General features: G+C 35.8%; 4 protein-coding genes across 4 annotated transcripts; 2 read left to right on the top strand and 2 right to left on the bottom strand.

The window, feature by feature from the left end:
* Nucleotides 1–12,208: 12,208 nt before the first annotated feature.
* Nucleotides 12,209–13,219, bottom strand: K441DRAFT_284615 (uncharacterized protein). The gene has a single exon (XM_067640953.1). The coding sequence runs from the start codon at nt 12,803–12,805 to the stop codon at nt 12,557–12,559; it is 249 nt and encodes an 82-aa protein (XP_067498796.1). The 5' UTR covers nt 12,806–13,219; the 3' UTR covers nt 12,209–12,556.
* Nucleotides 13,220–13,733: 514 nt separating this feature from the next.
* Nucleotides 13,734–15,464, top strand: K441DRAFT_645327 (uncharacterized protein). Its single transcript, XM_067646792.1, has 2 exons — nt 13,734–14,067; nt 14,136–15,464. Exon 2 carries the CDS (start codon nt 14,186–14,188, stop codon nt 15,260–15,262), a length of 1,077 nt encoding a protein of 358 aa, XP_067498797.1. The 5' UTR covers nt 13,734–14,067; nt 14,136–14,185; the 3' UTR covers nt 15,263–15,464.
* Nucleotides 15,465–37,241: 21,777 nt separating this feature from the next.
* On the top strand, nt 37,242–37,857 carry K441DRAFT_584517 (uncharacterized protein; the record flags this gene model as incomplete). Its single annotated transcript, XM_067644552.1, has 2 exons — nt 37,242–37,429; nt 37,662–37,857. Coding segments are annotated over 2 exons (384 nt in total), but the record flags the coding sequence as incomplete, so codon positions are not given.
* Nucleotides 37,858–43,401: 5,544 nt separating this feature from the next.
* On the bottom strand, nt 43,402–44,707 carry K441DRAFT_667944 (mitochondrial ATP synthase). Its single transcript, XM_067649921.1, has 4 exons — nt 44,659–44,707; nt 44,130–44,525; nt 43,939–44,025; nt 43,402–43,873 (listed from the first exon to the last, which is right to left on the bottom strand). The coding sequence occupies exons 1-4, from the start codon at nt 44,668–44,670 to the stop codon at nt 43,844–43,846; spliced, it is 525 nt and encodes a 174-aa protein (XP_067498799.1). The 5' UTR covers nt 44,671–44,707; the 3' UTR covers nt 43,402–43,843.
* Between the last annotated feature and the right edge of the window lie 27,382 nt (nt 44,708–72,089).

Here is a 72,089-nt window from a genome sequence, read left to right on the forward strand (position 1 = left end):
AAGAGGAGTCTTTAAATTTAAGAAGTATAACCCTACTAAGTTTAATAAAGTTTGTATCTTTAAGTTAAGGATAGTTAATAAGATTAAGGGTAAGGCTACTAATGCCCCATTTAAGAAATTAAGGCTTATTATTTAAGGTTATAACAACAATAGTAAGGAGGTAATTCTTATGTAATCCCCTATAATTTAACGAGCTAGTTAATAAGTTATTATTATATTAGCTCCCTCCTTAATAAAGAATAGAATGGCGGTTTATTTATAAGATATTACCTACACCTACACCTAATTAGAGACACACCTTTAGCGCTTAATATTAGCATACCTTCTAAAGTAAATTCGCTACTAATATCCTAAAGATATAATTATAGTTATGCTTAAGCTATTATACGGAATCGCAGAGGTAGGAACTTATTAGTAGGCTACCTATAGTAAGCACCGTAAAAAGAAGCTTTTAATAACTATATTTATATTTAATCCCTACTTCCTTATTATAACTATAGGAACTCTATTCGGAATTGTTAGTATATAAACTAATAATATAATTATCTTAAGAGATAACCAATTCTTAGCTCTTAAAGAAGATAAGCTAGTAAAGGCAAATCTTATAGCAAAGCTAAAAGAAAAGCTTAATTTAATAATACTATTACTCTTTAATAAATGCATCCTCTCCCTAAACAAGGATTCCATTAATTTACGCCAAAAGGGTTAAGGTAAGAAGATTAATGTTATTAACGTTAATTCTCTAAAGTAAGGATATATAGAGTAATATACTTACGGAGCTTATATTACTTCTATCTATTAACCTAAGGCTTTATTTAATCTCTTTATTATAGCTTAACACTAGAAATTAACTAAGGATAATATCCTTGCCCTAAATAAGTGTCTTTTCTAGTAAATAAACCATCTTAATTAGGGACTACTCTATATACCTATTAATCTTCCTACTATTAAGCTCTTTGTAAAATCGTTTATAAATAATAAAGATTTTAGCTCCTAGCTAAAATATAAGATTATTATTATAAACGAATCTACTAAAGAGAATAACTTTATAATCTACAGCAATCTTATCTATTAAAGCTTAACTAAGAGCAAGCACATTATCTAAAGTGTTTTAGCGTTAGAGATATATAAAATAGTTGGCGGAGTTAATATAGTAATTATAATTAGAACTACCCTAAAGATAATTATAGATTAACTTAAACTTCCCGCTATCCCTATAATTATATACACCGACTTATATTCCCTTTATAAGTATTTAGTTAAGCTTAATACTATAAAGGAAAAGCGCCTTATAATTAATATTATGGCACTTTAGTAATTCTACAAGCGTTAAAAACTCTTTAAGATTTAATAAATTAATAGCTAAGATAACCCGGTAAATATAATAATAAAGGCGAACCTAAATAAGGCACTAGAAACGTTTATTAATATAAATACTTTATATATATAAGTTAAAGGTTAGATTAAAAGGGAGTCCCTAAAAATTTCTTAGTTACGTAAGGTCTTAAGATATCTAGGAACTTTAACCGGTAGTTAAAGTTATCTAATTAGTTAGATTCTCTTACTAAGACTTTTTAAAAGGGGGAAGTATAACATTCTATAGACCCTAACTTAACCTAGCTAATTAGGATTTTCTATTCTCGGGATAGAAAATCGCTATTAGCTCGCTTACTACTAGCGCCTTAGTGTCCCTCTAAATAAGATATCTACCTATAACTCCTAAGTAAGAAAGCACTATATGCTAAAAGGCAAATTTTAAGATAGCAAGACTTATATTGCGATGGTAATAGTAAGTAAAAAGGATTAATATTTATTCTACTAGTTAAGCGGTATATATATATAAATAGCAGCCATAAAAAAAGAGTTGCTAGTATTGGGAATAAAGGCAAGTGGTTACTATATAAGGTATATTGCCGTCACGTATAGTAAGTTGCCGTTACGTGCGGCAAGTTGCCGTTACGTATTGCCGCGGCACTAGCGTGGCGAGGAGCCTTAAGCTTCTCGCCCTCCCTTATTAAGAGAAGAAAACAATAATTATTATACTACCTACAACTTATAGATACGTGATATCACCTTATAAAACTAACACTCTAGGCCTACTAAACCTATATATACTAAGCTACTAACGCCTACTACCTTACGTACTACCGGAACTAATATTAATTTCTCTATACTAGCCTTCTTATAAAAACTCCTAAATAGAAAGCGCGAGCTACTTTAGAAACTAAGACGTTACTATAAATACTATTAAAAAGGCTATTATTATAATAACCTAAACTATCTAATAGCTAGGTTTAGTAGCTACCGCCTAATACCTAACCTGATATCCTAAATACTAAATATGTTACTATACGCCACTACTATATAAGATAAAGACGTAGTAATAGCAGTAAAGTTAGATACGGAAGCGGAAAACGCTAAGTTTTAGCCTTAAGTTATAGGTTAGAACGCCCTAATAATAAAGGGATTTATATATTAGCTTACTTAATAGATAACTTTATAAAGATAAATAGACGGAAATAAATAGTTTTACCTATAATAGGAACTACCGCTAAAAAATAATATAAAAGCCATTTTATAATTAATTGTAAAGCTATTAATAAATTTATAAATACCTAATTTATATATACTTATAACCTACCTACCTTACCCTTTACTAAAGCCCGCGCCCTATAACTTACTAACGGTAGTTATACTGTATAAAAGATTACCTATATAGTATAACTCGAAAAGAAGGCAAAGCAGATTACTCAATCCCAGGAAGCTACCGCCCTATTGCCTTAGAAAACACCCTTAGCAAGATCTTAGAAAGGGTAATAGCGGAACACATAGCAGACACGGCAGAGGAACACGCCCTACTACCATAAAGCCAAATGGGGGCAAGAAAGAACCGCTTAACACTATCAGCACTTACGCTACTCGCTACCACCATTAAATCTGCATGGGCGATGCGAAAGGACTTCGTAGTATTAATGCTTAGCCTAGACATTAGTAGTGCCTACGACAATGTACCCCACAAGCGTCTCCTGCATATCCTTAGGGCAAAGGGCTTCCTAAAATGGATTATATAATTTGTCCAAGGGTTTATAGGCTAGAAAGAAACATCACTGGTCTTTAGCGGATACTAGAGCCCCCCTATCGCAGTTATAACAGAAATACCACAAGGATTACCCCTCTTGCCTATACTCTTCCTTTTCTTTATAAGCAACCTGCTTAACTCCTTTAAGAAAGGGGCAACCTAAGGGATAGGCTTCGTTAACGACACAAACCTAATTATATATAGGCTAACAGCCGTAGAGAATTACAGAATACTAGAGAAAGCCTATAACACTTATATAGAATAGGCAAAACGTTATAGAGTCTAATTCTTACTAGAGAAATACCAGCTAATTCATTTTATAAGAAAACGCAACCAATCTATAGATCTCTAGCATATAATTTATATTTAAGGCTTTAAGGGTTAACCAGTTTAGGGCCTAAGGGTATTAGGAGTATAGGTAGACAGCAAGCTTTAGTGGAGCGTATATGCGGCATAAGCGGCCCGTAAAGGCTAAGCACAGTTTATTGCTTTATCTAGGATTATTAATTCCACATAGGGTCTATACTTCTAGAGGTCACGCCTACTATATATAGCAGTCGTCCGGCCAACCATAATATATAGATCTAGTATTTAGGCCATTAGAGAAACTAAGAAGGGCCCCCCTAAATTACTCCTTAAACCACTTTAAAAGGTCCAGATAGCCTACCTCTAAAGTATTATAGGCGGGTATAAGCGAACGGCTACAGCACTGCTTAAGAAGGAATCCAATATTCCCCCCCTATAGTTATATATTAAAGCCGCTATAATATAAAGGACGTAAAATAAACGCAACTCTAATATTATAAAGTATATTAAGACACGCCTAAGTAAACTATAAAGGGACCTTAGGGTGCCCTATAGGAGAACAAACCAACAACCCTAAAGTAGGGAAGAGATATTAGAGAAACAGGTAAAGAAAGTAAAAGAAAAATGGTGCCGCTTTAGGGCCTAGGCCCATATAGAGGAGAAAGGGAGACGTGTAAGAGGTTAGTAAAGATAACAGCAAGATAGAAAAAGGAGCTAAAGTAGAATATGTAAGAACGCTAGGAAACCATCTACTGTAATATAATACTGGTTGGACTAACGCTGGAGAGGCAAATAGGAGTTAAAGGTATAGAGGCTGACTTAGGCAAGACGAACCTAAGCTATAGCATAATTAACGCCATAGGGGGTAAATATCTAAGGGCTCCGAGAAGGCCTAATAAAGGCAGAAAATATAATAGTAACACTCTTAAGAATAGGAATAATAGGACTAAAAGATTGGCTTTACTGGGTGGGTGTTTTAGTAGGTAGCCTAAGATGCGAATGTAGCTGGCCAAGACAAACACCAAAATACGTAATACTACTATACCCCCTACGCACTAATTAAGAAATAATGCTCTTAGCAGCTAGCATAGAGAACTATAATACACTGCTCTTAATATAAAAAGGCCTTAAGGCGGTTACCTAGTGGCTTATTAGTTAAAATGTGCTAAATTAGTTCTAGGTTATAAGGGAAATGGTAATAGAAGGTAAGGGGGCGAGCAGTAGGTGCCCCCTAGTAACTCTATAGTAGTAGAGTAATAGTTTATAATACTAGCGCGTCCGTAGGCTTGTTACGGCAGTAGTAGTTCCTAAGGAGGTTAAATAGTAAGGTAGTAGAGCACTATAGGCGACTTGTAGGCGCTAAGTAGGCGAGTCCTAAAAGGCGGGGAGATGGATTACGGGGTTTTCTTATTTTTCTTAAATAGAGTTTTCTCCCCATATGTAAATAAGGAGTAGTCCGTGTGGGCCTAATAGGGATCCAAATCGGACGTTAAGCAATGAATTATTATTATTATTATATAGTATAACTTTACCTAGATATAAATAGGCACTAGGAAGAACTCTAGGCTTATATTATACTACTTACTAACTACCCTAATATTCTTAAAATAAACTAGCTTAAATAAAATAACCCTACTATTAACTAGAAGAGAAGAGAAGTAACCTTTAATTCTAAATACTGTAGAGAGACTTGCCTAGGGTATAGCCTAGCCACCTCTATTTACTCCCCAGAATATTAACCTAAGGAACCCCTTATTACCCTACCTATAATTAACTACTACTATATAAGTGCCCTAGCCTTCTACTATATAGCACGTAGGAAAGGCTAGACCGTTACTATAGCTTCCTAATTATAACTATATAAGCTTAATAAAGAATAGGATTACGTCCTCTATAGTAATAAGATAGATATAATTAACCTTTTAGAAGATAACGCCCCTATAGAACTCTACGAACTTTTACCTTTAGACTTTAAGAAGTTTATAAAGCTTAAAAAAAGTCTTACTAATAAAGAACTCCGTAAGCTCCTCCCTAAAAGGTACTATAACTTTACCAATATATGCTTATAAAAGGGCGTGGATATACTCCCCCTATATTAACCTGATAACTATACCATTAATATTAAATAAGGAAAAATGCTACCTTATAAGAGATCTTACTTAATATTAAAAGATAAACTTTTAGTTATAAAAAAGTATATTAACAAGCGCCTTAATAAAGGATTTATTTAACCTAGTATATTACTAACAGCTACCCCTATCCTTCTTACTAAAAAGCTAAAAAAAGGTATTTAATTCTACGTTAACTATAGAGGACTTAATGCTATTATAATTAAAAACTAATACCTAGTACCGCTTATATATAAGACCCTTAAGCGGCTTAATTAAGCTAAAATCTATACTAAGCTTAATATTATTACCGCCTTTAACTATCTCTAAATACGGGAAGGTAATAAATAGAAAACCGCATTTATATCGCGCTTTAGCCAATTTAAATATACTATTATGCCCTTTAGCGTATATAACGGCCTAGGTACCTTCTAAAGCTATATTAATAACGCCTTATAGGACTACCTTAATAACTTCTACTCTACGTACCTAGACGATATACTTATTTATAGTAATAACCCCTCTAAGTATACTAAATATATTTAAAAGGTCCTACAGCGCCTTAGGGACGTAGGACTTTATATTAATTTAAAGAAGTATAAATTCTTAGTTATAGAAGTAAAATACCTTAAACTAATTATTACTACTAAGGGTGTCCGTATAGACCCCAAGGAGGTATATATAATTATTAAATAGCAAGCCCCTAACTATATTAAAGACGTATAACCCTTCTTTAATTTTACTAACTTTTATCAGAAATTTATATATAACTTCTTAGGCGTAGTAGCACTACTTATAGTAATAATGCGAATAAAGAGCCTTTCTATAAAAGGAAGAAAAACGTACCCATGCTTTACCTAGATACTTAAATACAAGAAGGCGTTCTAAGACCTTAAAAATGCCTTTACTAAAGCACCTATCCTAGCTTACTTTATACTAGGATAATAACTTTACCTTAAAACCAACTCCTTAGACTACATTAATGTAGGCGTTCCCCCCTAGATAGGTAATAACGGTCTTCTTTACCTAGTTATATTTTACTTATCTAAGCTTATACTATAAAAGTATAACTATAAGATCTATAATAAAGAACTCCTTATAATTATATAAGTGTTTAAAGAATTCTAACTAGAACTCTCCTTAGTAGAGCTTAACTAGCTAACTAAAGTCCTTACAGACTATTATAACCTTAAGTACTTTATAACTATAAAGCAGCTAAACTAACGCTAAGTATATTAGAACGAGTTTCTTTTTAGTTTTAACTTTAAAATTATATATAGATTAGGAGTATAAGGTACTAAACCTAATAGCCTAATACGCCGCTTATAAGACCTTCCTTAGTCTAAAAATAACCCCTATAATTAGTTCCAATAATAGACAATCCTAAAAGCACGAAATTTGGCCCTAGGTATACTACCTACGATAAAGCTAACTATACCTTAGCTTTATACTATAGAACTAGAGTTATCTCCCGAAATTAATAAGCTTATTACTACAGTATATAACGCCTCTGTTAACCTATTACTATATTAACTTATTACCATAAAGACCGCTAGCACCTATACGCTGCCTACTAACCTCTAAAGCTTAGGCTAGATTAATATAGCAGCCTTAAAAGTAAAAGAAAATAGGCTCTATTATAGAGGCCGCCTATTTATCCCTAACTTAGAAAATCTATAATAGTAACTAATCTAAATGGCCTACAACCTCTAATTAAGCGGCTACCTAGGTAAAAAAGAAACCTATAAGCTTTTTAGCTAATACTACTTCTAGCTAAAAAATAATAGACTTAGTTAAACGCTTTATAGGCGCCTATTATGGTTATAAGCGCGCTAAGGCCTTTAATATAAAGTACTAAGGATTACTGTACCCTCTACTAGTACCTATTATATAATAGGCAGATATTACTATAGATTTCGTTATTAACCTACCACCCTATAAATAATATAGCTGTACCTATAAGAACATTCTTATAATAATATACCGACTTATAAAAGAGCGCCACTACGTCCTAACCAAAGGCGTAGCCGTTAACGACATTACTAACGCCTTTCTTTACGAAGTTTACTAACTATATAGGTTACCTAACTTAATTACGTCCAACTAAGGTATATAATTTAACTCTAATATATAGAGACAAGTCTGCTAACGCCTTAGCATCTCTACTAAAATGTCTATATCCTTTTACTATAAAACTACTAGGTAACTAGAAAACGCTAATGCTAGTATAAAAGCGTACTTATAATAGGTAGTTGCCTATAGTTAAGATAACTAGGTAGATTACCTCCTACTAGGTAAATTCGTAATAAATAACTATATTTTAACCACTATAGGGCTTACCCCGTTTTTTGCGAATAAGGGTTATTACCCCTAATCTAGTATAGAGCTACTAGAACCTATTAATAAGAAACTGCTATATAGAAAACGCCTTAAGGTGCTACTTACCGACTAGTATATAGACCGTATAAAAAATCTACTTTACTACTATAAGGGAGAAATGGCCTAGGCTTAAGTAAAGCAGGCTTACTTTACTAACTATTATAGAACGCTGCTACTAGAGATGCGTGTTGGCGATTAAGTATAGCTAGATATACGTAATATCTCTATATAAAGGCCTATAAAGTCACTTAATTATAAAAACCTTAGCCCCTATTTAATTAAATAAGTTATTAATAGGGGAGCCGTATATAAGCTAGAACTCCTACCTACCCTAGCTACCCGCGGGATATAGCCTATATTTTACCTATAGCTATTATACCTTTATTAGCCTAACCCTTTACTAGGGTAGATATAGCCTAAACCCCTACTAGTATTAATCTAAGAAGAGAACGAAGACGAGAACTATAAGGAGTAGACCGTTAAACGAATTATTAACTCTAAATACTTTAGTAAAGGTAGAGGACGACGGCTCTACTATAGAGCTATATACATAGGATTTAATATAAATTAGCCAGAATAGCAACTATAGGAAGACTTTAAAAATGCAAAGGATCTAATTAGCGACTTTTACTACGCGAACCTATAGAAACTGGGCCTAAGTAGAGACTTTATACCTAATCCTCTTTTTTTTATTTTTTATTTTTATATCCATTGTATTGTACTACGTACAATACTATACGTGCAGCCTCTAGGCTATAGCGCTATAGTTTTATATACATAAATCCTTTTTAGGCAGCTTAATATATACTAGTAGCTATATCCTAGTAATTTATAAACCTCTAAACTAGAGGTTTACCACTCCCTAGTAAAATACTAGGTTATAATAACTATTAGGTAGTATTAAAACAGTAAAAAAACGGTAAAAGAATTCTAACGCCTGCCCCTATACATTTTATAGTTTATTTCTGTCCTTTTACTTACTACTATCTATTTACTAAAAGTCTAGTAGGAATTACCTCCTTTTAAAGCTTTTACTTCCATTAGCCACTTTCTAGTAGCTATTTTTATCTTACTTAGGAATAGGAAAAGCGCCCTTCTTCCTTTCTTTGTACAAAAGAGCTTTTCTAGGGAGAAAAAAGAGCTTAGTTGTCTTTACATTTCTTTTCTCTCTTCTTAGTATAGTCTGCATTTTAGTAATAGGTGCTTAGGAGTCTATATAACTCTATAGCCCTTAAAGCATCTACCTTCTTTATCCTTCCCTATTGTCTTAAAGAAGGATTTAAAGAAGCCTTTTCCTAGTTTTAGTTAAAAGAATGCTAATTATAGCCTTTTAGGATATTTATCCTTAGGGGCTTTAAGAGATAAAGAGTAGTTTCCTCTAGAGATCCTAGTATAGTATTTTCCTTTGTTTTTTTTCTATTGCTAGTTACTTTTCCATTATCCTAGTATTTTTTCTCTTACTGCTCTCCTTATATAGGCTAGGGATGTATAAGAAGATTATGTTTTTCTTTTAAAGAGGCCCTTTTTAGCTAGCTTATCTACTATTTCGTTTTTATAGATTTCTAGGTGGCTAGGAACCTAATAGAAGTTAATAAAGATATTCTTACTAGCTAGATAAGAGCAGCTTTACATAATTTTAAAGACTAGTTCTTATCCCCCTATAAGAGAATTAAGCTGTAATCTTTTAATAGCTGCTTAGCTATCTATAAAGATATAAACTTATTTCTCTTCTAGTCTTTATTATTTTAGATATTCTAGGGCCCTATAGACTGCATAAAGTTTTGCGTCTATAATTTCCATATAAGGCCCTAGATTTCAATTTATTGCGTATTTAATCCTATTTCTCTCCCCTATTTTATATACGGCCGCTACACTTAATTTACTATCTTTAGAGCCGTCTGTATAGTATATATCTACTAGGTCCCATTCTAGGGATTCTTATAAATTTTCTACTAGTCTTAAATGTTCTTATATAGCTTCTTCTTTACTACCCCTAGAGATAGAAAAGAATGCAGAAATAGGGGGAGACTACGGTTTTTGCTAATCTAGAGAGATTCTCTCTATTTTCTAATTTTGAATTAGTTGCTGGACTCTAGAAGCTAGAGATAGTAGTTAAGTTTTTGGCTACCTAATCCTCTATAGGAGCCCTTATAGAGTTAAACCGTTATACATTACTACGTAAGGGCAAATTGCCGTTAGATTGCTATTAGATTATAGTAAAGTGCGATTATATAACTGGAATATTATTAAGATGTCCAGGAACTTTAACTAGCGGTTAAAGTTATTTAATTAGTTGGATTTTTAGATGCCAAGCCCTATTATATAACGTTATTTTAAGCCTTTAGTAATACTCCCCTTTTCTTCTTTTCTATACCTTAAGTGTCCCTTTTATATATATATAGTAACCACAGCGTCGCCGGAGCTCCGCCTCTATAGGAAGGGGGGTAGTATTATAGAACTCTACCGCAGGGGCCTCTATAGGAGAGCCCCGTGCTCTTACGTATACCTCGCGTATAGCTTATGTTAGCTACGCGTAGGTATATCACCTCCTTACGCCCTCGACCCTTATAATCGATCGTGTAACGTCTTATAGACTCCTTAAATACATACGCTTTGTAGCTACTACCCATGTCCCGTAATAAGTGCTCCTTAAGTTCCTTAATAAGATTAATAATAGATAGGGTAGGTTTATCCTTCTATTCCTTATAAATAAGGTCTACTTCTAGGGCTTTTATAAAGCTAAAAGAGATGGGCTTAATAGCTTATACAAAATTGTAGTGTGGCCTAAATCCTTATACGTCTAGTAGGTCTAACTGCTTAGTAAGCTTATAGATATTCCGCCAGCTGTTTAACCATTTATCAATACTCTATGTTATATTATAGGTTTTTAGAGCCGTATATTAATTAAAGACGTCGTGCTTTTAACCTAAGGTGGTAGGGGTAAGTGCAGTCTTTAACGCTTAAAGCCGTTTATGTACCGTATCTAGGCCATTAATAAGGGGAAGGTAGGCTACCAATATAGAGCGAACAATATAGTTGCTAATATTATTAATAGCCTATTCTTACTTTTAGTATATTTAGAGATCGTCCTTATATTTGGTATAGAGTTAACTATAAACAGCGAACTGGTTCTAGTCTAGCTGGGCTATCAATATAGCCGTAGGTAGAATGTCCCTTAGTATAGGTCGTTTTAGTAGTTCTAATTTTAGAAGCTCGTCTTTTTTCTTAAATAGGTCGACATACTGCCATACCGTATTAGTTTTAGTAGTATCTTAGATAATAAAGAACCATTAAATCCAATTAGATAGCTGGTTGCCGATAAAATTAACTTTTAATTCATTAGTAGTTATTATTTTTAGGATTTAACAGGTTAGGTAGGGTCCAATTACTATCTTAGCAAAAACCTTATTTTAACGTTCCAAACTTTTGATTTAATTCGTTAGTTTATTTGTCGGTCGGTTATACAATTAAGGGTTATACGGTAGGTCGCGGTTTGGTTTAATTAATGTTAAATATATTTAATATTCAATATTTTCAATGTTTAATGTAATCAATATTCGATTTAATTAATATTCTATTATCCGTCCGTTTAGTAAATAAAGATAATTATAAGTACAAGAGCGGTACCCGGAAGAAGCTCAAAATACTTATAAAGGTAGAAGAAGTAGTAACTTCTTAAACGAGGTAGTAGATTAATTGCTTAGTAAGCGCTAAATATACAGATTAGATGCAGTATGGTAGGCAGGCCGGGCTTATAACTGTAAGCTTTGTAGTATATAGGAATTGAACGAGCAACTTAATTGTAAATATAGCTCTAAAGCCTCTATATATACACGAAGAAGGTAGAGGTAATAAGACATAAAAGGGTAATAGGTAACTAAAATGGGAACAGTGATCTGCAAGCAATATTGATCTGCAATCAATATATAGGGTGGCGTTGACGCTGTCTTGGAGCCTTCCAAGCGGTAATCTTGTGTCTCAGCACAGTGTCGGTAGTCGGTTACATTTTCTATATAATATTAAAGCTTCAATATTCTTTAATTAACTTAACTCAATCAGAGCCTCTAGATTGATTGAATTGCCAAGCCAGCGAACTCTCAGCTGGTTGAATGGATTGACTCTTGGCACCCAACTCAACTCAATATTGAAGTCTCGTTGATTGATTTACAACCCTGAATAGACCTGCGAATACCGAGATGCACGGCTGCTGCTAACCTTGTCCTGTTTGTTTATTTACTCATTTATTAATATAAAAAGTTATTAAAGCTTTTTATTGGGGGTTAAGAGACATTGGAATCCATATTTTATTTATATAAATTATATAAGCTTAAAAATACCGTATATCTCTAAGTTTTCAATCAAAAGTGTAGTGTTTCTGAATTTAATTTAATTGTCTCTTTAGCTTATAATGCCTCCATAATATACTTTAGATTCAGTCCAGTCAAAATAGCCTCCACCATGGAGCCCCTGGATTAACCCAGTCCAATTCCATCACTGTCGAAGCGTTTACATTAGACAGTGGGGTTATAGGTATTACACGCGTACTATTGTAACTGAGCTCACACACTGGTTGGTCTTAGGAACCCAAGTGCTTATGATTCCATTGTGTATTAAGATGGTTCGTGCCTAACTTGTCCGTTAATAGCTGGACGCAGGCAGTTATTAATGCCAAGGCTTTATTATCTCATTTTTGGATTTCAGTGTGTAGGCGAGGGCATTTATACTGGTCAGTGTGGAAGGATAATCTTACCCCAACACTCTCGCTTATCTCGATTACTTGTATAAATAGCTCTTCTGCCTCATTCCATCGTCGTTGAATCCAGCACGTCGCCGCTAGATTGGTCATGCTGTTAAGCATGTATGGATACTCCTCCCGTAACACCCTTACACCATCTCCACTACTTGCGCCTCTGGTTCTTTGGCCGCGTTCCATCGCCCTTGGTTCCAAATAGCTGGCGCTAAATTGGCCATGCTAGCCAGCGTATGCAGATGCTCCTCCACATGGGGAAATTATAAAGGCTTGGCAAATGGGAAAGCGGGTGACCGGTCACTAGACCTTATCAGCCGCAGCTGAAGTATATTCGTCCTTTCTTTTACAGTGAAAACCTATTGTTGAACGTAGTCGATAATTGTTGGGCAGTGTGATGGAAATAATCCACGCTAAGACCTGGGCGGTGGGGGATAGTTAAGAAGTGGTTGGCAGTTCGCGTCCGGAAGCTGTCGAAGTGCCATAAGCAGTTAGTGGTCAATGAGGAAGCGAACGGCGTTTTTGCAATTAGCTGAATCTTGATATGTTGCTGCAATTTGAGACGTCTTCCGAACTAATCCAGCAGAAGTGATAGCGCACCTTTTTTGAGAAGCTGCGGCGAAAGCTGAAAAAAATAAAGAAAATCAAGCGCGGTAAACAACAAGAAGGGCCTGGCCTTTACCAAGCTGGTGGATGTGGTGTACGTTAGCGATCGACGAAAATGTAAAATTCTGTGTCCTAGAAGCTATCTCTACGGGTTAAATGAGAAAGTTGGGGACTATTGCCTAGAGTGGCCCTAGACCGTATATTCTTTTTACTAACTGGGAAAATTTGGAGAGGTTCTAACAAGTAGCGTTTGGGAGTTCGAAGATGTGAAGGGATAAAGGCTTACCGGTCTCGATTGATCAGCTGTTGTTGAGTCGCCAAGACTGGTCATCTCCGCCAAGCTTACAATGAAGCCGTATAACGTTCATTCGCTTCTCTAGGGGAGCATCGCACCCTCAAACTTGGCAGCTGAACTTCATAATCCCAGCAACAGTCGCTATATCCGATCAGCAGATAAAGTGTCTACCTTGGCGGACCATCTTGTCATCACGATCGTGTTTTACCGGCTACTCCGACCCCGGAGGCAGCCCCATTGACCCTCTTCTCGCATGTGAGACCTGAAATCGTCTCCACCTGTTCGAAGGCAAAGGAAAGAAAAGGATCACGCTATTTTATTTTGCAATACTTGGCCCCCTTCGTTTTAGTTCTCAGCTTCGCTAGGAGGGCGGGGATGGTCTATAAATTGCCACGGCCGGAGACCTGGATTCCAGCAAGCAACCTTTATTCTTGCACAACTAAAATTGATATCCTCAAGACTTGGAAGCCAAATCAATTCTAAGGCTCATTCATCGTCCGAAACTTAGACCAGCAGCTCTAGCTTTAGGAAGTAAAACACTTATAGTGTAAGTCTTGAAGCGTTCTCTCCAGTGTCATCGATTCAAGTTTATCCATCCTTACCTAGTCATAACAGGTTTCACGGAGGCCGATCCCACCCGCTTCAAGGTTATTCCGAACCATACTATGGCTGCTCCTCTTCAGTATGAACAACTTGTGGGAAAGTATAACGGTGACTCATCTGCAAAAGTCCTGGACGCGGGCGAGAAGAAGCCCATCCAGGTCAGGCTTCTAGATGTCATGATCGACGACAAATACAAACCCCAGCTTCTCCGCGAGAATGGCCGGTTGAAAGTTGTCGTTGAAACTGATGCAAATGGCATCAATATCGACCACCCTTTCCCGAATCCTGAGGTCGTTCTCCTTAGCGCCGCACAGACCACTCAACGTGACACCACCGTTGAAGCAACAGCCTTTATCCCTCAGGGCGCCCCAACTAGTTTCCCGCCCTCAAAGGACGATTCCACCCAGGATAGCACCGGAAATAAACCCACCGTCATCTTTGGGCAGGACGATCGGGTTGTCTTCCACGACACTTCCTATCCCTGGCGCCTTTGTGGCAGGATCCAAACTGCTGTAATGAGTGGGTCTGGATGCATGGTTGGCCCCCGCCACGTCCTTACGGCAAGCCACTGCGTGAACTGGGCCGGGGACGGCAGCGCGGGGTGGATTAACTTTACGCCCGCGTACTACGACGGATCAGGACCGTGGGGCACGTTTGCGGTTACCACAGTCTACTCATACGTGAAGAATGTCGGCGAGCTCAGCGACGAGCAGACTGCATTTGATTATGTTGTTCTCGTGCTCGACAAACGTATCGGAGACACAATTGGCTGGGCAGGTAGACGTGTGTTTGACAAATCGTGGGTCAACACTGTGCAGTGGACCTTCATTGGATATCCCTTTGACCTCACCAAAGCCGAGCGGCCGACTTTTCAGGGCAAGGTCGTTGTTACCAGCAAGCAGGACTTTAGAACTGGCTCTGTGCTTGGTCACTTCAGTGATTACACTGCATGCATGGACGGCGGGCCGCTCTGGGGTACGTGGGCGGGTGAAAGCGGGCCGAGCGTTGTTGGGGTGGCTAGCACTAGGGAAGGGCCGCCGATTGCGGTTCCCAATGGATCGACAAATGAGGATAATGAATTTGGTGGGGGAGAGGCGTTGGTTAAGTTGATCACCGACGCGAGGACTGGTGCTCCCTAGTCGATGAAGGAGAATTTCGTGGTCATGTTTCTTGTGTTGTATCTGTCGGCTGCCTGACGTTACCTGATGCTTTCTGTTGTTGCCTGCACTGCTGCCTGTGGGCGGTCTAGCAGGTGCGTGTCTATAGTCAGTCTTTACCTCTGGGTTTACTCCCCGCGTATAAGCTTGATATACAACATCTCGATTTTGTCTTCAGCAAAGCTTAATTTTCAATTTGTGATTACGAAAAGCACCGCTACTTGCGTAGCTACTCTGGCGTCATTCGTACCGGAATTAAGGACGATGAAAGGAGGCCGAAGAGTTGGAGTTGCAAGTAATGGAGAGACGAAAGAGGGTGTTAGCATAAATAACCTTGCCATCAGGCATGGTAGTAAGTCTTTCAAGTCTTCCACCAACCTCGAATTTGAATTGAATTGCTTGGCGCTCCAATATCATCCAATTGAATTGACTCGGGCTAGTTCCGTAAGATTTGAAAGGCTTGGATTGTTAAGATAGTATATATAATCCCTATAAAACGACCCCCTTCCCCCTAGTAGGATGTTAAAGTAGGATGTCGTTTTATTACCCAAGATCAATCCTATTGATTTGATTGGCCAGAACAGCAAAGCGAAATTAGATTACTAGCTTAACACGGTTATATAAGGATCAAAAACACGAAGTATTAAGATCTTTATTAAATAATTTTGTAAAATCAAGTATATAACTACTACGAACATATTATTTAGCCCTCTGCTTGCGGGGGGTTATGGGGCAATAAATTAGGCGTCCTAACGGATTATAAATGATGTTAATAGGTAGTAGTAATGTAGAGTATAAGGGATATTATTGCGGTTACCTTGGGTTGCCCTTAGAATAACCCCCGGATACTCCTTAAATGGTCGCCGGTTACGTGCCGGAGGCACGTACCCGTAGTATAGTCTCCACAATCCTAGAGGCCTTACCTCCTTAAGGATTTATCTCTCTTACTAATCTATCCTATTCTATAATCGTGTCCTTATAGCCCCCTATCTATAAAGTCCCCTAATATTTAAATCCTTTCTACTTTATTTAGAAGGGCAGCTGGCTTAAGAACTAGATTATTTGTTTATATGGTTTATTTATAATTACTACCCTCCTTTAAAATTTCGTAATAACTTAAATAGAAACTCTATAGATACCTTATAGAAAGCTATCGCGCTAAGGCAGAAAGATCCCTTTAATAGTGAAAGATTACAATAATATAAACCTTTAGGTAAAATAGCTAAATAAGCTCTAATACCTAGATGCGCTAGGAGCTTAAAAACTCTTATATACCTACGGTTACCGCTAAGAAAAACATAGATACCCTCTATAATAGTTATAACGCTACTAGAAAGTAACTAGAACCCCTTCAGCCCTACCTAGGCTAATTAGAAGATTAAGCGCTAAAGGTAATTCTAAGATCTTCCCCTAAGCTAGAAATGTTAAAGAAATATATTAATATATTTAACTAGGGACCTAACTAAAACCCTCTTAAAAGACTACCGGCCTATAATTAGTATAGTAGCGGTATATAAACTGCTTACAAGCTAAGTAGGCCTACCCCTTTAGGTAATTAAATTTAACTACTAACTTAGGACCTAAGCCTTGTTAGGAAGCCTATACTAGCTATTAGTATTAATACTACCTCTATAGCTGGAGCTTCCCTAGGCCTAAGGTTAGAAAGTTAAGAGCCCTATACTAATATTCTTTTTAAAGAATATTAGGAAGCTACTATAAGACTCTTAGAAGCTATATAGAAAGGAGCTACTAATAAATATATTAAAAACCTTTAGGGGTAGGTCTAGATTTAGTAGAGCTTAATCTAGGCTAGATAAAATCTTTTATAACCTAGCTAAAGCTAAGGACCTTTTAGGGGCTATTTAGTACCTACTTAAGGAGGTATAAAAGACTTAGAGAGGTATTTACGTAGTAAATAAAAAAAGGATATAGGCTAGCTAGCTAAGGCCTTTAATAGTTTAGAACTTTACTATAGACCTAATACCTAATAGCTAGATAATTGGGTTTGTAAAATAGACAACTTCTTTAAAATGCTAATAATATAAAATAATACTAAAAAATGTATATAATGGATTATTAGTAAGATTAATAATTAATCCCTAAACTAAATTATACTTAATTAGCTTAATAAAGAGCAAATTAGTATATAGCTACAGCTGTAAACCTTCTTAAAGAAGTGGACTTAAGATTTATATATTATATAATACCATAATATAGAGCAATTCTGGAATGGTATATAGCTAGACCGCTAAAATTTCCGCTAGTTTATAAACTTTATAGAAACTCGTACTTAATAGATAGATTTAAAGCCCTGTAAAAATAAGGACGATAGCATTTATAAAAAGAAGAATATTAGATCTATTTTGTTACGGACGCTTTAAGTACAATGTTACGACTACTTGGGGAAGAGTTGGAAGAAGCTAGTTGGTTAATACAAGCACGGTTTAGGATAGAACCCGTAGAACCATATAACGAGGAATAGTAAGCAAGTCACATGATGGTTAAACGTATTAGCTGTGTTAAACGTAAGGAACGTCACGTCTAATATAGACAAGACGTATATTACGTATAAGAAGGATTTTATAGGAGTACGGTTATGTATTTAAGGACCCTTAGTCCCTACCTAAATAGTTCCTTCCTTATAGTAATTCTTAGAATACAATTGGAGTTAATCTATTAGGCAACCACTCCACTAGTTATTATTACGTTATTAACTTACTTGCAATACCTATATACCTAGCCTAATAACAAGCCCATTGTAGTTCCTGCTACAAGGCTCTATTACACAATTACTACCACGGTTACGGTTTTAATAAGTTAAATAATATGCCACTAAAAGCAGCTACCACTATAACGCCATTAACGGCGGCAATTACGTTAGGATTAGGTAACGACACTAGTATGGCAAATACTAACTCATAACAACCTATAATAGTAGGACAGTTATAAACAATAGTTAATCAGTTAATAGGAGATAATGTAGCACTCGAAAATAGGATTAATAGGATAGGAGTAGTAAAGGTTAAGTTACCATTAATTAAAAGATTCTTAGGAGAGAGATTAAAGCTTAAAGGATTCCTTACGCAAATATACTTTAAGGTTGCGCAGGAAGGAGTAAAGCTGGTAATAACTATAGATCAAGTAGCATATGCAGGATTATTCTTATTAGGAAGAGCACTTAAATGGTTTAAGCCTTACCTTATAGAGATATAAGTAAACAGAATAACAACAACGAACCAGGAAGTACGGTTTATGTTTTTAAGCTAGAATGGATTTGTAGAGTAACTTACATAAATGTTCGGGGACCTAAAACCAATAACTATAGTGGAAAGAAAGCTTTAGGACCTAACGTAACGGACTTTAACAATTAAGTATACGACATAATTTTAAACGCTAGCTATATAACTTAAGTGGAATAATAAGGCGCTTATGGCACAGTATAAATAGGGACTTAAGGCTAAAGTTTAGGACGTAATTATTCTAATAGAAGATACGGATACCCTAAGGGAATTAATAGATTAAGTAATTAAGATTAATAATAGGATCTTCTAAAGGGAATAGGCTAAGAGAGGCCAGGATAGAGTTCTATAGTTGTATAAGACGTAAAGTACGCAACAACTAAAGCCAAGTTAGAAACTATGGTATAGCGTAGAGCTAATAGACCTAAGTGGTACTAAAGAAGCCTATAAGAGATGGAGTAAGAAACTATAAAAATCTAGAGGTTAAGGATCTAGTAATTATAGGACTAAGGAGCAGAGGCTAAACCAGGGATCTTAATAGTAGAAGACGTTTAGGCGGACTTTATAATAAAGTTAATGGTTTAAAGACGGAGCTTATATAAATTACGGAAAATAGGGTTACTTTATAAGGGATTATAAAGATAGTCAGAGTTACTATGTAATAAAGGGAACTAGACTAGTAGTATATAATATATACATATAGAGGGACGATAATGCGCTGTGAGGAACAAAAGAATATTTAATTAGAAGTTTTGCGTTTTGTTATAATAACGCATGCCAAATTTATAAAGACGCTAAGTATGGTGTAAGCTATTAGCTATAAGAGCTAGAGTTAAAAGGACTTAGAGGAACTAAAGAGTTAGATAAAGAATAAGATTAACTCTACGAGCTAGATTAAGATGTTACAGTAATATATAGACAAAGATTAGCAATAATAATAATAGAGTTGGAGTACTTATTAATTAATAGCAATAAGGATAGTAAAGGAACTAACTAAGGGTATTTAAACCTTAATAATGTAATAGAAGTAGAGACTAAGACCGCCATAGAGTAAAGTTTAGTAACGGGTATTATAACACCGTTGGATACGGCATCCATCGCTTTATAAGACGGAAGGAGTAATATCTAAAGACGATTAAGTAAGTAGACGACTGCTAGTGCTAGCTTACCACTTAATAAAGGCAAAAGGCTAAAGGCTTAAGATTCTTAAGACAAAATAAAAGATAACTAAGATTCTTAAGACGAGATAAGGTAAGCTTAAAGACCTATAACGGATAGAAACCGATAGAGTAAAGTAGTAGCTTAGTTTAAGGATATATAAATAAGCTTAGGATAAGAATTCCTAACGGCATAAGATTTTTAAGATAAGATGAGTGAGATCTAGGACTCTTAAGAAGAGATAAGGACATTAGTTAAGCCTAGTTGGACTAAGGTAGGGGCTAAGCTTAAGTTAAAAGCAAGCTTAGGATTAAAGAATCTAAGGGGTTAAGAATTTAGAGTATAAATTAAGACACCTATAAGTAAGAGGTAAGAGGCTTCTTTATAGATTAGAGAATCTGTAGCGCAAATAGCAATTAGACTAGGAGACAGATATATAGACCTAGAGGACTTACTAGGGGAATATAGTGTTCAGCCTAAAGATCGAAAAGTTAATATTATGATTAAGAAGCACGAAGACTTTAAGGATCTACTTGTAAGACGCGACGTAAAGGAAACCATAGAGGAATTTAGGGCAAGAATTACCTTATAGCAAGAATAGAAACTAGATAAGAGATCTAGTATATTAGGACGTATAAAGGATAGAGCGCTAGTATAAAAAGTCACTAATAGGCCTAGAATAGGCATACTAAGAGCTAAGTGGCTTACTGAACTGGAATAAGAAGAGGATTTAGGGATTCCTACTAGGTTCGAAGAATAATATACTAAAGGCTATTATGACGTAGTAATAAAGAGATATTTTCTTATAGACGAGCCGTATATACTTAAGCAGCTATACTAAAAGTGGTATAGACAACGATATAATAATAAGTAGGAAGATTTCTATATATAGTTAGACGAAAAAGTTGTTTAAGACCACCTAATTATAGAGAAGGCTATAACTTATATTAAGGGGGCCTTAATTATAATATTAAAAGATTTAGAGGAGTAATTAGAGGACTAGAGAACTAAAAAATAAATCTTAGTACCTATAAACGAAGTTGTGACGCTTAGATTAATATAAGAAAGGTTTAAACTTAAGGATAAAGACGAGCCAAGAGTTAACCTAAAATACTAAGTATATTATATACTATTGTGGATAGTATACGTGGATAATATATATAACATATATAGAGCACCAAAGGATAAAAATTGAAAGTATCTAATAAGGATATATTAGATAACGGATAAGGTAAAGTATTAAAACGCTAAATATATGTATAGTTGGTACCTAGTAGAAGTTTAAGAATAAGGGGACTTAATACTTTAACCAGGAAGATTCCTTATGGAAGAATACCTAGATAGATAATAATGGTGGGAATATCTAGAGAATACCTATCTATGGTATATTAAAGATAAAAAGCGAACTAAGTATTGGCCTAAGTTAAATTAAGTATAAATAGGATCTAGTAGCTAGTAGTTGGGAAAAGTAGAGGCCTATAGGACTAGAGGGAGCCAGTAGTAGANCCTTAGACCCTTAAAGGAATTTAAGGATAATACCTGAATTTATAAATTAAGTAGTAAGATTAACAGTTTGAGGTATTAATAGATAGTAGAGTAATAAGGAACTATATCTCGCTAGTAGTAGTTAAAAAAATAGGATTACTATATAGGTAAAAGGAATATCCTTACCTATTAGTAATAATTTTAGGAGATCTAATAGCCTATAAAGGAGGTATTATTAATCTTAAAACAGGACCTATTTAGTTAACTATTAAAAGAAGACTAGTTGAGATGTCTTTTAATATATTACTATTAGGGAATAATAAGGCAGTATTAGGAATGCCTTAGTTATAGGAATATAATCTAAAGATTAATTAGGTTATAGGTTAGGTTGATATTAGAGATACTTAACGCCGTAAGATATAATAATAAGCTAAGTTGGTATGGTACTAAGTAGGAGCGACCTATAAAGAAACGGAAAAAGGGCTAAGCTATGTACTAAAAAGATACTATAAGTATAGTAAGAAACTATAGTCACCTAAGAGTAAAAAGCTGTTAGAGTATATAGTATAGGACTATAAGATAGAATTGAAACTAGGAATAAGTTTAAGGTTCTTTCTAATCTATAAGCTTACTAAAGAAGAAGGTAGAGCATTAAAAGAGTTTATCTAAGAAAACTTATAAAAGGGATATATTAGACTATTGCAGTTATTAGCGGGTTATCTAGTACTATTTATACTAAAAAAGAATAGCAAACTAAGGCTGTATATTAACTATAGATAGTTAAATAGCATTACCAGAAAGGATAGGTATCTTTTACCCTTAATTAGCAAAATCTAAGATAGGATAGGTAATACGCAAATCTTTATAAAGATAGATCTAAGATAGGTATACTATTAAATTAGGATTAAGGAAGGCAATAAATAGAAGGCAGCCTTTAAATTAAAGGAAGGACTATATAAACTATTAGTTATGTAATTCGGGCTTATAAACGCACTAGTAACGTTCTAGAAGCATATTAATAATATATTAGGAGAATATTTAGATGAATTTGTTATAGTATACCTTAACGACATTATTATCTACTTAATAAACGAGGAAGAATATAGAGAATACGTTAAATGGGTTTTAAAGAGACTATAAGAGGAATAAATGCTAGTAGTAATTAAGAAATGCGAGTTCTTTACTAGGAAGACTAATTTTGTTAGATTTATTATTAAACTAGGCTAACTTAGTATAGATCTAAAGAAGATTAAGGCTATAGTAAATTGGTAGGAACTAGAGAACATTACACAGTTAAAATCGTTCCTAGGGTTTTATAATTACTGCAGAAGGTTTATAGCATAATAGTTAAAGGATATTAAACTATTTATATAATTAACAAAGAAAGAAGAACTATAGGTATAGGGAGAGGAATAGCAAGAACTCTTTAAAAAAGTTAAAGAGTTGTTTACCTAGGAGCTAGTTCTTAAGATCTACCAACTAGGACTAGAGATAGTTGTAGAAATAGATATATTAGACTTTATACTAGGAGTATACTTTATATAAAAGTATCTAGATGGATGGTATCTAGTGGTATACTATAGTCAAAAAATAATACTACTAGAGTTAAACTATGACATTTATAATAAGGAGTTGTTAGGTATAGTTATAGCATTAAAGAAATAGAGAGCATTCTTGTAAGGCATAGAAAAACCATTTATAGTTAAAACGGATTATAAGAACCTAATAGGATTCCTAACAATAAAGGAACTTAACTAAAAATAGGTTAGATGGGCAGAGATGCTTATAGAATACTATTTTAAGATTTAGTATACTAAGGGTATAAATAATACGCGAGCTAATGCGTTAAGTTAAAAAGCTGAACTATAAAATAATAATAAGCTATTAGGGGCTTTACTACAAAAAGATATAGACGGATTAATTAGGTATAATTATCCAAAAATTATAGTAACTTAAAAGAATAAGTTAGAGAAAGTTTATAAGATATTAGAAAGCTTTTAGGTATAAAGGATTCTAAATATATAACTAGAAGATCTACAGGCGGATATATATAAAAATTAAGAGGTAAAGTATATCCCAAGAAGCATAGCAGAGCAGTTTATAGAGGACTTCTATAAGGGACTAACTTAAGGATATAACGGAGCTATAGGCTTAGTGTTAAGACTCTAGAAGGAATATATCATTAACGGAATCTAGAAAATAGCTAAAAGGGTTACTAGAGAGTGTCTAGATTGCTAAAGGAACAAATTAATAAGGTATAAGCTATATAGAGAGCTACAACCTATTAAAATACCAGAGAGACTATAGGAGGTTATATTATAGGACTTTGTTGTTAAGTTACCAAAGTTAAGAGATCCTATTACTAGATAAGATTATAACGTAATCTTAGTAATAGTAGACAAGCTTATAAAGTGGGGATACTTTATAGCCTATATAGAAGAAATCTTAGCGGAAGATGTCGCTAGAGTCTATATTAAAGAAGTGTTCGTAAGATATAGAGCACTAAGTAAAATTATATTAGATAGGGATCTAAGATTTATAGTAGCATTTTAGAAAGTATTCTTGGCGGAACAAGAAGTTTAAGCAGTAACTTCTATCGCATATTATCTATAGACAGACGGTTAAACGGAAAGATTAAATTAGACACTAGAGCAGTATCTAAGGCACTATATTAATCACGTACAGAATAATTAGGTATCGCTATTACTAGTTATATAATTTATATATAATACAACACTATAAGAAGGAATAGGTATATTACTATTTAAGGCGAATTACGGATACGAGCTAAGAACATTATTATTGCTACATTAAGTAAAGAAAATAAGTAGTAAAGCTAAGTAAAGAATAGAGACTTTAATAAATCTTTATACAAACCTTATAGAAATAGCTAAGGTGGTATAGCAAAAAATAAAAAAGTACTACGATGCTAAGAGATCTGAGGGACTAGATCTTAAGGAGGGGGATAAAGTATAGCTACTATATAAAAATTTCAAGAGTTAACAACTAAGTAAGAAGTTGGACTACGTTAGACTAGGACCTTTTAAAATTACATAAAGAATTTTATTAATTATATTTAAGCTAAACCTACTAGCCAAAATAAAGATCTACCCTATACAGTATATTGCAATGCTAGAGCTAGTATATAGAAATATTAAGCTATTAATCTACAAGGCAGACACGTATAGAGGACAAGAAGAAGACAAATGGTAAGTTTTAAAGATTATTAGCTATAAGGACGTAGACGATAAAATATAGTATAAGGTTAAGTGGATAGGCTATACTAAGACTACCTAGGAGCTACTAGAGAATTTAAAGAACGCTATAGGAAAGGTATAAGAGTATTAGAAGAAAATAGGTTAGGTAATATTAATAAAGAAGAATTATTAAAGAACGAGTTACCTAAAGGGGACCTAGGAAGAGCGACTGCTAAATTACTTAGAGTTGTTTCCTGCACTATAGAAGGAGAGTTAGTTCTTTCGTTACCTAGTTCCTAAAGACCTTACTAAATAAGCTTCTACTCTTTTAAACGAACTTTCTTATAGATATGTTCTAAACGCTAAAGATAAGCGTAAGCTAGACGCTAAGCTTTAAGGATACGTGCGGACTCTTCTAAGGCATGTTAAACCTCAAGCAGCGCAGAAGCTAGCTTACTATTAAGCTTTATAGTAGCAGATTAAATATAAAACCCTATAATAAATTATTTAGGGAACTTAAAGACTATTAAGAGTAATGGGACGCGTATACTTAATATTAGATATAGAATGAACGTTATATAATAAACACATATTGGCGCGAGTGCATTTAGAATAAGAGGAAGGTTGGCAATCGCAATATAATTTAACCCCTCTTTCGCACAACAAGAGTAAGGAATCGCTATTACTTTACCTAGCAATAGTATTAAAGAGACGGTATAAAGGCAACGCTTAACCCAGGAGAGAGAAGAAATTGCTTTAGGCATTATAAGTAATAATATTAACTAAATTAATTAGACGGATATTACACCTCTAGTAAATAACTTAGAGATACTAGGTATCTTTAAGGACAAAAATAATAATAATTCTTCTTTGATTAACGTCTAATATAGATACTATCTAGCCCTACGCAGACTACTCCGTACACAAGGGAAAAGTAATATTAATGGGAAAAAACCCTTGCTGCTAGGGGGAGGAAAAACCCTATGAGCCACCTTAGTAGGATAAAAAACCCCAATTTACCATATCCGTCTATAGCGGCAGCCCTATAGGCCTACGGCTACATCCTATCCTCCTTAGATGTTTAAACTCCTTAAGAACTACTGCTTCCTTCTCTAGCTTATCCAAGCTAGGGTTTACTACGTCCCAGCTAGGCCTTGCCAATTAATTACTATATTATTGTTATTTCCTATATCTTGGCCATCCCCTATATACTATCTCTTGTTTAACCATTGCTATATACGCCATACCTTCCCCCCCCTAGGGCCTATTAAAGGCGTAAGGGGGATTTATCCGTTCTACTATCCTAACACTAAAAGCCGAAAGTGGGATGTATGTACCTGGGTATCTTTTATACCTAGGCCCCAGTCACTAGGCCCTCTCTAGGGGCACCACTCCGTTAAGAGGAGATAAGGAAAACCATACGGGGTTGTATCCGGCTGTTGCTTTAGTAGTATTACGGCAGTACGGCGAGTGACCGCATACTCCGCGGGCGATCGCCCTAGGGGTTAGGAGGGGCCGTATATTTGCTCGTTTATTTACTCATTTACGTTCGCTCATTTATTAATATAAGAGGTCGTTAATGCTTTCTATTAGGGGTCGGGGGATGCTATTGAATACTGTACATCCATGTTAGATTGTACAGGTGCCCTGGATAGGAGAACAGTAGTGGTCGTCGTATTGTAGAGGGCCAATAGTAGTGGTTTTCAAGATCTCACTATCCGAAAACCTTTCACCACCGCCCTTAACGCCCACAACCACCACTAGGTCCTGTCCGCACGCTATACAACGTCTCTACGTTAGCTCTGAATCTAAACTTCGAAGACTAGGTTCGTAGCCGTCACCACGTACAGGTGCAGAGTCCGTTTTCGACGGCCTAAGGACAAAAATAAAGAGGAGGGAGATGGTGTTATAGACGCTTTAAGTATAATATTATAACTACTTAGGAAAGAGTTGGAAGAAGCTAGTTAGTTAATATAAGCACGGTTTAGGATAGAACCCGTGGAACTATATAATAAGGAATAGTAAGTAAGTTACATAATAGTTAAACATATTAGCTATATTAAACATAAGGAACGTCACGTCTAATATAGATAAGACGTATATCACGTATAAGAAGGATTTTATAGGAGTACGGTTGTGTATTTAAGGACCCTTAGTCCCTACCTAGATAGTTCCTTCCTTATAGTGATTCTTAGAATATAATTGGAGTTAATCTATTAGGCAACCACTCCACCAGTTATTATTACGTTGTTGACTTACTTGCAATACCTATATACCTAGCTCAATAACAAGCCTATCATAGTTCCTGCTATAAGGCTTCGTTATATATTTAGGCTAGAATTAAGCTAGTAATTTATAATAAAATAAAGCGCGTAGAAGCCCTATTGCGGATTACTATATATACGGATTTTAAATAAATAGTTCTAAACGCTAAAAATATAGTAAAGAACTAGACCTCTTTTAATAAAAAGCTAGGGGGTAACTAAAAGTATAGGTACTTTAATAGTAATATAGGGCAGACCTAATCTTTAAAAAAGCCATTCTTAAAGAGAACTTTAAAATAGTTAAAGTTAGGGACCTTAAGTAATAGAAAAGACTCCTAGGGGTAACCTAATACCTATTTAGCACCCTTATAGGAACACTCTAAGAAGCTAAAAGGAAATTTCCCTAAAGGTAAATCTTATTAAAAGAATAAGCAGGGCGACAAATGTACTAATAATTTAAAAAAAAAAAAGCCTTAGTTGCGGACCTTTTCTAGCTATAACTAGGGCAAGATATAGAAGGAGAGACTTTCTATATTGCTGTTAAGCTGGAAACGGTACTCCCTATAGGTAAAGTATAATGGTTCTAAGTACTATATAATAGCGGCACCGAAATCAATCTTATATAATATAATTTAGTAAAAGAGTATAAATTTATCCTATTATTAAGGCGGTAGAAACCTATTATAGGCTTTCTAGATAAGTATTGGATTAAACTATATAGTGCCTATAAGCTTATAGTATTAGTGGCTAATATATATAACCGCATTAAGGTAGTTAGCCCATAACCCTTCTAGGCGGCTAACTTTATAGGTTATAACCTTATCCTTAAATACCCTTAGCTTATAAAAGTAAAATTTAAAATACGCTTTAAAATAAAAGCCTTTAAATAGTAGAATAATAAAGAATTAAAATGGTGTATATTACTAATAAGCCTAAAAAACATCCTAGAAGATATAGCTTTAGGTAAAATAGTATATACTTTATACCTAAAAGAATGTTATAGAACCCTACCGCAGGGGCCTCTATAGGAGAGCCCCGTGCTTTTACGTACACCTCGCGTATAGCTTATGTCAGCTACGCGTAGGTATATCATCTCCTTACGCCCTTAGCCCTTACAATCGATCGCGTAACGTCTTGTAAACTCCTCAAATATATACACTTTGTAGTTACTGCCCACGTCCTATAACATTACGTTACGCCTTTTTTACCACCGACGCTTAGCCTACAACTAATTCTACGTCTCTATAAAACTGCAGGCGCTACTAAAAGTAGCGTATCTATAAATTACCTTACTTTATACTTCTAAGGAACCTATAATAGTAAAATTATATTCCTTACTAGCTACTATATTAAACCTAAAGAATAATCCAATACCTATATTTAACCTATAACGCCAATTAATCCTAAAAGAATTTAACTTATTAGCCCTAGCCTTAACCCCTAAGGAGACGGACACTAATAATATCTTATCTTTTATTAACTATATAACTACAGATAAGTAAATAAAGGGGCTACTACCTATTAAAATTAAAATATAAGATGCCAAGATGTTTGCAAAAATGGTAGTACGAGACCCTAATAAATACTACCGCCTTTTATAGAACTACTACCTAAAGCTTATACGAGCCGAGATGCGTACTACCTAAGATCGCAATATTATCTAAGACCTATAAGCTTATAAGGCGCTTGCTAATAACATATATTAAGAAACTAAAGACAACCTCTATGTGTCTAAACGCGACGTCTAATAGTTAAAGAAGGCTAAAATTGTACTAATTGCTATAGTCACTAAAAGAGAAGGCATAATTAAATACCTATAATCTTAGCTTAATAAGTATATTTATAATAACGCTAAATACCTCTTTACTATATATAACGCTACCTAAGTCTTTATACCCCCGGTAACTTTACCTACTTAATACTTAATAAAGGGCTAGCGCTAAGCAGCTTTACCTAATAGAAACCCCTACTAAAGTAGCGATAATAAAAGCTATAATAATCGAACCTAAATTACTACTATAGGGTCTAATATACGCTACCTTAATCCCCTAGTCTTTTAGGGAAACTACAAGAAATATAGCTACTAGAAGATATAAATCCGCAAGAAACTAACTTAAAGCGCCTACCTTTTTCTTACAGAAGATACTAAGATTGGCTACATTATTAGGCGAATAAAGGGTATACTATTTAATAGACTCTTCGCCTAATAGGAGACTAATAGCCCCTAAAAGTAGTAATCCTACTAAGAAATCCTTAATAATCTTAACCTAATATACCGTAACTATAACCTACTAGCTACCAACTAAGCTAAACTATATACCTTAAAGATAAGCCCTACTATAACGGAACCTTATAGCAAGAACTACGATGGGCTCATTATTGGGCTAGGTGTGTAGGAAATGTAAGTACAAAAGTCAAGAACGTAATAACAACTGGTGGAGTGGTTGCCCAACAGATTAACTCCAATTATATTCTAAGAATCACTACAAAGAAGGAACTATCTAGGTAGGGACTAAGGGTCCTTAAATACATAACCGTACTCTTATAAAATCCTTCTTATATATAATATACGTCTTATATATAAGGTACGTAAGTTCCTCTTATTCCTTTTATTTAATATATAGCATATTATATAACCTTAATTACCATTCCTCGTTATATAGTTCTATCGGCTCCATCTTAAACCGTGCCTAAATTAACCAACTAGCTTCTTCCGTTTCTTCTCCAAGTAGTTATAATATTATACTTAAAGCGTCCGTAACACCATCTCCCTCCTCTTTATCTTTATCCTTAAAGATTTAAAACATCTCTAAGTTATTTACTAAAGGTATAATATCTATCTAATTAATTTAGTTAATATTATTACTTATTATACCTAAAGCAATTTCTTCTTTATACGCCCAACGTCGTACCCACACTATTGCTGCAATATTATCTCTTAGTAAGATTATACCGTCTCCATATTCTCATTATTTAAAAGAGGGGTTAGTTTATATTATATTGGCAAACCCATCTTTATAACAACTGTCCTCTTATTTAAAGTATACTAAAGCAAATATTTATTTATCCTATAACATTTACTTTACTTCTAATGCTAAATATACACAACCTATTACTCTTAATAGTCGTCTAGTTCCCTAATTAATTTATCTTAGAGTCTTATATTTAATCTACTACTACGCGGCTAGATAGTAAACTATCGCAAGCCCTTACTAAGTTGGAACGTTCCCGTAACGCGGAACAGAAGGCCCTAAATACTTAAATTACAGCATCTACTCATCTACTTCGTCTTAAGAAGGTTCGTAAGAAGGTTTATTTTAAGGAGTAGAAACTTATAGAATAAGGTCTATAGGAACTAGGTAATAAAAGAATAGATTCTCCTCTAATAGAGAAAGAAATAGATCTAAGTAGTTCGGTAACTGCTCTTTTTAAATCCCCCTTAGGTAACTTATTCTTTAGCAATTCTTCTTTATTAATACTGCCTAACCTAATCTCTTCTAATACTCCTATACCTTTCCTATAGCGTTCTTTAAATTCTCTAATAGCTTCTAAGTAGTCTTAGTATAGCCTATCTACTTAACCTTATACTATATTTTATCGTTAATATCCTTATAATTAACAATCTTTAAAACTTACTATTTATCTTCTTCTTATCCTTTATACGTGTCTACTTTATAAACTAATGGCTTAATATTCCTATATACTAGCTCTAGCATTATAATATACTATATAGGGTAGATCTTTATTTTAGCTAGTAGGTTTAACTTAAANNTAACNAGTAAAATCCTNTANNTAATTTTAAAAGGTCCTAGTCTAATANAGTNTAANTTNTTACTTAGTCATTAACTCTTAAAATTTTTATATAGTAGCTATACTTTATCTCCCTCCTTAAGATCTAGTCCCTTAGATCTCTTAGCATTATAGTACCTTTTTATTCTCTACTATACTACCTTAGCTGTCTCTATAAGGTCTATATAAAGATTTATTAAATTCTTTATTCTTTCTTTAGCTATACTACTCGTTTTCTTCACTTACTATAGTAACAACAATATTCTTGGCTTATATCTATAATTTACCTTAAATAGTAATATATCTATTCCTTCTTAAGGTGTTATATTATACGTAAACTATATAACTAGTAATAGCAATACCCAATTATTCTATATATAATTAATATAATGCCTTAAATATTATTCTAGTGTCTAGTTTAATCTTTCTATTTAACCGTCTATTTATAAATAATATACAGTAAAAGTTACTACTTAAACTCCTTACTCCGCTAAGAACACTTCCCAGAATACTGTTATAAATCTTAAATCTCTATCTAATATAATCTTACTTAATACTCTATATCTTATAAACACTTCTTTAATATAGATTCTAGCGACATCTTCTACTAAAATTTCTTCTATATATACTATAAAGTATCCCCACTTTATAAGCTTATCTACTATTACTAAAATTATATTATAATCTTATCTAGTAATAGGGTCCTTTAATTTTAGCAACTTAATAATAAAGTCCTATAATATAACCTCCCATAGTCTCTCTAGTATTTCAATAGGTTATAGCCCTCTATATAGCTTATACCTTATTAGTTTATTCCTTTAGCAATCTAAATATTCCTTTATAACTTTTCTAGCTATTCTCTAGATTCTATTAATAATATATTCCTCCTAGAGTCTTAACACTAAGCCTATAGCCCCATTATATCCTTAAGTTAGTCCCTTATAGAAGTCTTCTATAAACTACTCTACTATACTTCTTAAGATATACTTTACTTCTTAATTTTTATATATATTCGTTTATAGATCTTCTAGCTATACTTTTAGAATTCTTTATACCTAAAAGCTTTCTAGTATTTTATAGACTTTCTCTAGTTTATTATCTTTTTAAGTTACTATAATTTTTAGATAATTATACCTAATTAATCCATCTATATCTTTCCGCAATAAAGCCCCTAATAGCTTTTCCTTATTTTATAGTTTAGCTTTACAGCTCAAAGCATCTACCCGCATATTATCTATACCTTTAATATACTAAATCTTAAAATAGTATTCCGTAAGTATCTCTACCCATTTAACCTATCTTTAGTTAAATTCCTTTATTATTAGGAATCCTATTAGGTTCTTATAATCCGTCTTAACTATAAATAGTTTCTCTATACCTTATAAGAATGCTCTCTATTTCTTTAATACTGCAACTATACCTAATAACTCCTTATTATAGATATTATAGTTTAGCTCTAGTAGTATTATCTTCCAACTATAGTATGCTACTAGGTGCTATCTATTTTAATACCTTTATATAAAGCATGCCCCTAGTATATAATCTAATATATTTATCTTTATAACCGTCTTTAGTCCTAGTTAATAGATTTTAAGAACTAGCTCCTAGGTAAACAACTCTTTAACTTTCTTAAAGAGTTCTCTTTACTCCTCTCCCTATACCCATAGTTCTCCTTTCTTTATTAACTATATAAATAGCTTAATATCCTTTAACCACTGCGCTATAAACCTTCTATAGTAATTACAAAACCCTAGGAATAATCTTAACTATATAACATTCTCTAGTTCCTACCAATTTACTATAGCCTTAATCTTTTTTAAATCTATACTAAGTTGGCCTAGTTTAATAATAAATCTAATAAAATTGGTCTTCCTAATAACGAACTCGCATTTTTTAATTGCTACTAGCATCTATTCTTTCTATAGTCTCTTTAAAACCCATTTAACATATTCCCTATATTCTTCCTTAGTTATTAAGTAGATAATGATATTATTAAGATATACCATAACAAATTCATCCAAGTATTCTTCTAATACATTATTAATACATTTCTAGAACATTACTAGTGCGTTTATAAACCTAAATTATATAACTAATAGTTTATATAGTCCTTCCTTTAACCTAAAGGCTACCTTTTATTCGTTACCTTCCTTAATCCTAATCTAATAGTACGCCTATCTTAGATCTATTTTTATAAAGATTTACGCATTACCTATCCTATCTTAAATTTCGCTAATTAAGGGTAAAAGATACCTATCCTTCCTAGTAATGCTATTTAACTATCTATAGTTAATACACAGCCTTAGTTTACCATTTTTCTTTAGTACAAATAATACTAAATAACCTACTAATAATTGCAATAGTCTAATATATCCCTTTTGTAGATTTTCCTAAATAAACTCTTTTAGCGCTCTATCTTCTTCTTTAGTAAGCTTATAAATTAGAAAAAACTTTAGACTTATTCCTAGTTCTAATTCTATTTTATAGTCCCATACTATATATTCTAATAGCTTTTTACTTTCCGGTAACTATAGTTTTTTACTATACTTATAGTATTTCTTTAGTATATAACTTAGTCCTTTTTCTATTTCTTTATAGGTTGCTCCTATTTAGTACCATACTAATTTAGCTTATTATTACATCTTATGGTGTTAAGTATCTCTAATATTAACCTAACCTATAATCTAATTAATCCTTAAATTATATTCCTATAACTAAGGTATACCTAATACTGCCTTATCCCGTCCCAATAGTAGGATATTAAAAGACATCTTAATTTATCTTCCTTTAATAGTTATCTAAATAGGTCCTATTTTAAGATTAATAATCCCTCCTCTATAGGTTATTGGATCCCCTAAAATCGTAACTAATAAGTAAAGTTACTCCTTTTATCTATAAGGTAGTCCTATTCTTTTAACTACTACTAATAAAATATAGTTTCGCGTTACTCCACTATCTATTAGCGCTTTAAACTGCTAATCTTACTAATTAATTTATAAATTTAGGTATTATCCTTAAATTCCTTTAAGGGTCTAAGGCTCTACTACTAGCTCCCTTTAGTTCTATAGGCCTTTACTTTTCCTAACTATTAGCTACTTAATCCTAGTGCACTTAGCTTACTCTTTAGCCAATACCTAGTTCGCTTTTTATCTTTAATATACCATAAATATATATTTTCTAGGCATTCCCACTACTATTATCCGTCTAAGCATTCTTCTATAAAAAATCTTCCTAGTTAAAGTACTACGCTTCCTTCCTCTTAGACCTCTACTGGATACTATTTATACATATATTTAGTATTCCTATACTATTACTCGTCTATTATCTAGTACATTCTTATAAGGTATTTCCAATTCTTTTCCTTTAGATTCTTATATATTTTATATATATTATCTATACACACAATCTATAATAACGTGTAGTATACTAGGTGCTTTAGGTTAACTCTTAGCTCATCTTTATCCCTAAGTTTAAACCTTTATTATACTAATCTAAACGTTATAACCTTATTTATAGGTACTAAGATACATCTTTTACTTCTCTAGTCCTCTAAACATTCCTCTAAATCCTTTAATATTATAATTAAGGCTCCTTTAATATACATTATAGCCTTTTCTATAATTAGGTAGTCCTAAATAACTTTTTTATCCAACTATATATAAAAATCTTCCCACTTATTATTATGCCTTTGCCTATACTACTTTTAGTATAGCTACTAGAGTATATACGGTCTATCCATAAGGAAGTATCTTCTTATTACTATATTATAACAGCCCTTTATATATCATTCTTCAAACCTAGTTAAAATCCCTAAATCCTCTTTACTTTCCAGTTTAATAAGCCACTTAGCTCTTAATATACCTACTCTCAGCCTATTAGTAATTCTTTATACTAGTACTCTGTCCTTTATACATCCCAATATACTAGATCTTTTATCTAGTTTCTATTCTTACTATATAATAATTCTTTACCTAAACTCTTCTATAGTTTCTTTTAGTTTACACCTTATACTCTAATCCTTAAAGTTATCTTACTTCTTAATCCTAGTATTAAACTTTTAATCTTTAGGCTAAACACTACATTCCCCTAGTAAGTCTTTTAGGTCTATATATCTATCTTCTAGTCTAACTACCGTTTATATTACAGATTCTCTAATCTATAAAGAAGCTCCTTACCTCTTATCTATAGATGCCCTTATTTATACTCCAAAATCTTAATCCCTTAAATTCTTTAATCCTAAGCTTACTTCTAACTTAAGCTTAGCTCCCACCTTAGTCCAACTAGGCGTCTATAGTATTCTTATCTTATCTTAAAAGTCTTAAATCTCACTTATCTTATCTTAAAAGTCTTAAATCTCACTTATCTTATCTTAAAAGTCTTAAATCTCACTTATCTTATCTTAAAAGTCTTATATCTATAAGAAACTTTATTCTAAGCTTATTCGTATATTTCTAAACTAAGCTACTACCCTACTCTATTAGTTTTTATCTATTATAGGTCCTAGGGTATACCTTATCTCATCTTAAAAATCTTAGTTATCTCTTATCTCGTCTTAAGAATCTCAAGCCTTTAGCCTTTTACCTTTATTAAGTGCCAAAGTGGTTTACTATCCTACTTCTCTTACGTCTTATAAAGCAATAGACATCATATCTAGTAAGGTTTCAATCCCTACTAATATTCCTTATTCTATAATAAAATTATCCTCTACCTCTAGTATAATATCTCTAAGGTCTACTCGCTCCTAGTAAGCGGCCCTTATTACCTTATTATTACAAAATGTTTTACTTAGGTTAAATTTATTATCCTTAATATCCAATCTACGAACTAGTTTATTAGTTCCTCTATATCCTATAGGTACTAGCTCTTATAGCTAATAGCTTACACTATACTTAGCGTCCTTATAAATTCGGTATATATTATTATAACAAAACGCAAAACTTCTAATTAAACATTCTTTTATTTCTTATAGCATATTATTATCCCTCTATACGTATATAGCGTTTACTAGTCTTATACCCTTTACTATATAGTAACTTTACCTACTTCTACAGTCTCTAATATAGTAACCCTATTTTCCGCAATTTATATAAGCTCCTTCTTTAAACCATTTCTCTTACTATAGAGTCCGCCTAAATATCTTCTACTATTAAAATCCCTAATTTAGCCTTTACTCCTTAAACCTTTAATTACTTAATCCTTATCCTCTAGGTTTCTATAATTTACTCTATCTCTTATAGGCTTCTTTAGTACTACTTAGGTCTATTAGCTCTACGCCATACCATAATTTCTAACTTAGCTTTTATTATTACGTATTCTGCGCCTTATATAACTATAGAACTCTATCCTAGCCTCTCTTAGCCTGTTCCCTTTAGTAGATCTAATTATTAATCTTAATTACCTAATCTATTAGTTCCCTTAGGGTGTCCATATCTTCTATTAGAATAATTATATCCTAAACTTTAGCCTTAAGTCCCTATTTATACTATGCTATAAGCGCCCTATTATTTTACTTTACTTATATTACTAGCGTTTAGAACTATATTATATACTTAATTGCTAAAGTTTATTATACAAGGTTCTAGAGTTTTCTTTCCGCTATAGTTATTTCTTTTAGGTCTCTAAATATCTACGTAAGTTATTCTATAAATCCTTTCTAACTTAAGAATATAAATTACATATCTTAGTTAGTGGTCGTTATTCCGTTTACCTATATCTCCGTAAGGTAAGGTTTAAACTACTTAAGTACTTTTCCTAATAAGAATAGTCCTATATAGGCTATCCAATCCACGGGTATAGGTAACTTTACTTCCTCCTATAAGACCTTAAAATGCATTTGCGTAAGGAATCCTTTAAGCTTTAACCTCTCTCCTATAAATCTCTTAATTAATAATAGCTTAATCTTTACTACTCCTATCCCATTAAGTTTTTCTTCTAATACTATATTATTAGCTATTAGCTAGTTAACTATTTCCTATAGCTGTCTAACTGTTACAGGTTACTGTAAGTCAGTATCTGCTATACTAGTATTACCTCCTGTCCTTAAAGTAGTTGCTGTTATTAATGGCATTGTAGTGGCTGCTTTTAGTAGCATATTATTTAACTTTTTATATTAATACTATAATTAAGTAGTAATTATATAACGGAACCTTATAGCAAGAACTATGATGGGCTTATTATTGGGCTAGGTGTATAGGAAATATAAGTATAAAAGTTAAGAACGTAATAATAACTAGTGGAGTAGTTGCCTAATAGATTAACTCTAATTATATTTTAAGAATTACTATAAAGAAGGAACTATCTAGGTAGGGACTAAAGGTCCTTAAATACATAACCGTACTCCTATAAAATCCTTCTTATACGTAATATACGTCTTATACATAAGGTACGTAAGTTCCTCTTATTCCTCTTGTTTAATACGTAGCACATTATATGACCTTAGTTACCATTCCTCGTCACATAGTTCTATCGGCTCTATCCTAAACCGTGCCTAAATCAACCAACTAGCTTCTTCCGTCTCTTCTCCAAGTAGTTATAACATCGTACTTAAAGCGTCCGTAACACCTACTAAATTATTTAATAAATTCTATGTTAAATTCTAGGAATATACTAGAGCCCTTACCTAAGACGATACTAAAGACTAGGAGGACCTCCTTAAGGAAGTTACTTATTACCTTAGTTACACAGCCGCTAGCTATAACTATAACAATGTTTATAATATGGTAGCAGCTCTATAAAAGATTAAATAATAACTAAATTAGATTGCTACTACTAACCTTTACCTAAAGACCTCTCTATAGAAGCCTTTTAGGCCTACTAAACCTATATTAGCAGCATAATATTTTCTTGTTGGACTAGGACTTTGTACTTGATTGCGATGTACTTACAGCGGCACTTCATACCCTACGAACGGATAGATGGCATGTGTCGTCTTCCCCGTCGGCAGAAAATCCTCGATGATCTTGCCAGAAGCCAGAAGACACCAGTACTCATCATGACAACGGGTACTGGTGCTTTTGGGTAAGTCGTGATTTCCTTCTGGCAGCAGCAGCTTTCGACGTAGTGCCGATCACTACTGTATTAGGGTTAGATCAGGGGTGTCTATGACTCGTCCATCATGTATATATAGCCTCATTTTCTTCGTAGATCAATCTTCACACGAGTTCTTCTTTCCTGACATCTGCGCACAGACCTCCGATTGACAGCAGCACAGCACCCCACCTAGTACATCCAGCACGCTGACACTGAACAGTTTGAATCTCACCTCCGCAAACCGCGTCTTTATTGTCGGGCCGCAATGGAACCTTAGTGTCGAGACCCAAGCCATTGCACGCGCACTGCGATTGGGGCAAGGGAAGTCTGTCCTTGTCACAAGATGTTGGACGGACAAGTCACTGAGAAGAACTCTGTCGATTGAAGCTGGCTCTAGAAGCTCTCTATATACATGAGGTAGGGGCAAAAAACTAACGACGACACTGACGACGACACTAACAACGATTTGGAACTATTACTCAATCGCCACCAGGTCGATATTGCCACTCAGTCGGTGATAGGTAATAAATAGGTAATAGAAAGTAGATAGTAAGACATACGATGGCAAGAAACAGGGTGTAAGTCATAAGGTGGTACCTGACAGTGACCTCAACGTTCGACATAAGATACGTGATAAACCACACAGTTGAACAGGTATGTTGGGCCTTAGGCGCATAAATAATATGCTAACATAAAGCAGGAGATGCAGTCGTAGCAGGATAGAAAATTAAAGATTGCCGAGATAGGATGGGAGTAACGGAGCTTAAAAGGGGTAGATCTAGGCGTATGGCTTGCGTAGATACCAGATTTCTTCCAGTTGGCGTTTTTTTATTAGTCTTTCCACTAAACATATGATTGGGGGGCATCACCGATACCTCTTTTAGACAGCCAATCAAGAAATATTGATAAAAGACTAGTCTCATTGTTGGCGCAGGGGTTGGCAAGAGGAATATTCATCGTAGATGAATTTCAGACTATAGTAAAATTCGTCCTACGGTTATCGATAAGAGCAAAGCCAATAGAACCAATCGGATCAAGTTGAGGTGCACAATTATCATTTTGCCAGTGCACGGATTACCAGATGGTAGGACGCTATTAGGGGAAGGATACGGAGGACGGAGCAGAAAGAAATTTCCCCTTCCTATTTGGAAAAAGCGTAGTTTGGTGCCAAGACCACACCAAATTTTTAACTTCGAGCAACTCTATACCAACTTTTTGATAGAATCTACTTACTTAATCACTCGCAACGTCCTCTACATACCTTCTACTGTTTTTCCTTACTGTTCTTTAAGCCCAAAATGCCTTACTACGGCCTTGCAACGAGGGCGCAGGCCATAGTAATAAAGGCTTTGGGTACACCCCTAAAACTAATTACTTAAACTACCGGGATTAGCGGTAAGCACATCGGTAACCTATTAAAAAAATAGCTGGCGTGCAGATTGGGTCCTCCTTAATAACCACCTTAAGGATAAGCCCCGCGTAGGGCGTACTAAAAATATTACCCCCGATATTAAGCAGAGAGTCGTTAACGCCGTTATATACAATCGTTATGGGCGTAAAAAAAGCAGCTAAAAAATCGCTCGAGAAATAGAAATCTCTACAGCGTCTGTTCGAACTATACTTAAAAAGCACAGCTTCCGTAAAACAAAGCTAATAAGGAAGCCTGGATTAACCGCAGCTATAAAGAACGAATGGTATAGATTTATAATGGCCTACCGCCACTAGACCCTAGAAGATTAAAAGGCTGTGATTTGGTCAGATAAGACGAGTATCGTTTTAGGCCACCGCCGAGGGGGCTACCGAGTATAGCAACGATCCTACAAGGCCTGCGTACGCAGCTGCGTATAAGAGCGGTGGAAGGGGTACTCCAAGTTCATGTTTTGGGGTTGCTTTACATACAACTTTAAAGGCCCTTGCTATATTTAAAAGCCCTAAATAAAGAAGGAATTCGACGAGTTAAAATCTATTATTAAGATCTGGAACGAAGCTCTAGAGCCAGAGGCACGCGAGGCCTAGGAGAAGAAACAAGCCTATAAAAAAGATCTATATAAACTACGCTATAAGAAGCGTATGGGCGGAGCACCTACTAAATAGAAGTTTATGGTAGCATAAGGAGCCTTTACCCAATTAGATAGAGGTAGAATTAATTAGTAGCAATATTTAATAAATATCTTACTGCTAAAACTTCTTCCTTTTGCCTAAAGCCTTACGTGCTTAAATCCTAATATAATTGTATAGGAAGATAAGGCTACTTCTTATATTGCAAAGATTCACTAAACCTACTTTAACGTCTGCGAGATTTAACGTCTCCTTTAGCTAGGTAATTCGCCTAATTTAAATATAATTAAGCCCTGCTGGAGCTACCTAAAACGGATCACTATAAAAAGAGGCCTACTTACCTCTTATGCAGCTGCAGAGAAGGCTTAGCTTAGAGCTTGGCAAGATCTTAAGCAGTAGTAAATTTAGCAGTGGATTAAGAGGATCCCTCGCCATATTAAAAAGGTTATAGAACTTAAAGGAGGCAACAATTATAGAGAGGGAGTAGAGGAACAGCAGCGAAGCTGGAGGCAGCTCCGTAAGGAAGCTAATTGCAAGCTCTCTATGATTGTTAAGGTGCTTAAAACTGGTTACCAGACGTTACGCAATTACTGTGGTTTACCTAACGCCTATCTATAATTCTTCCTTCTAAAGCAGAGCCGTAAGGAAATTAAGGAAATTACTAAGGAAGAGTGGCAAAAATTAGTTAATTTAGTTATTCTAAATTAACGTTAAAACACCTAAGGCCCTGGCTTAATTGTAGATCGCTAGCTCTATAACTAAAGGAATAATCGCAATTAGGTAGTAGAACGGGTAGAGAGCTAGACAGAAAGCCAGGGAGAAAGCTAAGGGCAGCAAAGGCAATTAAGGCCTCAAAAACCTTAAAAGCCTATAGAATATAAGGTGCGGTGGAACAAAATTAATTAGGTGAACTTTAGACACTAAAATACCACGTTTTAGAAGCTATATAGATAATATACTAGTATCAGAAGCTTCAATCAAGTTAGGGAACGTTCGGTTGCAAATCGCCTCCATTTCATAATCTGTTCAATCCGTGCGCCTTTTAGTGTCGCCCATTTTGTAATTAGTGGCGGCTACTACCGTGGCTCATTTGAATATGTAATTGAGTCGATTGTTCGGTTGAGGCTCCATAATAAGGCTCTAGATTTGACTTCGCATAATGCGTGATTGACGTCGGTGAGCGATTTGAATGAGGCCCTCTCTGCCACCAGGCCTCTATCGCGACTCCCTACTTTNGTGTAGTAATGGAGCCTCCTTAGCTAATGCCCTCTGCGATCGACGCTTTCTATACTTTTGCCCACCTCCTGTAGGAGCTGTAGTAGGGTTACAGTGACGCCCGCGACGCCCGCGACGCCCGCGACGCCCGCGACGCCCGCGACGCCCCAAAAATAAGCTTATTGCGATTATAAAGGTTAAGATAATAATATTATTATATAAGGCTTGCAAATGCGACAGCGGTATCGCGATTGGGGTGTGTGGAGTCGCCATATCGTCACTTTGGCACGCATGTGGGAGCTCCATATTAAAATGGAATATGGAACAGGAGCTCAAAGCTACATATTAAAACGGTGCCAAGAGCTCCATTTCAACTACTGTATACAGTATAGCTTGCAAATTTGACGCGCTTACCGATATGGAGGAGCTCCATATTCAAAAGTCGCCATATTTACCGAACGACACCCTCATATTCATATTTGAGCTCCATTTCGGTTACAATATGGAGCCTCCATATTCGTAACGGAGGTGCAACCGAACGATCCCTTAATTAAGTTGATTTTGGGGGGGTCTTAGCGCTCAAAACCACGCTTTTCCCAAATAAGAAGGGGAAATTTCTTTCTGCTCCGTCCTCCGTACTTTCAACACCACCCTAGCGCATTCAGTTGAAAGCGTGTGTTAATCACGCTAATCAAAATGCGTAGATTTATACCTAAAAATATAAAATCATGCGTTAAAATGGCCGTGCGTATTACTTCAAAAGGTATAAACTCTGCCGTTTGATCACCAAGATCAACACGCGCTTTCAACCGGATGCGCTAGGGTGGTGGTGTAGGTCTCGTCAGGGAAAAATGCCTGGTTAGCGTGGGCTACTCGACGCTCTTGTTAGCGCTAAAATAGCAGTGCTTTCGAGCAATGAATGGAATGCAGGAAGGTTGATATTGTGCAACGTCCAACGCTTAGTGATACGCATAGGCTGTCGCACTGCAGTTTGACTTAATCGCGAGATTCAGAAGGCTGAATGAGTAGCGTCATCGACCCTCTGTTATTGCCTATGGCAGGCATGCAATCACTTTTGCTATTTAGAGAGGTGTCTTCCCACATCATACGGTCGGTCTTCGGGAGGCTTCTCATGTAAAAAGTGCTCTTGCAATGATCATATGAACTTATTTTTACACCACTTTAGCTGCATCCGGGGCGACGCCAACTACATTATGTGGGGAAATTTTGTGCTTGAACTGCTGCATGGACTGGTCCTCAGTGCAACTGGAGGCTTGCAGCTATGTCCCGTCACTATAATGTTACCTACAGCCCCTTCGTGCATCATATTGTTAGCGCCAGCCATTATGCAACCAAAATAGGGTAAAATACAGTTGCAGAGTCGTAGTTAATCGGAGAAGAATTTGTAGAAGTTGTAAAAAATGGATTTGTTCACTGAAAGTCTTCTGCACGCTAGCCACGAGATGCATGAAGGGGCTGTAGGTCTAGGGTATAAGTTGCTGTTCACCGTAATTTAGCACTTACGAGGGGTTTAATTGATGCAGTGCACCGCAACATGATATTCCATGTACGCTCTAGAAAGCTAGACGACGATTGCCAAGCCTGGTTAGAATCTCGAGAGACGAGATAAACTTAGTAACCTATGGACGGCACTTCCAATGACCGAATATAGAAATAGAGTAAATTTAGATGTCCATTCCTCCCCCAAGGAATATATTAGATATTACAAAATGTACAATATGGAGATGAAGCCGTCGTCGTTGAGTTGCGCAAGAAGAGGGCGTCATAATTTTTGGCAAAATGTATTGGGAAAAAATTGATTAGCTTGATCTGATTTTAGTATCTCATCTTTGCTCGTCACAGCAAGCGAGCAAGTAGTCGTCGCACTTGTCTGCGAGGACAGTCTGCGTAGGGTAGATAGATGTTGACTGATTGTGCAATGAGTGGTTCTCCGTGGTGCGGTTCATGGGCTTGCTTGCCGGAAGCCAGCCGAGATGCCAATTATGACAACCCGTCCTATTTGACCTATTAAGGCATGAAGGTTATCTTTGCAGATGCAATAAGCGTTCCTTAAGAAGTCAGCTACATCCTGCTCAAGTATGGTATAATATCCGCAACACCGCAATCCTCGGGGGTGGCGACACTCATGGAGACATCTCGGATATGATGAGATCAAAAAAACCCCCCTTCGAACCTGATTGTAACAATATCCTAACCAAATGCGTGCGTCTCGGGGAGCTTTTTGACGGACATGGACTAGTAGCGAGCAGTTATCGCTCCTGCTGCAAGTGAGTTGATCGTCTTTTCGTATGTCGCAAGTCATACGTTAAGACTTGGAGATAGTGGCAAGCGGGCTGGCTAGATATCCGCGTCTATGCCTCCTGTGATGTGAGACTGGTGTAGTAATTACGGGTGGTGAATATGGTTAGAGGAATGGAGGGTAACTTGGGTAATTTTAGAATAGGTGGGATTTATGAAGTAACAAAGTCGCTTTGTAGCGAATAGCACGGCTGTTGTGTTAATATTGGTTGTTTCAGGATAGAGTGGAAATGCCAAGCTCCCTTTGAGCGCCTACGAAGGCTCGCTGGAGCTGTATGTCTAGCGTCCATATGTAGAGTATTCCGAATCGAAAGGCCTCTGCTTCATCTAGGTCTATCTAGGTCTTCAGTAGTATTTAGAAAGGTGAATTCGGATGTTCAACCATATACGGATATCATAAATTCCACCTGTTAATCTTTCTAGTAGCCATGCGAGTAAATTAATGTTACAACAGGTGCATATCCTCTACTGACAGCAATTTATATCGGTACTCCGATGTCTCCATATGTAAAGTGGAGATTGGTGACTTTGGTGGAGAAACAGGCATGTCCTGGCCACGAACTTTGATATTCCATCATATACGCAAAAGTTCAACTGGCAGGCAAATCGTAGTGTAGGAATCAGACTGCGTTGGTCCAAAATCTGAATTGTTAGTATTCGACATGCCGATAACGTAGCACACGCTAGAAGAATCAAAGCTCAACACGTGGATTGTGCTATCTATCTTGACAATACGGATGAAGGAGACTATTCACAGTAGTACAATCCCAAAGGGGGATATGAAGGTTGGAGTGGGTGCTAAAGATATTTTTATAACACGGAAAGGTCACCGAATTTCTCCTATTTTGGTGTCAGTAGGAGTTTCATAAAATTTCTCGACGTGGGGTATCAAATTGGCGACTTGCCTTATAGCCCGGAACGGCCCAGCGGCCTTTTGAAACGAGCTGAGCTGTGCGCTCATCGATGTCTGGGCGGGCAGCAGCAACTTCGTCCTGTATTGTGCGAGCTTCATCAGCATAGTCCGAATCCTTGGCCAGCATTATGTTGAGAGCTGTTCTTCTATTCGCCTATCTTGATTCGGGGTCCATATACGCACCACAGTTAGATCCTCAAATGGCCGTGCTTCCTCAATATTCTTTAGCGTCTTCTCCAAGTCCCTCAACTCCTTGTCGACCACGCCCTTCGTCTCTTCCGCACTCTTTATCGCTTGAGCCTCGAATGCGTCAATGGCCTTGATCTGCCTTCCAACATCGTACGTAGCCGGCTTGAATCCGTTGAAGCTTCTCTCAATTTCGTCGACAACAGCAGTGTTCTTGAGGATGCCGCGGTAATGCGCGAAGTCGACGGTTTGGGGTTGTTCGGAGAGAACGGTTACCTTGCGGCGTGCGTCGTCGTTGCGCTTCTTGAAAGCGGCGAGAGCATTCGCAGTTGAGCCTTTCAGACCCAACTGTGTGCCGAGTTTTGTCCAGTCTAGCTTGAGGGCTGCGCTGCGCTGTGGTAAACCGGTAAGGTCAGCTTTGTGATAGAATTGATACAAGGCAAGCAAATAGAGCGTTCCGGGCGAGTTGTCATCGAAATTGCATTGTGGGAGGGAAATAGAGGAGGATGGGAGACACTGAACATACTCCGACTGCCATTGTGATGGATTGGGACGGTAAAGAGTGGAGAGTGTATTCGGTGGTGAGGGATGAAGCCGGGTCATTGCAGAGCTTCCGCATCGCAGAGCTTGGCGAAATTGATTATGTCAGCATCAAATCTTCCGCCCATGATTTATCTCGGTCCCAGACGATCAACCAATCATAAGCTGCTTACATAACAGATTAATCATCTTATATTGTTGTCGTCTAGTACACGGTTCGGAAATTTATTAGTCCCTCGCGCCGATTTATATGTAATTCTTATATAAACTCGCGCGCTATCTTATATATACTGTTCGAAGGGGCTTGGCGCTTTTTAATTGGTTGTGAAAAAAACCTGGTTACCTAATTAAGCACGTGCTACCCCATTAAATTTAAACCCTCTTTCCTGCCCCTGATTACTGCTCTTCTTACTACTCTTATTACTACTCTTATTACTACTCTCTTCTATATTTACTACCCTAGTTACTACTCTCTACCTACNGCCTAAATGCCTTCCGATCGTATATTTTNCACTAGCTNTAACNAATACCNCTCTTTTACTNACTTTGCAANGAACCGTCTTNGAGCTGCGTATAAGAACTATAAATCTTATAAGGTTAAACCTTTTTTTAACTCTTTTATTAGTTGCTACTTTTCTAACTATATATATATAGGAGAAAAGAAACCGATGGTCCCGACGACCTTTGGCGGACCCTCCGCAGCCTATAAACTAAACTGTAACCGCCGCTGCTGCTTCCGCTACTGCTTCCGCTACTGCTTCCGCTACTACTACTGCTGCTACCGCTGCTACCGCCGCTACTTCTCCCTCTACTTCCCGCCTCCTTATACCCCCCGTATTAATCTAGCCGCGACCACCCGTATTAATCCAGCCACGGTCTACTACGGTCCGCCCTATTACGGACTAGTTAGATATTGGGCCTATAAGTATAGCCGCTATTGCTACGGTCCGCCCTATTACGGACTAGTTAGATATCGGGCCTATAAATACGGCCTATAATTATTGCCAAGCTTTACACTGGATAGATGAACGGATTGGTTTTACGCGGGCTGAAGAGCCTTACTTTAAGAGCTGCTGTAAGCAAGATAATATTATTCTACCTTTATTTATACCCCCGCCGCAGTATTTATGGACCCTGCTGTAGTCCCAGGAACGCTTCGCCCATATGTTTTGGGACTAGCTCCGTTTATATAATATAGCTTTAGCTTTTACCTCTATTAACTATACTACTACTGACCGCGGCGCTACTTTAGCTGGTATTAATTGTTTCTAGATTTATAGCAAACTGTACCACCTTACTAGGCCTATAGAAGTTCCCTCCGGAGCTATACCTTAATATGCTTAGCTTTACTTTTATAACCCCGCCTACGCTACCAATATCTATCTATAGACTAATCTGCAGCTTAATGCGGATGTTTTACGGTGTCTTACTAATATGCTATATAAGATTAGCAGTCCTTTTATTACGTTATACTAGACTGCTATAGAACGGCTTTAGGCGTAAACTATATCTACTCTATTACGGATTATTCTTAACCCGTAGATAAAGCTAATTTTTAAAGTAGGGGCAGATTGGCGCTGTAAAAATCTACCTATGGCTAATAAGGTTGCTGTTGTTATTCCTAATAAGTATAAAAATTCTAGCTGCCGCAATATTGTTCTTACTAACCGTAGGCCGCCTGGCGAGCCCCTACGTTACCACTATATTAGCCTAACTCACGCCGCTTATATGCCGCTACACTATATACTACTCTTCCCTTATAGCGACCGTGGCTGGTACTGGGGTATATAGCTCCGTAGCAATTTCTATACCCGCTAGTATAACTAGCTTCCCCAATGAGCTTATTTTCAGTTTTACCTTTATATCTATAATAACTCTAAACTAGTACCGTTTACCTTTCGCCGGCTATTTTAGTAGTATATAGTTGATGCCTGGGCCCTATATAACTAAAATAAGCTTAACTAGATCCGTTCCTATTAGTCTAACCTCCGCGCGGATCTATATAACGGTATTACAGATACTATTTCCCGCGGAGATGTTGATGCTAATTCTATTAGCCGCTATATTATCCTTTCTTTAAACTACCTAGGTAGCGCCCGCTTTATCGGCTAGTGCTACTAAGATACTATAGTTATAGTCCGCCGTTACGGCCGTCTAAGCCTATTTATTACTTTTATGGCTAATTTGCGGTAGGACGAAGTTATACGCGAGCTTTTACCTTTCTAAACTGCTACTGACCGTCCTAATTTAGTTACCCGTGTTTTCCGTATAAAGGTTGCCTACCTTCTTACCAACCTTAAGAAAAAGTAGATTTTTAGTAGATTTCTTGGCTGCGTTTAAACTATTAAATATTAAAAACGGGGCCTGCCGCATCTCTACCTTCTTCTCTTTTTACATCTGGAGGACCGTGATTCGTTTATAGATCTGGTAGTTATTGACCGCTATATATCTGTAGAGCTCCTGCGGCCCTAAGATAACCCTACTGGACGCCTTATGGATATTATACGGACTATAATGGTCTATAGGCCCTGCGGTGCTGCTAATCTAAACGCCCCCTATATAGTTGCTAGTGCTCTAGGGTATCCGCTAACCTGCTTAAAGCCGTTTTTAAAGCCGTTCTACCCCGTAACGGTTGTATATAATAATAGGTACCCTTAATATTGGCGCCGCGATAATTTATAGTCGTGGCCTATTTGTATACTGGGTAGTAACGGTACTACTATAGACCTTGACAACTGCTATATAGTACCGTATAATCCGTATCTTAGCGTAAAGTATAGGGCCTATATTAATGTCAAGGCCTGCGGCTCTATATAGGCTATAAAGTATATTAATAAGTATATCTATAAGGGGGACGACCGTATAACCATATAGCTCTTGGACGATAACGACAAAATTAGTAAGTACTTTTACGGCAGATATATTAGCCCTATGGAGGCCGTCTAGCGGCTATTTAAGTTTCCTGTTTATAAGGAGTACCCCCCTATAATATACCTTACCGTACACCTTCCCGGCTAGTAGCCCGTTTATTTTTAGCTAGATAAGTCTGTAGAGGACCTATAATAGCGCCTTAAAATAGCCTATTTAACTTTAACCGCTTAGTTTTAGTATAACTCCGAAAATATGGATGGTCGTACTATGCTTTACTAGGACTTCCCTTATAGGTATACCTTTGTGGCAAAAATATGCTAGTAGCAGCGCCGCGTCCGCTAAAAGGATACCGTTATTGGCCGTATATATTACTACAGCCCTATTACTAGCGAATGGTATTATTTACGGCTGCTACTTACTGTTGTTTCTAGCGCTACCTCTTTTAAGTACCTCCGTACTATTGCTAGCACTATTTACCTAACCTTTTAAGCCGCTTGCGTGGCTTTAGGGCTCCTTAATAATAACTAAAAGTGGGTTAACTACCTATAAGAAGCATCCGTATTCGCTACTGGCGCCTAGCTACGGTCTCTTTTTATAACTTCTTTAGTCTACGGCCCCGTAAGTAACCCTCCTGCCCTTTAGGCGAAATTTAAGCCGTCTCTCTATAATAATCTCCCTCGCGTTTTAGAGCGTTAGCTTAATCTTCTAGGTAGCATTAATAATGTATATCTAGATTACGGCCTATATCTTATTTAGCGGGTGCTTATAGACTATAGCAAAACTCTTATAGATTACTTTCTGCCTCCGCTATAGCACCGCTGGGACCTTATAGATAGTAACCCGCTTATTACCGTGGAGCTTAATTATAGCACTACTAAGGAAGGCCGCCTTTTTACAGAGCTGTATTTCTAGCTAAATTCTAACCAGGCTGCCTGCTTTACTATAGTTACTACCGCTATAGATATAGACCCGCAGACCGCCCATTTTTTCCTATAGGGCCCTGTAGGCACCGGTAAAACCTTTCTTTATTACTATATCTGCTACTACTACCGCTCCTATGGCCGCATTGTTTTCTGCGTTGCCTCTTCTAGTATAGCTACCCTTTTACTGCCTGGCGGCCAAACTGCCTACTCCTGTTTTCGCATTCCTATTAATCTATATAAGGAATCCGTATATAACGTGCCTAAAAACTCCTAGCTAGCGTAGTTACTGCGCTCTACTGCCCTTATAATTTAGGACGAAGTGCTAATATAGTACCGTTACTGCTTTAAAGCCATATACTATATGCTTATGGACGTCCGTTCTAATACCCAGGCTCCTTTTAGCGGCGTTCCCGTTATTTTAGGTAGTAATTTTACTTAGATCCTCCCTGTTATAAAACGGGAGACCCGTGCTAATGTTGTTGCGGCCTACTTATGGCAGTCCTTCTTATAGCCTTCCCTCCGTATTCTATTGCTACGCCAGAATATACGCGTTTTAGACGGCGAGCTAAATTAGCGCTTTACTATCTGGGTCCGCAGTCTTTCTTATAACCCTACTCTTACTAGCTATATCCAGTTACCTACTAGTATCGCCCAGTTTACCGGTCTATAGCCTTTTATTGACTTTATTTACCCTCCTAATTTTTTACAGCAAGCGCATACTAATCTCTATATATTCTACGGCCGTGCTATCTTAACTATCCGTAACAACACTGTTGCTGCTATTAATAATACTATTCTCCACTCTCTTAATAGCCCTAAGTCCGTTTTTTACTTTATAGATACCGTAGAATAGGACGATCTAAATACTAAAAATATTCTCCCCCTAGAGCTTTTATAGAGCTTTAACCCCGTATACCTTCCTCCTACATAGCTCTGCCTTAAGGTTAGCGCTCTAATAATCCTTTTACGGAACCTATATCCTAAAAAGGGCCTCTATAACGGTACCCGTATAGTTCTTACCTAGATAGGCCGCCGCTGTCTTAAAGCCTATATTCTTGGCGGTACCTTCGCTAACTAGCTATGGGTTATCCCGTGGATTATACTATCTTCTACAGAAGGCGAGCTGCCGTTTATTATTAGTTGACGGCAGTTTCCTATCCGTTTATCTTTTGTGATAACCGTAAATAAGTTATAGGGTTAGTCTTTTACCTTTATAGGCGTTAATTTACGGATGCCGGTTTTTATACACGGTTAGCTCTATATTATACTATCTTAGGTTACTACCATAAATAGTATTTTAGTACTGCTTCCCCCAAATTAAATAAAAACGGATAATATTATATATCCAGAAGTTTTGCTTTCGTTATAAGAGTCCCACGCGCAGGCTGCCCGCCCTAAGACGGCGGCGGCACGGACGAGAAGCGGCGGCCAGGCGCGGACATAGTGGCGGCGGTGGTCGCGGTGGTAGCAGCAGTGGCAGCAGCAGCAGGAGCAGAAGTAGGAGCGGCAGCAGCAGCAGTGGTAGTGCTGGTACTGTTGCTTAAAGAAGAAGACGACGACGACGACGACGATGTAAATAGCTATTGTTAATATACATTACGTGATTAATTATATAAATCTATACGCGATTATTACGTAAAGGCTACCTAAGTTAAAATAGCGAAAGGCCACCTGAGTCGAGCCGCGAGACGCCCCTCGCGTAGTAAGGGGTAGATTAAGTTCCCTTCTAGTACTAAATCCTTTAGCTATTAATTAATAACGAACTAACGCCTTTATAAATAATCAGCCAATGTTATATTCTAGAACTTTATAGGGCGATTCTAATACTACTAAAATTATTGCGAACGGCCTAGTGGTTACTACTACATTTCGCCTTAAATAAGCGAATCTCCCCTTTAAAGCTCTGCTTAAAACTCTACTACTATTAATTAATAACAAACTAACGCCTTTATANATAATCGGCTAANGTTATATTNTAGAGCTTTATAAGGCGATTCTAATGCTACTAAAATTATTATAACCGGCGTTATAGTTACTGCTANATTTTGCCTTAAATATTACCACTAAAATAGTAAATATTTAGCCAGAGCTATTAACCATTACCAATCCTTAACATTTAACCTCCTATATTAATATTTATAGTAGATAAATACCTAAATAGCTAATGTATTGTATCTAGACTAACTCTGGGCCTTATTACCTGCTTTATTGCTCTTCCGCTGCCTGCATAAACGCCTACACAAAAGCCTGCACAAAAGCCTACACAAAGCCTGCACGAAGCCTACACGACGTCTGCACGAACGCCTGCACGAATACAAACTCTATATAAAGCTCTGCACAAGGCTCTGCACGAGGCTCTGCTTAAAGCTCCGGTCGAAGCTCTGGTCGAAGCTCTAGTCGAAGCTCTGGTCGAAGCTCTAGTCGAAGCTCTGGTCAAGGGTCTGGTTGAAGCTCTGGTTGAAGCTCTGGTTGAGGGTCGAAGCTCTGGTCGAAGCTCCGGTCGAGGGTCTGGTCGAAGCTCTGCTCGAGGGTCTGGTCGAAGCTCTGCTCGAGGGTCTGCTTGAAGCTCTGGTCGAAGCTCTGGTTAAAGCTCTGGTCGAAGCTCTGGTCGAGGCTCTGGTCGAGGCTCTGGTCGAGGCTCTGGTCGAAGCTCTGGTCGAAGCTCTGCACGAAGCTCTGCACGAAGCTCCGCACGAAGCTCTGCACGAAGCTCTGCACGAAGCTCTGCACGAGGCTCTGCTTAAAGCTCTGCACAAGGCTCTGCTCAAAGCTCTGCTTAAAACCTTATATGGAGCTTTAAAGCTCTACTAATATACTAGAAAGGTTCTATAATTAGCTATATAACCGCCTATATAATTATTCTATTATTTACACGCTTGCGGAGAAGAGGATTAATTAATCTGATTGGTGGGTACGGGCTTAAAGGCATTAATTGAGAATGGGTATATTCGCAAGGCTATTTATAGGGGATTGCCCTGCCTTGACTAAACGTGATGCCTATGGACCCGTGCGCAAGCATATTGCTGCAGTATCTATTTATAAAGCCTAAAATATGCAACTAAAGAAAAAGGTGCGGGTGGGAGGGAAAGCAAGTAAGCAAGGCTTAATTTTGTAAATGTTAATAATATTAGTGTTACTAAGATACAGGGGTGCTGCTATAGTGCTCGCTTAGCCACATAGATATATCTATCTATTATTTATACGCTTACGGAGAAGAGGATTAATTAATCTAATTAGTAGGTATAGGCTTAAAGGCATTAATTAAGAATGGGTATATTCGCAAGGCTATTTATAGGGGATTACCCTATCTTAACTAAATGTAATACCTATAGACCTAGAAGCGCAGCGCCTATACCACATAAGGTAGAGTAAGAGGAAGAAAAAATAAAAAATAAAAAAGGGGGGGAAAGGAGAGATTTAAGTTAATATATTAGAGTGCTAAAATAGGTACTCCTGCACGCCGTTATGCTTAAATACCTTCGCCTATTGTATCTAGGGCGAGTAATAATAAGAACAGTATTAGCGTTTTACGTTAGAAGTTTATACTTAGCTAAAATAGGTCTTTTAGGGATAATAAATAGTAAAGCTAGAACGCTTGTAAGGACTACCGGCCTAGTTACTATATTTAGCCGTCCGTGAAACCGTTATCTTAAGCGTATTAAGTAGTACCTTTCTAAAATAAATATCTGTTATAGAGCTTAGAGTAGAGGCTAAGAGCGGCAACTCTATACTTTAGCTTATTTCTAACCGCATAGCTTATAAAGGCTAATCTCTTAAAGTAAAAGAAAGGGGCGTTTCTAGGTTAGGGGTTATTTTTAAATAGGTGTTTTATAGCTTAAACTACGCATTTAGGTTGCCCTAAAGCGGCAATTATAATTAAGACTTCTTAGTAATTAACGTCCGTTTTACTATACTTTAGATATAATGTTATATAGTCCTCTACCAGCGTTATATTGTTTCTAGTATATTTTATAGTAGAGAAGGTATGGCTATCTTTCTAAGCCTTAGTGTAGGTAATCTTGCCTAGATAAAGGAATCCTATAAAGGCCGTGGTAATAGCGGCGTTAAAGTTAAGATCCTTAACGGATTGGGTATTTAGGGTAACTAATTAGGCGAGGATATCTTTAGTAATTAGCAATCTTTTAGCCGTAATAGAGGGATTTATAGATGTTGCACTATTTAGGATCCTCTTAATAATAGAATTATTAAAAACGGAGGTATTATAATTAGCGTTAATATAGTGGGATTAAATTGCGGAGACGTAGGCTTTAACTATAGTAGGCTTAATACGGCTTATTTCTAGACTAGTATTGCCAAAGATCTATTAGGTAATCTATTCTCCTAAGTAGTAGAGGGGCGCTAGGTACTTTACCGCTCCGTAAAGGTTGTAGTAGCCCTCCTAACTCTTAATTACGGGATAGTATAAATCTCTCGTTTTATTAGAGAGGCTGTACTATAATAGTTAGCTAAAGCATTCTAAGGGGGCTTTTACCTTAATCTAGAAATTAGGTAGGGGGTCTTTAAGAGGGACCAGGTCTCCTATTTTGGCGTTAAATTAAATATAATAAAGAAGCGTATAATAACGGTAAATTAGAAGTATCCTAATGTGGGTATAGTAATAACACTCTATTATAATTAAAATGAGATAAAGTATTAGCTAGCCTATTTTCTGTAGAGGAAACCTACTCCGTATAGAGTGTAATATTATAGGCTGCGGCTAGTTAGAGGATCTTACGGAGCGGATAATTACCTAGTCCTTTTACTACCATATTCTGAAATCCTAAGAGTGCTACTGTATTATCTATATGAATATAGACTAAGCTATACTTCTACTGTATTGCCTAGAGCTAGAATAAGGTTGTAATTACTTAGACCTTCCGCTTATTAATTAGGGCAAGGCGGTGTTCTATATTAGGGTAGCAGCTTAAAGAATTATCTTAGGGTAGAGATACTAAATAGGGCGGCTATATTATCCCTTAAGAATCCTTAAGAAAGAAGAAGGCCCTATAACTAAGAATCCTAGATATATCTAAGAAGAGATAGAATTATTTTTAATCCGTATTGTTAAAGAAGAGGATACTATTTAAAAGGGTAAGAGTATCCCTTTACTATAACAAGTCTTGGCGAAGTTTAGCTATTAGCCGTTAGTAAGGATAACTACTTGCCTTTATAAAAGTGGAGATAAACTCCTAAATAGAGCGGTTATATAAATACCTAAGCCTAATTACCTGGGCGCTCTAAGTGAGTTTACTAGCCAGTTTTTAACTCTAAACTAGCGTTAGGGATCTACCACTTAACGCTTTATTAATCTCCTTAATCGTAGTGGCCTATTTTAAAGGAGAAAGACGCAGCTTAGACTTTAGAGTATCTATAATATAACCTAGGACTTTAGCCGTAGTGCCTTTAATATTCTTTAATTTGTTTTATAGGATGCCTAATTTATTACTTAATTAGTTATATATACTAAGCAATTAAGGGAGGATAGAAGCGTTAGAGAGTATAAAGATAAAGTTATTTAAATAGTGCTTTAAGGCGGCGTTTGGGATATGTTAGATAAGTATCTAGTAGAATTCCTCCATAAAAAGATTAAATAAAAAAGGTGCAGTTTAAAGGCCGAATAAGAGGCAACGTTTAAAATATACTATACCCTTCTAGGAGAACCCTATAAGGCGTTAAGCTTTAATAAAAAGTGGGATATTCCAAAAGGCGTCCTTAATATCCCTCTTAATAATTATACAACTATAGCCTACACGTATAACGTATTAGAGAACCTAATTAACTATTAAATATTATAGTGTGGCAAATGCTATAGGGATTAAGTCGTTAATAGATTAGCTAGATAGTAAGGATAAGTTATAAATACGGCGCCATCCCCTATCCACTTTAGGTACTAAACCTAGCAGCAAGGATATAATGGGAGACGTTGCTATTATAATCCTACCTATATCTAGATCGGCGCTAATCTTCTCTAAGATTAGGACCGTATTTACGGCTGTTAAGGCTTAGTTCTTTTAGAAGAGGAGCTTAATTTTTAGGTCTACCCTAATCTAGCATTTAAACTTTAAGATACTAATAATGTTACGTTAGAGGTTGCCGGGGTATAGGGATAGATAACACCCCCACGCTTAAATAATTAAGGGGGAGGGAGAGTCCTATAGAGGAGAGGAGGGCAAAAAGACTAGAAATAATAGTATAATATTCGGCCTACCTATACTATAAGAGTAGAGCACAGTTTCGGCGGAGTATAGGTATAGCTTAATAAAATCCTCTTCCTCCTCTTTCTTTTCCTTATTAATACTTTCCTCTAGTAATTACTATTTGCAATTCCTTGCAGTATATGGGCCACCGCACTTGCTATAGGTATATAGGAACTTGCAATTCTTACCTAGGTTACACTTCCCTCTATTAAAGCTATGACAAGTCCTTAAGATATTAGTACTTACTTACGTACGTTTTAAGATAGATGCGGATTTATAAGTACTAGGATTGTAATAGATATCTAGGAAGTTACTAGAGATCTTCTAGTTAGCTAGCTCTAACTAGTTCTTTTAAATAACTATAGAGTGGTGCTCTAAGGCCATAGTTATTAAGGGAGTAATTTAGTAGGTAGTAAATAGCTAGATAACTTAATTATAGAAGGTAAGTATTTAGGGAATAAAATCTACCAAAAGATTCTTATATATAATAATTAAAATTATTATATAGTTAAGGAAGCCCTTTACCCATACTTTAACGGATAGGTAGTCCTTTATTATCCCTTCTTTTAGTCTTATAGAAAGGACGCTATTAATAATAAGGATATTATTCTAAGGCTTAGACCAGAGCTAGTGTATCCAGAGGCAAGAGAGGTTATTAGGTAAGAAAGTACCCCAAAATACCTTAAGTATCTCTTTATTTGGGACGCTAGGGAGGAAGGTATTTAGGATATTAGCTATAGATAGGAGCAACTTACCTAGTTTATTAATTAGGGTTAAGGATAACACTACCGTAGCTAATCTTACTGTTACTATAGCGAGGCTTATTACGGACGCTTTAAGTACAATGTTATAACTACTTGGAGAAGAGACGGAAGAAGCTAGTTGGTTAATATAGGCACGGTTTAGGATGGAGCCGATAGAACCATATAACGAGGAATGGTAACCAAGGTCACATAATATAATCTATATAATCTGTGTAATCTATAAGATCTATAGCAGAGCAGACAGAGCACACGTACATTACGTATAAGAAGGATTTTATAGGAGTACGGTTGTGTATTTAAGGACCCTTAGTCCCTACCTAGATAGTTCCTTCCTTGTAGTAATTCTTAGAATATAATTAGAGTTAATCTATTAGGCAACTACTCCACTAGTTATTATTACGTTGTTGCTTTTTTATACTTGCATTTCTATATACCTAGCCCAATAATAAACCCATTGTAGTTCTTGCTATAAGGTTCCGTTATATAATCACTACCTAGTTACAGTATTAATATAAGAAGTTAAGCAATATGCCACTAAAAGCAGCCACTATAATGCCATTGATGGTAACAACTACTTTAGGGATAGGAGGTAATACCAGTATGGCAGATACTGACTTATAGCAACCTATAACGGTCGGACAGCTATAGAAAATAGTTAACTAGCTAATAGCTAATAATATAGTGTTAGAAGAAAGACTTAACGGGATAGGAGTAGTAAAGATTAAGCTACTATTAATTAAGAGATTTATAGGAGAAAGGTTAAAGCTTAAAGGATTCCTTATATAGATGTACTTCTATCTAGATATAGCTAGACCTAGATACCAAAGCGCAACCAAATAGAAAAAGATACGCAATAAGGAAGCTTAAGACAGACAGTTTCCTTAATGCAGTCAAATAACAACTTTAAAACCTAGAAGAAATCCACCCAATACCAAACGAGCGAGGCTCATTGGCTACCCCCAAGGAAATCGACCGAAGACTAGAAAGGATCCAGGCAGCGATTAAAAATGGGCTGGAAGAGCACTGCCCGATCTCAAAACCGGGCCCCTACGCGCGATACGCATGGTCCATACAATGTGCAGTTTTAGTTGCCAGCTAATAATGAGTAAGAAGGAAATATATAAGCAGCTATAACCCTGAAGACGAGAGACGATATAAAGACATAAGAAACTAGCTAAAGAATACCCTAAAAAAAGAAGTAAGGAATAACTGGAGACGGTTTATAAACGAGCACACTTTTAACCCAAGCCTCCCCCATAATAAGGGCCTTTGGGCTATAGCAAAATGGGTAAAGAAAAAGGTAGGGCGCCTAGTAGAAGACCTACACTTACCACCCTTACGAAGAGTAGGAGAATCATAGGCCATAAACGATAATAATAAAAAGGTAAAGATCCTTATAAAAAGGTTCTTCCCCTAACCGGCTCTAGTAGACCTTAGTAATATCACGGGTGAAATACTGGTGACTCGCCTGTAGGTTAACAGCGATATAACAATAGAGGAAATGGCTAGAACTATTAGCCGCCTTTTAAATAATATAGTATTAGGACCAGATAGGATTCTAAATAAGGCCCTAAAAACCTATGGGCCACTTATAGCACCTTAGCTTGTAGATATAGCTAGAGTATGCTTTACTATAGGCTATTACCTACAACTTGGAAGATCTATAACGACGGTTGTCCTATAAAAAGAAGGTAAAGTAGATTACTTAATCCTAGGAAGCTACCGCCCTATTACCTTAAAAAACACCCTTAGCAAGATCTTAAAAAGGGTAATAGCGGAACGTATGGCAGATATAGCAGAGGAACACGCCCTACTACTACAAAGCTAAATAGGGGCAAGAAAGAACCGCTTAATACTATCAGCACTTACGCTACTCGCTGCCACCATTAAATCTGCATGGGCGATGCGAAAGGACTTTATAGTATTAATGCTTAGCCTAGACATTAGTGGTGCCTACGATAATGTACCCTACGAGCGTCTTCTGCATATCCTTAGGGCAAAGGGCTTCCTAGAATGGATTATATAATTTGTTTAAGGGTTTATAGGCTAAAAAGAAACATTATTAGTCTTTAGCGGATACCAGAGCCCCCCTATCGCAGTTATAATAGGAATACTATAAGGATTACCCCTCTTGCCTATACTCTTCCTTTTCTTTATAAGCAACCTGCTTAACTCCTTTAAGGAAGGGGCGACCTAGGGGATAGGCTTTATTAACGACATAAACCTAATTATATACGGGCCAACAGCCGTAGAGAATTGCAGAACACTAGAGAAAGCCTATAACACTTATATAAAATAGGCAAAACGTTATAGAGTCTAATTCTTACTAGAGAAATACTAGCTAATCTATTTTATAAGAAAACGCAACTAATCTGTAGATCTCTAGCATATAATTCGCATTTAAGGCTTTGGGGGTTAACCAGTTTAGGGCCTAAGGGTATTAGGAGTATAGGTAGATAGTAAGCTCCGGTGGAGCGTATATGCGGCGTAAGCGGCCCGTAAAGGCCAAGTATAGTTTATTGCTTTATCCAGAATTATTAACTCTATATAGGGTCTATGCTTCTAGAGGTTACGCCTACTATATATAGTAGTTGTCCGGCTAACTATGACATATAGATCTAGTATTTAGGCCATTAGAGAAACTAAGAAGGGCCCCCCTAAATTACTCCTTAAACCACTTTAAAAGGTCCAGATAGCCTATCTTTGGAGTATTATAGGCGGGTACAAGCGAACGGCCACAGCACTGCTTAAGAAGGAATCTAATATTCCCCCCCTATAGTTATATATTAAAGCCGCTGCAATATAAAGGACGCAAAATAAATATAACTCTAATATTATAAAGTACATTAAGACACGCCTAAGTAAACTATGGAGGGACCCTAGGGTGCCCTATAGGAGAATAAACCAACAACTCTAAAGTAGGGAAGAGATATTAGAGAAACAGGTAAAGAAAGTAAAAGAAGAATAGTGCCGCTTTAGGGCCCAGGCCCATATAGAGAAGGAAGGGAGACGCGTAAGAGGTTAGCAAAGACAACAGTAAGATAGAGAAAGGAGCTAAAGTAGAACATGTAAGAATGCTGGGAAACCATTTACCGTAATATAATACTAGTTGGACCAACGCTAGAGAGGTAAATGGGAGTTAAAGGTATAGAGGCTAACTTAGGCAAGATAAACCTAAGCTATAGCATAGTTAACGCTATGGGGGGTAAATACCTAAGGGCTCCAAGAAGGCCTAACAAAGGTAGAAAATATAATAGTAACACTCTTAAGAACAGGAATAATAGGACTAAAAGATTGGCTTTACTAGGTGGGTATCCTAGTAGGTAGCCTAAGATGCGAATGTGGCTAGCTAAGACAGACACTAAAATACGTAATACTGCTATGCCCCCTACGCACTAATTAAGAAACAATACTCTTAGTAGCTGGCATAGAGAACTATAATACACTGCTCTTAATACAAAAAGGCCTTAAGGCGGTTACCTAGTGGCTTATTAGTTAAAATGTGCTAAATTAGTTCCGGGTTGCAAGGGAAATGGTAATAGAAGGTAAGGGGGCGAGCAGTAGGTGCCCCCTAGTAACTCTATAGTAGTAGAGTAATAGTTTGTAATACTAGCGCGTCCGTAGGCTTATTACGGCAGTAGTAATTCCTAAGGAGGTTAAACAGTAAGGTAGTAGAGCACCATAGGCGACTTATAGGCGCTAAGTAGGCGAGTCCTAAAAGGCGGGGAGATAGATTATGGGGTTTTCTTATTTTTCTTAAATAGAGTTTTCTCCCTATATGTAAATAAGGAGTAGTCCGCGTGGGCCCAATAGGGATCCGAATCGGACGTTAAGCAATGAATTATTATTATTATATAGATGTACTTTAAGGTCTTATAGGAAGGAGTAAAGTTACCTATACCTATGGATCGGATAGCCTATGTAGGACTATTCTTATTAGGAAAAGCACTTAAGTAGTTTAAATTTTACCTTATAGAGATATAGGCAAATAGAATAACGACCACTAACTAAGATATACGATTTATATTCTTAAGCTGGGAAGGATTCGCAGAATAACTTACGCAGATATTTAGAGACCTAGAAGAAACAACTATAGCGGAAAGAAAACTCTAGAACCTTGTATAATAAACTTTAGTAATTAAGTATATAATATAGTTCTAGACACTAGCAATATAAGTAGAGTGGAATAATAGGGCGCTTATGGCATAGTATAAATAGGGACTTAAGGCTAAAGTTTAGGATGTAATTATTTTAATAGAAGATGTGGACACCCTAAGGGAACTAATAAATTAGGCAATTAAGATTAATAATTAGATCTACTAAAGGGAACAGGCTAAGAAAGGCTAGGATAGAGTTCTATAGTTATATAAGGCGCAGAGTACGCAATAATAAAAGCTAAGTTAGAAACTATAGTATAGCGCAGAGCTAATAGACCTAAGTGGTACTAAAGAAGCCTATAAGAAATGGAGCAAACTATAAAAACCTAAAGGATAAAGATTAAGTAATTAAAGGTCTAAGGAGTAAAGGCCGAATTAGGGATTTTAACAGCAGAAGATATTTAGGCGGACTCTATAGTAAGAAAAATGGTTTAAAAAAGGAGCTTATATAAATTGTGAAAAATAGGGTTATTATATTAGAGACTATAAGGGCGGGTAGAGTCACTATATAGTAAAAGGTATAAGACTAGTAGATAATATATACGTATAGAGGGACGATAATATACTGCGAGGAATAAAAGAATGTTTAATTAAAAGTTTTGCGTTTTGTTATAATAACGTATACCAAATTTATAAGGACGCTAAGTATAGCATAAGCTATTAGCTATAAGAGCTAGCACCTATAAGATATAGAGGAACTAATAAACTAGTTTATAAATCGGACATTAAGGACGATAAATTTAACCTAAATAAAATATTTCGTAATGATAAGGTAATAAAGGCCGCTTACTAGGAGTAAGTAGACCTTAAAAATATTATACTAAAGGTAGAGGATAATTCTACTATAGAATAAGGAATATTAGTAGGGATTAAAACCCCACTAAATATAATGTCTATCGCTTTATAAGACGTAAGAGAAGTAGGATAGCGAATCACTTCGGCACTTAATAAAGGCAAAAGGCCAAAAGCTTAAGATTTTTAAGACGAGATAAAAGATAACTAAGATTCTTAAGATAAGATAAGGTGTACCCTAGGACCTATAATAGATGAAAACTAATAGAGTAGGGCAGTAGCTTAGTTTAAAAATATATGAATAAGCTTAGGATAAAGTTTCCTATAGATATAAGACTTTTAAAATAAGATAAGTAAGATTTAAGACTCTTAAGATGAGATAAGAACACTATAAACGCCTAGTTAGACTAAGGCGGGAGCTAAGCTTAAGTTAAAAGTAAGCTTAGGATTAAAGAATTTAAAGGACTAAGATTTTAGAGTATAAATAAGGACACCTATAGGTAAGAGGTAAGAAGCTTCTTTATAGATTAGAGAATCTGTAATATAAATAGCAGTTAGACTAGGAGATAAATATATAAACCTAAAAGACTTACTAAAGGAATATAGTATTTAGCCTAAAGATTAAAAGTTTAATACTAAAATTAAGAAGCAAGACGACTTTAAGAATTAAGGCGTAAGGTATAAACCAAAAGAAACTATAAAAGAATTTAGGCAAAGAATTATTATATAATAATAATAATAATTTATTGCTTAACGTCCGATTTAGATCCCTATTGGGCCCATACGGACTACTCCTTATTTATATATAGGGAGAAAACTCTATTTAAGAAAAATGAGAAAACCCCGTAATCTATCTCCCCGCCTTTTGGGACTCGCCTACTTAGCGCCTATAAGTTGCCTATAGTGCTCTACTACCTTACTATTTGACCTCTTTGGGAACTACTACTGCCGTAATAAGCCTATAAACGCGCTAGTATTATAAACTATTACTCTACTACTATAGAGTTACTAGGGGGCACCTACTACTTGCCCCCTTACCTTCTATTACTATTTCCCTTATAACCCGGAACTAATTTAGCACATTTTAACTAATAAGCTACTAGGTAACCACCTTAAGGCCTTTTTGTATTAAGAGCAGTATATTATAGTTCTCTATGCTAGCTGCTAAGAGTATTATTTCTTAATTAGTGCGTAGGGGGCATAGCAGTATTACGTGTTTTAGTGTCTGTTTTAGCCAGCTATATTTATATCTTAGGCTACCTACTAGGACACCCACCCAGTAAAGCTAATCTTTTAGTCCTATTATTCCTGTTCTTAAGAGTATTGCTATTATATTTTCTACCTTTATTAGGCCTTCTTAGAGCCCTTAAGTATTTACCCTCTATGGCGTTAACTATACTATAGCTTAGGTTCGTCTTGCCTAAGTTAGCCTCTGTACCTTTAACTCCTATTTACCTCTCCAGCGTTAGTCCAACCAGTATTACATTATAGTAGATGGTTTCCTAGCGTTTTTATATATTCTACTTTGGCTCCTTTCTCTATCTTGCTGTTATCTTTACTAACCTCTTACGCGTCTCCCTTCCTTCTCTATATAGGCCTGGGCCCTAAAGCGGCACTATTCTTCTTCTACTTTCTTTACCTGTTTCTCTAATATCTCTTCCTTACTTTAGGGTTGTTAGTTTGTTCTCCTATAGGGCACCCTAAAATCCCTCTATAGTTTATTTAGGCGTGTCTTAATATACTTTATAACATTAAAGTTGCGTTTATTTTATGTTCTTTATATTACAGCGGCTTTAATATATAACTATAGGGGGGGAATATTGGATTTCTTCTTAAGCAGTGCTGTGGCCGTTTGCTTATACCCGTCTATAATACTCTAAAGATAGGCTGTTTAGACCTTTTAAAGTGGTTTAAGGAGTAATTTTAGGGGGCCCTTCTTAGTTTCTCTAATAGCCCAGATACTGGATCTATATATTATGGTTGGCCGGACGACTACTATATATAGTAGGCGTAACCTCTAGAAGCATAGACCCTATATAGAATTAATAATCCTAGATAAAGTAATGAACTGTACTTAGCCTTTATGGGCCGCTTGCGCCACATATACGCTCTACCGGAGCTTACTATCTACCCATACTTCTAATACCCTTAGGCCCTGAACTGGTTAACCCCTAAAGCCTTAAATGCGAATTATATACTAGAGATCTGCAGATTAGTTGCGTTTTCTTATAAAATGGATTAGCTGGTATTTCTCTGGTAAGAATTAAACTCTATAGCGTTTTGCCCACTTTATATAAGTGTTATAGGCTTTCTTTAGTGTTCTGCAGTTCTTTACGGCTGTTGGCCTATATATAATTAGGTTTATATCATTAACAAAGCCTATCCCCTAGGTCGCCCCTTCCTTAAAAGAGTTAAGCAGGTTACTTATAAAGAAAAGGAAGAGTATAGGCAAGAGGGGTAATTTTTATAGTATTCCTATTATAACTATAATGGGGGGGCTCTGGTATCCGCTAAAGACCAGTAATGTTTCTTTTTAGCCTATAAACCCTTAGATAAATTGTATAATCTATTCTAGGAAGCCCTTTACCCTAAGGATATATAGGAGACGCTTGTGGGGTATATTATTATAGGCACCACTAATATCTAAGCTAAGCATTAATACTACAAAGTCCTTTCGCATTGCCTATGTAGATTTAATAGTGGTAGCGAGTAGCGTAAGTGCTAATAGTGTTAAGCGGTTCTTTCTTGCCCCTATTTAGCTTTATGGTAGTAGGGCGTATTCCTCTACTATATCTATTATACGTTTTGCTATTACCCTTTCTAAGATCTTACTAAGGGTGTTTTTTAAGGCAATAGGGCGGTAGCTTCCTAGGATTAAATAATCTACTTTACCTTCTTTTTATAGGATAACCGTCGTTATAGATCTTCCGAGTCGCGGGTAGTAGCCTATAGTAAAGTATGCTCTAGCTATATCTATAAGCCAAGGTGCTATAAGTAGCCCATAGGTTTTTAGGGCCTTATTTAGAATCCCATCTAGTCCTAGTGCTGTATTATTTAAAAGGCGGCTAATAGTTCTAGCCATTTCCTCTATTATTATATCGCTGTTAACCCGTAGGTAAGTCACCGGTGTTTTGCCCGTAATATTACTAAGGTCTACTGGAGCTAGTTAGGGGAAGAACCTTTCTATAAGGATCTTTGCCTTCTTATTATTGTTGTTTATAGCCTATAATTCTCCTACTCTTTGTAGGGGTAGTAGGTATGGGTCTTCTGCTAGGCGCCCTATCTTTTTCTTTACCCATTTCGCTATATCCTAAAGGCCCTTATTATAGGGGAGGCTCGGGTTAGAAGTATACTCGTTTATAAACCGTCTCCAGTTATTCCTTACTTCTTTTTTTAGGGTATTCTTTAGCTGGTTTCTTGTATCTTTGTATTATCTCTCGTCTTTAGGGTCGTGGCTGCTTATATATTTCCTTCTTACTTATCGTTAGCTGGTAACCAGAACTGCGTATTATATAGACTATGCGTGTCGCACATAGGGGCCCGGTTTTGAGATTGGGCAGTGCTCTTCCAGCCTATTTTTAATCGCTGCCTAGATCCTTTCTAGTCTTCGGTCGATTTCCTCGGGGGTAGTCAATAGGCCTCGCCTAGAATACATATGCATTGTAGAACTACTATACATAGCAAGTTTGCCTGAACTGCTTACCTAGTTCCTTGCCACGGTTAACGCAGTAGCTAATAGACAAAGCTAGCTCCTACCCATGTGCACCTAATTTGCTCTATAAGCCTATCCTTACAGCCTACCCCTACCTAAATAAACCAACACGCGTATCCGTCCTTTCGGGCTATATAGACAGTGTCGTTAATAAGGTATTAATCCTTCCTCCAAGACAGGTCCACTAGGAGTTAGAGCCTAGTAAAGGGGTAAGGTTCCTAGAGTCGTCCGTCACTGCCATTATATACCACGCCCTATAGCCGTTAGCTGCTTCGCGTTACCTATAACGCTCTTACGACAACAGGCCGACCGTGTCTTGCAGGCGTGGGCCCATAATAACTTGACGCCGCGCAGCTACCGTCCCTTAGCCGCCTACTAACCAAACTTATTATCCTTTTATCTTAACTAATACCTACATCTAAGTCCGTTTTAGCCTACCTATATAGGTTCGTCCTAGCTCTTTCTTAGTCTGTTTCGGATTAACGTCGCCACCTAGAGAAGGGTGCCCCTAGCTCTTTCTTAGTCCGTTTTAGATTAACGTCGCCGCCTAGAGAAAGGTTAACGCCGCTGCGTAGAAAGGGAGGATTAACGTTGCTAAATATGGTTAACGGTGTTGAGATTCTTCCTATACCCTTACTATAGGTACAGTCTTAGAGCGGAATAAGTACAGAGGTGCCCTGTCGTCTCCTTAGATTCCTATCGCTTCCACCAGCAAATACAAGCGCTAGCTTGTGGCCCTAGGTCGGCGCCTAGGTAGAGAGACGTCGGGTAGTTTTTAAGACCATTCCTCTATTCTTAATGAGTTGCCTTATATTGTTAACGAGCGCTAAGACCCGCGAAAACTCTGCTATTCTGACGGCGTCAAGGACAACGCATTCGAAAGCGCCCTCTAGCCACGACGTAACGCCGCTACATTAGTAATAGACGAGATCCTCACTCTTAGCTTGACCATACGGACAAGATAAGACGGAAAGGAACCCCTATAGGACAGTATGGGTCAGATCTCGCTTTTAGTGTTCCTTAAGAATTATTATATAGTAAGAATAGAAACTAGATAAGAGATCTAGTATATTAGGACGTATAAAAAACAGAGCACTAGTATAAAGAATTACTAATAGGCTAAGAGCAGGCATACTAAGAGCTAAGTGGCTTATTAAACTAGAAAATAAAGAGAATTTAGGGATTCTAACTAGGTTTAAAGAATAATATATAAAGGGCTATTACAATATAGTAATAAGAAGATACTTCCTTATAAATAGACTGTATATACTTTAGTAGCTATACTAAAAGTAGTATAGGCAAAGGCACAATAATAAATAGGAAGATTTCTATATATAGTTAGATAAAAAAGTTATCTAGGACCACCTAATTATAGAGAAGGCTATAACGCATATTAAGGGAGCCTTAATTATAATATTAAAGGATCTAGAGGAACGTTTAGAGGACTAGAGAAGTAAAAGATGTATCTTAATACCTGCGAATAAAGTTATAATATTTAGATTAGTATAATAAAGGTTTAAACTTAGGGACGAAGACAAGCTAAGAGTTAACCTAAAGCACCTAGTATACTATACGTTATTATAGATTGCGTGCGTGGATAATATATATAAAATGTATAAGAATCCAAAAAAAAAAGAATTGGAAATACCTTATAAGAATATACTGGATAACGGACAAATAATAGTATAAGAATGCTAAATATATATATAGATAGCATCTAGCAGAGGTTTAAAAGAAAGGAAGTGTAATACTTTAACCAAAAAGATTCCTTATAGAAGAATGCTTAGATGGATAATAGTGGTGGGAATACTTAGAAAACACGTATTTATAGCATATTAAAGATAAAAAGTAAACTAGGCATTAGCCGAAGAGCAAGCTAAGTGTACTAGGATTAAGCAGCTAATAGTTAAGAAAAGTAGAGGCCTATGGGACTAGAGGGAGCTAGTGATAGAGCCTTAAACCCTTAAAGGAATTTAAGGACAACACCTAAATTTATAAATTAATTAGTAGGATTAGCAGTTTAAAGCGCTAATAGATAGTAGAGCAACGCGAAACCATATCTTACTAGCAGCAGTTAAGAGAATAGGACTACCTTATAGATAGAAGAAGTAACCTTACCTATTAGTTATAATTTTAGGGGATCTAATAACCTATAGAGGAGGGATTATTAATCTTAAAACAGGACCTATTTAGATAACTATTAAGGGAAGATAAATTAAGATATCTTTTAATATCCTACTATTGGGACGGGATAAGGCAGTATTAGGCATACCTTAGTTATAGGAATATAATCCAAGGATTAATTAGATTACAGGTTAGATTAATATTAGAGATACTTAATGTCGCAAAATGCAATAATAAGCTAAGTTAGTATGGTACTAAGTAGAAGCAACCTATAAAGAAATAGAAAAAGGACTAAGTTATATACTAAAGAGATACTATAAGTATGGCAAAAAGCTATAGTTACCGGAAAGTAAAAAGCTGTTAAAATATGCAGTATAGGATTATAAGATAGAATTAGAACTAGGAATAAGTCTAAGGTTCTTTCCAATCTATAAGCTTACTAAAGAAGAAGGTAGAGCGCTAAAAGAGTTTATCTAAGAAAATCTATAAAAGGGATACATTAGACTATCGCAGTCATTAGCGGGTTATCTAGTACTGTTCGTACTAAAAAAAAATGGCAAATTAAGGTTGTATATTAACTACAGACAGTTAAACAGCATTACTAAGAAGGATAGGTATTCTTTACCCTTAATTAGTGAAATCTAAGATAGGATAGGTAATGCGCAAATCTTTATAAAGATAGATCTAAGATGGGCGTACCATTAGATTAGGATTAAGGAAGGTAATAAATAAAAGGCAGCCTTTAGGTTAAAGGAAGAACTATATAAACCATTAGTTATGTAATTTAGACTTATAAACGCACTAGCAATGTTTTAAAAACGTATTAATAATATATTAGGAAAACACTTGGACGAATTTGTTATAGTATACCTTAATAATATCATTATCTACTTAATAACTAAGGAAGAATATAGAGAATACGTTAAATAGGTCTTAAAGAGACTATAGGAAGAACAGATGCTAGTAGCAATTAAGAAATGCGAGTTCTTTACCAGGAAGACCGATTTCGTTAGATTTATTATTAAACTAGGCTAACTTAGTATAGATCTAAAGAAGATTAAGGCTATAGTAAATTAGTAGGAACTAAAGAATGTTATATAGTTAAGATCGTTCCTAGAATTTTGCAATTACTATAGAAGGTTTATAGCGTAGTAGTTAAAGAACATTAAGCTATTTACGCGGTTAATAAAGAAAGAAGAACTATAGGTATAGGGAGAGGAGCAAAGAGAACTCTTTAAAAAGGTTAAAGAGTTGTTTACCTAGGAGCCAGTTCTTAAAATCTATTAATTAGAACTAGAGACGGTTATAGAGACAGATATATTAGACTATGTATTAGGGGCGTGCTTTATATAAAGGCATTAAAATAAATGGCACCTAGTGGTATACTATAGTTGGAAGATAACACTATTAGAGTTAAACTATAATATCTATAATAAGGAGTTATTAGGTATAGTTATAGTATTAAAGGAATAGAGAGCATTCTTATAAGGTATAGAGAAACTATTTATAGTTAAGACGGATTATAAGAACCTAACAGGATTCCTAATAATAAAGGAACTTAACTAAAGATAGGTTAGATGGGCAGAGATACTTACAGAATACCATTTTGAGATTTAGTATACTAAGGGTACAGATAATATATAGGTAGATACTCTAAGCCGTAAAGCTAAACTATAGAATAAGGAAAAGCTATTAGGGGCTTTATTACGAAAAGATATAGACGAATTAATTAGGTATAATTATCCGGAAATTGTAGTAACTTAAAAAGATAATAAACTAGAGAAAGTCTATAAGACACCGAAAAGCTTTTAGATATAAAGAATTCTAAAAGCATAGCTAGAAGATCTATAGACGGATATATATAAAAATTAAGAAGCAAAATATATCCTAAAAAGTATAGCAGAGTAGTTTATAGAAGACTTCTATAAGGGACTAACTTAAGGATATAATAGGGCTATAGGCTTAGTATTAAGACTTTAGGAGGAATATATTATCGACAGAATCTAAAAGATAGCTAGAAAAATTATAAAGAAATATCTAGATTACTAAAGAAATAAACTAACGAGGCATAAGCTATATAGAGGGCTATAACCTATTAAAATACTAGAGAGACTATAGGAGGTCATATTATGGGACTTTATTGTTAAGTTACTAAAATTAAGAGATCCTATTACCGGACAAGATTATAACGCGATCTTAGTAATAGTGGATAAGCTTATAAAGTAGGGATACTTTATAGCATATACAGAAGAAATCTCAGTAGAAGATGTCGCTAGAATCTATGTTAAAGAAGTATTTATAAGACATGGAGCACTAAGCAAAATTATATCGGATAGAGATTTAAGATTTGTAGCAGCATTTTAGGAAGTATTCTTAGCGGAGTAAGGAGTTTAAGCAGCAACTTCTACCGTATATTATCTATAGATAGATGGTTAAATAGAAAGATTAAATTAGACACTAGAATAGTATCTAAGGCATTATATTAATTATGTATAGAATAATTAGGTATCGCTATTACTAGTTATATAGTTTACGTATAATACAACACCTTAAAAAGAAATAGGCATATTACTATATAAGGCAAATTATGGATATAAGCTAAGAACATCATTGTTATTACGGTAAGTGAAGAAAATAAGTAGTATAACCAAAAAAAGAATAAAAGATTTAATAAATCTTTATGCAAACCTTATAGAGACAGCTAAGGTAGTATAGCAGAGAATGAAAAGGTACTATAATACTAAGAGATCCGAGGGACTAGATCTTAAGGAGGGAGATAAAGTATGGCTACTATACAAAAATTTTAAAAGTTAACGACTAAGTAAGAAATTGGACTATATTAGACTAGGACCTTTTAAAATTATATAGAGAATTTTACTAGTTACGTTTAAGTTAAACCTACTAGCTAAAATAAAGATCTACCCTATATAGTATATTNTAATNCTAGANCNAGTATATAGGAATATTAAGCNACCGGTNTATAAAGCAGATATATATANAGGNTAAAAAGAAGACAAATAGTAAGTTTTAAAGATTGTTAATTATAAGGACATTAATAATAAAATATAGTACGAGGTTAAGTAGATAGGCTACACTAAGACTACCTAGGAGCCACTAGAGAATTTAAAGAATGCTATAGGAAAGGTACAGGAGTATCAGAAGAAATTAGGTTAGGCAGTATTAATAAAGAAGAATCGCCAAAGAATAAGTCCCCTAAGGGGGACCCAAGAAGAGTAGTTACCGAACTACTTGGATCTATTTCCTTCTCTATTAAAGGAGAATTCTGTTCTTTCATTACCTAGTTCCTATAGACCTTATTCTATAAGTTCCACTTCTTAGAATAAACCTTCTTACGCACCTTCTTAAGACGAATTAGTTAAGCGGACGCCGCCAAACCAGACTCAAGAGCCGGTTGCTGAGCATCGGCAGCCTCCTGTTTAGCGTCCCAAGATTAGCGCAATTCAGTAAAAGCAATAGATAGTTCATTATCTAGCCGCGTAGCAGCAGATTAAATAATATAAAACCCTAAGACAAATTAAATTAGGGAACTAGACGACTATTAAGAGTAATAGGTCGCGTATATTTAGCGCATTAGAGTAGAGCGAATATATATAGGATAAATGAATATTTGCTTAGTGCACTCCGAGCAAGAAAATAGTTATCGCGAAAATGGGTTTACTAACGTAATATAAACCAACCCCTCTTTTAAATAACGAGAACACGGAGACGGTATAATCTTACTAAGAGATAATATCGCAGTAATAGTGCGAGCATGACGAGCGGTTAAGGAAGAAGAAATTGCTTTAGGTATAATAAGTAACAATATTAACCAAATTAATTAGACGGATATTATACCTCTAGTAACGACTTAGAGATATTTTAAATCTTTAAGGATAAAGATAAAGAGGAGGGAGATAGTGTTACGGACGCTTTAAGTATAATATTATAACTACTTAGAGAAGAGACGGAAGAAGCTAGTTGGTTAATATAGGTACGGTTTAGGATGGAGCCGATAGAACTATATAACGAGGAATAGTAACTAAGGTCATATAATGTAATCTATGTAATCTGTATAATCTATAAGATCTGTGGTAAAGTAGATAGAGTATACGTATATTACGTATAAGAAGGATTTTATAGGAGTACGGTTGTGTATTTAAGGACCCTTAGTCCCTACCTAAATAGTTCCTTCCTTATAGTAATTCTTAGAATATAATTGGAGTTAATCTGTTGGGTAACCACTCTACCAGTTGTTATTACGTTGTTACTTCTTTGTACTTGCATTCCTATATACCTAGCCCAATAACAAACCCATCGTAGTTCTTACTACAAGGTTTCGTTACAAGGCTTAATATATAGAGTTTAGTTACCTGATTTTCCTATTCTTTTTAAACGCGTAGCATTTTAGTACGGTCCTCCTGTTCCTAAAGGAGTCTTATTTTCCGGTTAGTTGCCTAGTCCTTAACCTCCTTTACCTAAGCTCTTCTAATCCTTAGGTCCTCCTCGTATAGTTACTAGAGCCGTTCTTTAGCTTTTTTAGCGGTTAAAGTCTCGCGTTAAGCCGCGGAGAGAGGCACCATTATAGAGGATGGAGACTGTGACGCTGGCGTATCACCTAAAGGTGTAGGGGAAGGTAAGGGAGACTAGTAGGTAACCTCTAAGGAGTTTAGCTCGTTAAGTATATCGTTATTGGTCAAGTTTTTAAGGGTTTTACGGACGATTTGCGAAGGTTTAGATAAGCGTATAGGTCGTTAAGTTATTAATAGCAATAATTAATTATTATAAATTAAGTAAATAAGGCATTAGCTCTTAAATAAGACTAATATAGAAAGCAAGCAAGCAAGGCTTAATTTTGTAAATGTTGATAATATTAGTGTTGCTAAGATGCAGGGGTGCTGCTGCAGTGCTCGCTTAGCCACATAGACATGTCCATATTATTAATTCTATTTATTACCCAATTTAGTCCCTTTTTAAGTCTATATAGGAAAAAGCCCTATAAGGGGAAAACCCTAAGTATTTCCTTTTAGCTAGTCCTACTCGTTCTATCTTTGCCTAGCTAGTATATCTTTATATCTTCTAGTCTACCTTATATACTATACTTTCTAGGTATATTAGAAGATCTAAAGGGGGTAGTAGGAGGGTCTAGCAATTCGCTAGTAAGCCGCCTATAGCTAGGTGGGGGTATTTAGTCCTTAAGGGGCTAGAATAGGGCGTATTATTTAATGTCCTCCTATTAGATCTTATATGCTATTTAAAACTACTAAAGAATTCCTTTACCTATAAGCCATTTCACTACTACCTATAAGCTATTTTACTACTACCTATAAGCCCCTACTTATAAAGAGTATCTAAGTAATATTATTTATACTTATATTAGTAAGTAGCTAGTTCCTTACTAAGCGGTAACTGTAGAATAGTAGTATATAGTATACTAATTAAATAGGCCACCCGTATATATATTAAGGTAAGATATTTAGAATATAGATACTAGCTATATATTTAGACCTAAGACCTTTATCTATAGTAGAAAGGCGGCTATAGATTTTACCTTTATTAGTCCTTTATATAGGGAGAGAGTTAGTATTAACTATAGGGTATTTTATATAGCTGCGTTATATATTTTTACTACCTTCTTCTATTATTGCTTCTATTTAAGATCTGCCTATCTTATAATTAGTATAGTAAATCTCTATCTATATTAGTAAACCCCTATCNTCTATTACTATTATAGCGCTCTACTAGTATAGCGCTAGGTCTCTACTTAGTANGCTAATAATTCCTATATTCTTTTTNTCTCTCTATTACTTATAGGTAGAGGGCTTCCTAACTAGTATATTTAGGCGTATCGCCCCTNTAAGGGGCTATTGCTTTATATAT

The sequence above is a fragment of the Cenococcum geophilum genome, assembly GCF_001692895.1.
Source record: "Cenococcum geophilum 1.58 unplaced genomic scaffold K441scaffold_58, whole genome shotgun sequence".
NCBI lineage: Eukaryota > Fungi > Ascomycota > Dothideomycetes > Gloniales > Gloniaceae > Cenococcum > Cenococcum geophilum.

Bases quoted from the DNA above. Each gene is read 5' to 3' on its own strand.
- K441DRAFT_667944 (XM_067649921.1), bottom strand. The intron at 44,026-44,129 runs GTGCGTATATGG...CGCACAATACAG, and splicing joins CATTTGAGGATCTAACTGTG to GACGAAGTTGCTGCTGCCCG. The intron at 43,874-43,938 runs GCAAGTCGCCAA...ACACCAAAATAG, and splicing joins GGGCCGTTCCGGGCTATAAG to GAGAAATTCGGTGACCTTTC.
- K441DRAFT_284615 (XM_067640953.1), bottom strand. From the start codon at position 12,805: ATGGAACGCGGCCAAAGAACCAGAGGCGCAAGTAGTGGAGATGGTGTA.
- K441DRAFT_645327 (XM_067646792.1), top strand. From the start codon at position 14,186: ATGGCTGCTCCTCTTCAGTATGAACAACTTGTGGGAAAGTATAACGGT.